A 72,089-nucleotide genomic window follows, 5' to 3' on the forward strand; every position below is an offset into this window, starting at 1 on the left:
TTATGCTTCCACACAAAGCAAGTCTCAACAGATACAAGAAAATTGAAATGGCTCTCTGCATCCTATCTGTCCACCACAGATTAAATCTAGATATTATCATTAACAGAAAGCTTGCAAACACATGGAAACTGAACAGCTCACTACTGAATGAAAATAGGTAGAGATAGAATTAACAAAGAAATAAAAAGCATTCTAGAATTGAATGAAAATGAAAATACCCAGACTTATGGTACACAATGAAGGCAGTTCTAAAAGCCAAGTTCATAGCACTAAGTGCCTACACAAAAGATTGGAGCGAACTCATTTTAGCAACTTAACAGCAAATCTGAAAGCTCTAGAACAAAAAATAAGAAATCACATGAAAAAGGGATAAATATCAAGAAACAATAAAACTCAGGGCTAAAATTGATAAAAATATAAACAAATAAACAAAAAACCCAACACAAATAACCAATGGAATAATGAGTTGATCCTTTGAGAAAATCAATAAATGGACAAACTCTTATCCAAATTGACTAAGAGGTGAAGAGAAAAGATCCAAGTTAACAAAATTAAAGAAGAAAGGGGGACATAAAAGAGATACCAAGGAAATCCAGAACAATATAAGGACATGCTTTAAAAACCTGTACTTCACAAACTTGTAAAATTTAAAAGAAATGGATAATTTTCTCAATGTATATCACCTACTAAAGTTAAATCAAGACCAGATAAACAACTTAGACAGATATATAATCCCTAGCAAAATAGGAGCAGTCATTAAAATTAGCCCAGACAAAAATAAGCCCAAGGACAAGTTTTTTTGTGTGTGTGCAGAATTCTTCCAGATTCTTGAAGAGTTAATACAAGCAATCCTCAAATTATTCCACAAAATAGAATCAATAGGAACATTGTGGGATTCATTTTTATGAGGCCTCAGTTACCCTGATAACTAAACCACATAAAGGCATAACAAAGAGAATTACAGACCAATTTCCTCTATGAATGTAGATGCAAAAATTCTCAATAAAGCACTTGCAAGGCAAATACATCATGATCAAATAGGCTTCATCCCAGAGATGCAGGGATGTTTCAATATAAACAAATCAATAAACACAATTCACTATATTTCAAAAAATGAAATACAAAACAAAACAAAACAAAAAACAAAAACCCACATGATCATCTCATTAGATGTAGAAAAAGGCCTTTGACAAAAATCTAACACCCCTTCATGGTAAAAGTCCTGCAGAGATTAGATATATAAGGGACATATCTAAAAATAATAAAGTCAGCTTACAGCAAGCCCAGAGCCAACATCAACTTAAATGGAGATAAACTCAAAGCATTTTCACTAAAATCAGGACGAAGACGAGGTTGTCCACTTTCTCCATACCTATTCAATAGAGCATTTGAAGTCTTAGCTACAACAATAAGACAACTGAAGGAGACCAAGATTATACAAATTGAAAGGAAGAAATCAAAGTATCTTTACCTTTTGGTGATATGATAGTGTGCATAAGTGACCCTAAAAGTTTCACAGGGAAACCCTTACAACTGGATATGAAATTAACTCACAAAAATCAGTAGCCCAACAGTATACAATTGACAGACTGAAAGAGAAATCAGACAAACAACATCTTTCATAATAACCTCAAAGAAAGATTTTTTAAAAACATATTAGGATGACTATAAGGAAAAAAAGACTTGTATGATAAAAACTTTAAGGCATTAAAGAAGAAAATCAAAGAAGATACCAGAAGATGGAAAGATATGTTCATGGATCAATAGGGTTAATATAGTAAAAAAAATGGCCATCTTGCCAAAAGCAACCTACAGTTTCAATACAATGCCTACAAAAATTGCAACATAATTTTTCACAGATCTTGAAGGGACAACGTTCAACTTCATATGGAAACACACACACACTCAAAACAAACAAACAAACAAGCAAACAGAACAGACAACAACAGATAGCCAAAGCAATCACAAATAATAAAATAACTGGTAGATGTATCACCATCTCCAAATCACCATCTCCAGCCTCTAATTGTATACACAATGGTACTACAGAGCTATAGCAATAAAACCAACATGGCATAAGCATAACATCAGACACATTAATCTGTGGGGTTGAAAGGGAGACCCAAATAAACCCACACAAACTATGGGACTGATTTTTGATAAAGAAACCAGAAATACACACTAGGAAAAAAGGATAGCATCTTTTACAAATGGTGCTAGTCAAATTAAACAGCTGCACATAGAAGAATCCAAATGGATCCATATTTATCATGCTGAACAACACTCAAGTACCAATGGATCAAAGACCTCAACATAAAACCAGATACACTGAAGCTGATAGAAGATAAGTGGGCAATAACCTTGAATTTGTTGCCACAGGAGACAACATCTTGAACAGAACACTGATAACACAGGCACTAAGGTCAACAATTAAATGGGACCCAATGAAACAAACGCTTCTGTAAGGCAAAGTACACTGTCTATAGGACAAAACAGCAGCCTACAGAAAGAGAAAAGATTTTACCAACTACACATCCAATAAATGGCTACTATACAAAATATATAAAGAACTCAAAAGCTAGATATAAAGAAAACAACCAAATTAAAAATGGAATACAGATCTAGATAGAATTCTCAAAAGATGAAACTCAAATTGCTTAGAAATGCTTAAAGAAATGTTCAACATCCTTAATAATCAGGGAAATGCAAATCAAAAGTACTCTGAGATTTCATATTAAACCTGTCAGAATGGCTAAGATCAATAAAGCAAGTGACAGCTCGTGCTGCTAAGAATGTGGAGTAAAGAAAACATTCCTCCATTGCTATTTAGACTGCAAACTTGTACAGCCACTACAGAAATCAGTGTGATATTTCTTCTGGAAGATGGGAATTGATGCAATCTCAAGATCCAGCTATGCTGCTCTTGGGTATATACCCAAAGGACAATTCATCCTATCGCAGAGACATTTGCTCAAAATTGTATGCTGCTGCACTATTCATAATAGGCAGAAAGTGAAAACAACCTAGATGTCCACTAAGACATGAATGGATTTTTTTTTAATTGGTACATTTACACAGTGGAACATTACACAGCCATTTAAAAAAGAAATCATGAAATTCACAGATAAATGAATAGAGGTAGAAAAAATGATCAACTATTCTTACATCTGCTTATAAGTGAATATTAACTGTTAAATCAATGATAAGCAAGTTACAATCCAAAGACCCACAGAAGTTATATGTAAAGTAAAGGTCTAGATATGATGGATAGTTCTCCCTAGAAAGAGGAAATAGACTACCCCTATAGGCTAGCATTCTTGGTACCAGAAGGTACTCTATAAGCTACCAAAGGAGAAGCATAAACATCAACCAGGCTACAAACCATCAACCCAGCTACAAACCCTGCAGTCTAAAATGGTGCCCTCCCTTCAATTAACAATAGTGGTGCAAAACTTATGGGAGTAACCAAGTATCTGTTTTGATTTAAAGCCCACTCTACAAGATGGAACCTGTACCCAATGCTCTTTGAATAACCAAGAACCTGACATAAGGTAGCCCAGATACCTAGAGGAAAACCAAATACTTCTGTTCTACTAAAGGAGCATAGAAATAAAATAACTCTTTTGTTGTTGTTGTTTTGTTTTGTTTTTCAAGACAGGATTTCTCTGTGTAGCTTGATACCTTTCCTGGGACTCACTCTGTAGCCCAGACTGTCCTCGAACTCAGAGAGATCTGCCTAGCTCTGCCTCCTGAGCACTGGGATTAAAGGCATGTGCCACCACCACCTGGCCAAAATAAAATAACTCTTAATGTCATTTTTCTATTGTGGTGGTTTACATAAAAAATGACCCCGAAAATTAAATATATTTAAATGCTTAGTTATCAGGAAGTGGTACTACTTGAGAAGGATTATGAGGTGTGGCCTTTTGGATGTAGTATGTCACTGAGTGTTGGGCTTTGAGGTTTCAAACACCTAAGCAAAACCCAGTTTCTCCTTCTGCTGCCTGTGGATCTAGACATAGAGCTCTCAGCTAATTCTCCAGCATCATGTCTGCCTGCATCCCACCATTCTCACTGCCATGATGAGGATTACTAAACCTCTGAAACTATAAGACAGCCCCAATTAAATGCTTTCTTGTATAAGAGTTGTCATGGTCATGGTGTCTCTTCAAAGCAATAGAACACTGGTTTAGACAAAAGTTGGTACCAGAGACTGAGGTATTGCTGTGATAAGCCTGGCCATGCTTTTGTTTGGAGTAATGTGGAAGGGTGTAGGGGTTTGGACTAGGAAAGCAGTAGTATACTAAGCAGGGTTTAATGAGCTATCCCAGTAAGAGCACAGAAGTTGAGTGGTACAGAGGGTGATGTGGAATATGGGGGCTTGGATCAAGAAGTTTCAGGAAAGAAGAGTCTTAACATGTGGCCTAGATACCTTTTGTGATATTTTGGCAAAGATTGTGGCTCCTTTCTACTCTTGTATACAACTACAACCACAACAACAAATCTACCTGAGTCTACATTGAGGAGCTTTGGATTAATAGTGTTGACAGAGGAGATTTTAAGACAGCCTAGTATTGACTATGACATGAGTTTATTAGTGGTCATTCTTCTGCAGATATATAATGAAAAGTAGCAAGGTCAACACATAAAAACACAAAATATACAGTTTGAGGAAAAATAGGAGCATGAGGAAGTGTAATAGAGCTGAATTCTGTGTTCAAAAATAAAAGGTTTAAAGAAGAGCCTGATGCTAAATGAAGTAAAGTTAGTGGTGACTTCAGTGCAAGCCTTCACCTAGCTAAGCTTCCAACCTGTGAAAACAAGTTAAAGGAAAACTTAAGCAGTAAAGGAAACCATAAATAATGGAAAACCAATGGAGCTGTAATTCAACAAGGGGGCATATATTCCAGCCCCAGCAAGCAGTAGAATTTGGCAATATTGGCCCCATGGTTTTGGCTGTGAAGTCAAAAATTCAAGAAAGGGAATGTGAAATCTCCCTCCATGGATAAGGAAAGCAGCTAATGCCAGTTAGGTGTCCAGGGTATCCCTGTACAGAGGCAAGAGAACCATTGAGTGAAGTTATGAAGGTGAGGCCTAGATTGCCTTGGAGTCGTCAAAATGTTGGAAATGCCAGAATTTTGGGATATCCAGACCCTATCTCTAATTGATAAGATAGTTCCACCTAGGGAAATGAATTACTCTTAAGGATAGGCCACATGCCAAACAATAGATGGTCAATAGAAAACAAACTCAATTCCAACTTTGGAAGTTCCGTGTCTCATAATGTATTAAGGCTTTTCCTTTCTGTCTTTTTAATTTTTTATTTATTTCAATATATATGCACATATTTACACTATAGGTCCTTTGCATATATATTATGGCTTCCAGTTCTGTGTTTTTATGGGACTCCAGAGTGTGCAAATGAGTGAGTCTCTGCATCTGTATGTACACCTTTTCTTGGGCTCTTTTGGTTTGTCCTATTCAGATATGTTTGTTTTTGTTTTATCTTATTGTATTATATTTTATTTTATTAATATCTCCTAGATGCCTGATTTTTTTTCCAAAATGAGAGACAGAAAAGAAATGAATCAGCTTGGGAGGGAAGTAGAGAAACTGGTAAGTGTAGAAGGAGAACCATAATCAGGTTATATTATATGAATAAAATGAAGGGTTTTTTTAATGTTCTTTTAAAAAGAGCTCCAAGAGATAACAATCAAGTCCTGTTGGCATATTATGAATTTACATGTTTCTCCTTTGATCTTCAGTAGGTTCATTGTACATTTTAAAGTTTAACTCTGGGGATGCAGAGATGGCTCAGTGATGAAAGGCTGGACTCCCAACCATAGTGACTAGAGTTTACCCCTGAAACCCTGTAGTTGCCTCATTTCCAGCTTTCAAGAAACACCTTTTGTCACTCTGAAAATGAAGCAATAACCAAGGGTAGCATTGGGAGGATATTGATTCCTTCTTCTTTGCTTATTTGCTTGAAATGGGGTTTCTGACAGCCCAGGCTTGCATCTTAACTTGCTATGAATCTAAGGATGATGTTGAACTCCTGATCCTCCTGTCTATATTTCCTAAGTTTTGAGACTGTGGTGTCTTCTTGATTGAACCAGGGCCCTTTAAGCATACTAGTCAAGCATTTTACCAACTAAGCTTCTTCCCCTCATAGTTCGTAATAACTGTGATTCCCTCAGGTTAACTTCATTTGTAGAATGAAAACAGCACCTAAACCAATGCATTTGTTACTAGTGATAAGTCTAGCAAAGTACACATAAAAAATACAATCTGTCACATCAGACTGTTAGCATCCTCAGGTTCAACATTCTCATATATATGTGCATCTGTGTTGATTTCTAAAGCACACATATTTATATATTGTAAAAATCCTTCTGTTTTGACAAATGTATATATTTCCAATTAAACATACTCTGTTCAGACAAATGTATCACCTCCCTTTCCAATAGCATATAACCTCCCTTCTACTACTAACCATAAATTTTCTTTCTGGTTTAAACTGAATCACACAAACAATTGTTAATTCATATCAGAGAGGAAGTTGTCTACAAATTGTTTGGTCTTTAACCTAAGTGTGTGGAATTAACAAAATGTGCTAAAAATTTACTTAATCAAGCTACTCCCCCTGTGGTAATGATAGGTGTTTGAAATATCAAATCTGGCCAATATCAGAAAGCTTGACATTAACATGATTACTGATGTAATGGACTAGAGAATAAAATAATAAAAATAATAAACAGAAATATATAGAAACATAAACATCTAAAATGTTAAAATAAAATAATGACAAATATGCAACACAAAGTATGTATTTATATATAAATATAAATATAAACAAAGAATACATGAATAAGTAATGAATGTGGTAGGATTCTGCCTTACCATAGAATAAACCAATTATATAGAAGTAGTAATGGAGCTAGAAGATCACCTTTGAAAAGGCTGGGGTTGTAGATCAGTAATACAGTGCTTGACGAACATGCACAAAGCCATGGGTTTTATTCATCTCCCTATCTCACAAGAAAATAAAACCCATTTATCTCAAAAGATGTATATTAAATTCCAAGGAGAAAAACAGTAGGTTTACATTATACATACCTGGCAAATGTGGTCTTCGTTTGTGTGTTTGCTTGCTATCTGGACTGTGATAGGGTCTCACTTGTAGCGCAGGCAGGCCAGAAACTCATGGTCCTCCTGCCTTGGCCTCCTAAATGCTAGGATTTTAACACTACACATGGCAGACACTACCTTAACTAAATTGTTATAATTGGAATCACTATCTGTCATGACTTGACTACGGACATGGCACCCTGATGTCACAGCACCTGTTTGAGGTATTGCCCCAAGCAACAGCTTGCCTGAAGTTCATTATATGCAGCACCTGATAAACCCCAACTGGAACAACCTACCTTAAAATATGTTTTGTATTCTCCACAATTCTAACCAACACAAAATCTGAAGGAATTCTGTCCATATAAAAATAAACTGAAGATTTAGATGGTGATGGTGCGTTACTCTAACCCCAGTGTTTGGAGGATGCAGGGGCATCAGACATTTAGGGCAAGCCTCAGCTGCACTCAAGTTCTAGCCAGCCTGGGCTACATGAGAGTTTGTCTCAAAAGAAACTGGAGAAGTATGAGGAGAAAAAGAAGGAAGTGGAAGAGACGAGGGGAGAGGAGGAGGGGGAGGAAGACAAGAAAGGGCAGGAAGGGGGAGGAGGAGGGAAGAGAGAGAAGATGGAGAGGAGAAAGTGGCAACAGCAGCATCAGCTTAAACAGTATCTTAAGGAAATGCAATCTGAGAACTGGATGGGATTCTAGAGAGGAAAGCATTGTTTTTATTTTACCATAGCCAACATTGGGGTGATGGCTGAAATTTTTTGAAGTTGAAATTTGATTTGAACAATGTCAATAAATTGGATGACAATAATATTTCATTGTTCATTTTCTAGTATAATCTCAATAATTATAGAGTGATTGCATGGGGTACTATTTTGTTTATAAGAAATATATGATGCGTCCTTTCTATAGATCAATCTCAGATGTCCAAGACAGAGTGGAGAGAACATGAGCAGATACAATTTTGGAATACTGGTCCCGGCTTTTTGGAGAATCTGAGGTGACAGTACTGCAGGAGGTACATTAGGACGGTAATTTATAAAACTGGTGTTTTTCTCCAACTTCCAAAATATTCCAAAATAAAATGTTTTAAAGTGGCAAACAAATGTCAGAAAATTTTTTATTTTTAAGCCATGTGTTAGAATGTTTTTCTTTGACAAAAGAAAAATTAAACCCACCACAATCTTTCAAAGTATATATTATGGTACCACTTGAAGGAAGAATATTGGGCTTATTTTCAGACACGATTTTAATAAATATTTGTTAAATAAATGAAGTGAACAAAAAAAGAGTTAAAAGTCAAAGAAAAACTGATGTGAGCTACGAGGATAAATTAAAGAGGAAATAGAGAGGGAGAGGAAGTAGGTTATTTCCTCAGTGGGTAGGCATTGCAGCCAGATTACCTAAACAAATACAGACAAATGAACCACTTTTCCACATGTAAAAATATGTGTATGTATAAAGATATGCATTAATGTACATATATATGTATACACACATATATACCAGTAAGATAATCTTCTGTACTGAAAAAATTATGTATTTCTGAATATGATAAAGCAATGGAAATGATCCTGTAATCCTTATCATTTTTCCTTGTGTCTAGGTCTTTCTATGCAGCCCAAGCTGACCACAAGACTGTGGTCCTTCTAACTCAGCTTTCTTAGTAATAGGATTACAGGTGTAAACAGATGTATGTACACCACTGTATCTTCATCAAAGTAGCCACTATTGTAGTGCCCTTTTGTCTATAAAAATTGTTTTCCAAATAAATAATAAAAAAGTACAAATGAAGCCGGGCGGTGGTGGCACACGCCTTTAGTCCCAGCACTCGGGAGGCAGAGCCAGGTGGATCTCTGTGAGTTCGAGGCCAGCCTGGGCTACCAAGTGAGTTCCAGGAAAGGCGCAAAGCTACACAGAGAAACCCTGTCTCGAAAAACAAAAAAACAAACAAACAAACAAACAAAAAAGTACAAATGAAGTACTTGTTGGCTTAGGAAGCTAGGAAAATGTGTAATGTAAAATCCTGTCTTTTCTTTTTACTTTTAATCTATGAGAATTTACTCTGCACTGAATTTATGGTGAGGAGAACTACCTTAACTTCTCTTCACTCTCAGAATTCCTCTCTTTTTGTGGAAAGTGGAAATCCCTTAAGGTTCCAACATTCATATCAGTTTTTGACGGGAGTTCTTCTTCTATATTAATTGTAATTTTAAAAATGTGGTCCACTTACTATTTTTACTCTGTGTCATTCAACTGAAAAGTCAAGATGCACTTTTATTTAGGGCTAATGTTCTTTTGCAGGGGTGATTCTCGGTGTTGAACCACTAAAACCTTCATGAACTTTAAGATGAAAAAACTGACTCGATTTTCTGCTGAACTAAAAGCTTTTTCCTTTCTAGACACCACTTTGGCTTCTCAAAACTACTATTAATGTCTCAGTGTGCTTTTGTGAGGATCTAAACACAAATACGCACTTGAGCACAAAAACACCTGTAAGGCGCAGAGCATGAGCTAGAGGGCTTTCATTTTTAGTGCAGCACCTCCTTTGTCAGAATTTTTATTTTCTCTAAATTTAGTGCAAAAGCATGAGACATTTTATAGCTGATACATAATATATGATCGCCTATAAATCTGGGCTCTGTCGGGCATCAGACATGCATAAGAACCAAGGTATTATAAATTTACTACAGTGGTTGATTTTAATAGCTCTACACAGTGTAAGTTCAAGGCATTAGAGCTTTGGGATGTTTCAAAACTTTCTGAGTTCAAGCAGTTCTGTTGCTTTCACCTATTGAAGTGGAGATAAACTAATTGAAAAGTCAGTTAATCTATAATTTCTTGATTTATGCACTCTCACTTACAACATAGGCAGTTAGAAGTCCAGTGATATTCTAAGTCATAAAACTTTGGTTTTTCTCATCCTGCCAAAGCAAGCTGAGAGCATTTGGCTCTTGGGAAACACAATTAGAAGGGACGTGGGCTAACTGTCTCTTAGTTATTGTTGTAGGGAATGCTGCGTAAGTCTGATTATGACCCATGCAAGACCTTCTCTCACTCACTTAACAACCTTGATCCAACTACACCCTAAGATTTTCTATTCCTAGGGGTATTTGGTTACTTAAGAAAACACACTCCATTTGTGTTCATGCTAGTTTAAGGTAAGTTTCAGGCTTCTTACATCAAAAGTTGCCTAAATAGCTGAGCATATTGGTTTGTTACTGAAATGTCAATACTTAGGGCAATAAGGCAGGAGAACTGCAAATACATGGTTATCTAATGAGACCCTCTCTCAAACCTGTGCCCACAAATATCTCATTGTGATAAAAAAGACTTCGAAACTTCAGTGAAAGACGGTTTGATAAACAGAAGTGGGGCTCTTGCACTGTTGTATGAACTTCAGAACCAAGTCAAAAAATAAGAGAAAGGGACTTACTCAAATTTTCAGGGGAAAAATATCGTATATGTTTTAAAAAGACATGTGAGCTCTTTTGGATAAGTCCAGGTCTAGGGTAAAAGTACTGAGTTTAAGCCCTTCACCTAAGACTTAATGTATAAAAAGTTGAGCATAGCAATAATTTTCTTAGGATATTGGCTTGCGAATAAAACTACAAGTATCTTCTTCACTTACATTATAGGCCTAAGCAACTAATTAGAAATGCACATGTAAACCTTTTAATATTGAAAAGTGCCTTAAAATGCATTGTCGGTAATAAAAATAATTCTCTGTTGATATTAGTTTGTTTATTCCCACTTTTTAGCTACCTTTCTCCAGTAAGTAACATGTTAAGGTTTACTGCGATCTTTATTCAACGTTTTAATTGGGATTGCAAAAATCAGTCTTAATGTATAAAGCTGAGAGTGGGGAACAGCAGCTCATTGAGAGGGGAATACCGAAGGTTCACCCGGAATGATCTTGCCCACAACTGTTTATTTAGAGAAAGAATATATATGCATTCTATGAGACAAAATTAAACTTTGATTTTTGTTTTAATTTTCAGAAATGTAATGTACACTTTCACTATTTACTCTCACAAGTCACTTTCTTTAAGCATAAAAAGAGAACAAACAGATACAATGGAAATCAAATACTGTATGTGAACCTGGTCAAATAGTACAGGATAAGGTATGAGAAGATTCAGAGAGACCTCAGAGCAAAAATGTGTACTGACATTAACTAGGAAAAAAAGTTTCAAAAGTATCTGAAGTACTTATTGAAAAGAAATATTCCAGTAATAACCCATTAATCTGAATTTATCATAGAAGTGTTGTTTAAAGAAAAAACTACCCCAAATTCCATGCAAGCTTCCAAAGGGGATAAGCAACCAACAATCCTACCCATCTATGATACCTATGAACCACAATGACCAGCATGGCACAATAACCCTGAGGTTACAATAGTGGCATGTATAGCTTGGAAGTAAACAACAGCTCTCTAATTAGACTTTAGATCTGTTCAACCAGAGGGACACCATGCCAGGTACTAGAAACCTAGCCACCACCCAGGACTAGTGACGATATGGATTTTGGAGGAGAACCTATAACCATTACTTTACTAAAGCTGCAAAATCTCTAACTACACTCTAAACTTTTTTTCTTATACCCACAGATAAGTGGAGTCCTCATCTCTCATCAAAGCAACTTCTCTTTGTAACAGATGGAGGCCATCACAGAAAATGACAGCAAAGTGCAGAGTTGTGGATCCCTGTCCCAATGGATACCTTTAGACAATACTACTACACCTAAGGCTTGGAAATCACTGTGGAAGAGGGGGTAAAAAAGACAGGAAGAGCCCAAGGATCAGAGAGTTTGCTGTGAGATTCTGTGTCTTAGTACTGTCAGAAGCTTCACCCATAAAGTCTCACCAGCATGGGTGCCTAAGCATGAGCTGAACAAGCACAACAATAGACATGCTTAAGTGGATAGAGGGAGCCCATGAGGCCTCAGTCCTACACAGAGCTACAGGTAACTAAGGAAAGCTGAGAGTGGGAGAAAAAGTGTTTTCCAGGGAAGAACACACCAAGTTATTCTATAACAAATGTTCATCCCTGAAAACATTCATATGAGTAACATTATACATACTGAGCAGGGTATATTTAGGATGGAAAACTTGGAGGCAGGAAAGGGAAGGGAGAATTTTTTTTCTTTTTTTTTTAGAAAAAAGAAAGCTGGTCTGTTTGTTCCTTTATGTGCTAACACTGAGAACTGAAGTTTTAACTGAATTGCATTAATATGAAATGTCATACAGTCATGATGGAAGAAAGGAGCCTTCAAATGTGCGGCTATCTAATGAGGATGACATTAAGGCAATAAAGAAGGGATTTCTTCTACCTCCATCCTTACTCTCCTCATCACAAACAACACCAGCAAAAGCAACAGAACTGTGGTGATATTTTGTTTGTTATCTAACAAATAAAGCTTGCCTGAAGGTCAGAGTGTGGAGTTAAGCCACTAGTTAGCCATAGAGATCAGGCAGTGGTGGCACACACCTTTAATCCCAGCACTCTGGAGGCAGAGGGAGATGGATCTCTGTGAATTCAAGGACACCCTGGGCTACACAAGATTGATCCAGTCTAAAAGAGAAACAGCCAGACAGTGGTAGAGACACACATGCCTTTAATCCCAGCACTAGGGAGGTTGAGACAGTAAGTGATATGGCTAAGTGGAGCAAAGGAATATGAGGAGGGGGGGAGAGACAGAAGTTGGCCCCTTTTAGACTGAGAATTCAATAGAGGTAAGAAGTCTCTCTAGTGGCTGGCTGCTCTGCTTCTCTGATCTTTCAGCATTTACCCCATATCTGGCTCTGGGTTTTTATTATTAGGACCAATTAGGATTCCTGCTACATAGGATAATGTAGGGCAATACCTACTTCTCTCTGCTTATGACATGTTAACATGGCAACCAATAAGACACAATGATGCTTCACAACTGTCTTTGTGGAAATTGATGACAATTGATTCCAGTCTTACCATATCTGTAATAAAATGTCTCACACTGGGACCTCACAAATTGAATTACATGCAAACACAGAGGATGATTCTCACTGAAATGCCTCAAAGACCAGACTCAGAAATCTTACTTTAAGAATAGCCTTTACATTTATAAATTGTTCTGGATTCTGAAGGTTGATGAAGGTGAAGAAATGCAGTTCTGCTGCTGAACATACCATGCACTTTGGGCACAGGACTTAGAAGGCTTGAGCTGGATCTGATATGAAAGACTCCTTCCTGAGGACAAATATTCATAGTACTAGAAAGCAATACACGAGCTTCCAAAGGAGGAAACAGTCAATTTTCCTACACCCAGTTGTGATGCTTATGACTCACAACGATGATCACTGTGGCGAGGTATCCCTAAAGCTGTAATAGTGTCACTTTTATTTTGGTAGTAGTCAGCAGCTGTCTTGTTGGACTTAAAGCCTGCCCAACAGAGGGAAATCATGCCTGAAAATGGAATCCTAGCCATATATCTGGTGCCAATGAGATCATGGATCTTAGAGGATAAACTACCACTGTCGTTAAGCCAGCATAGGTCCTAATTTCATTCTAAATACTTATCCTATGCCCTCAAAGAAGCATAGATTTCATGCTTTGTTAAAGCAGCTTCTCTTTGCCATAGTTGGAGACCATCACAGAAGGCCACAGCTGTCCAAAATGCAGAGAACAATTGATATATCTCAGGATACTCAGCCCTGATTGATACATATACAACACTATCTCCACACTTAAAGCTCAGGGAATATTTCACACGTGGGAGGAGAAGGATTGTAAGAGCCAGTGGACCAATAAGTCTACTGTTAGGTTGTGACTCCTAGAAATGACAGGGAAGCTACACCAATGATACCTCAAAAATATGGCTTCCTGCATAAGACTTGAACAATGACAATAAAACAGACGTGGTAACATAGAAGGGGGAATTCTCATGGGATCCCAGCCATAGCTAAAGAGCTACAAGTAACAAGGGAATGTTTAGAGAGGGAAAATTAGTCTTTCTCAGAGCTGAGATCCCTAACTGCTTTATCCAATTTCAAATGGTCAGCCCTGAAATCATATACATAAAAGAAGCAATAAATGGATTCAGCGGGTAATATTTATTTATATATTTGTGTGTGTGTAACAATTATACTTAAAGAAAAATTAGTCATGAATTTGAAACAGGGTATAGAAGGAGTTGGATGGAGGAGAGAGGGAAGAGAAATTATATATATATTTGAAAAAAAAAGCCAGGCATAGTGGTACATGCTTCTAATCCCAGCACTTAGAAGTCAGAGGCAGGCAGATTTCTCTTAATTCCAAAAGAGCATGGTCTATGTAATGACTTATGGTCTATGTAATATCTCACCTAGGGATACATGATAAAATCCTTTCTCAAAAAAATTATAAAAACCTAAAATAACTTGTATTAAAAATAGAGAATTAATGATGCTATCTATTCACTGACAGTTTTTAAATATATCTTCAGTTGTGTCTCCCAAAATTAAAGGTAGATGACTAGTGGTCATCATTAACCTATTAAAATAAAATTAAATTAAATTAAATAAAACCTCTTGGGGATGGAGAAATTACTCAGCAGGTAAAAGTGCTTGTTCCAAAACACAAAGCATGAGGATCTGAATCCCCAAAACTCCTGGAAAAACCAGGATGCATCTTTAATCAAAGTGCTCCTATGGTGAGATGTGAGGCAGAGACAGGAAAATACTGGGATCTAGCAAGCCAGCTATCCTGGCATTCACAACCGCAAAACAGGAGACTATCTCAAACAAGACGGAAGGTAAGGGTCAGTGAAATAGATGGCTCTCTTTCTCTGCAGTCTTGCCAGCATATGTGTGTGCCCAACATGCACTGAACTCAGCCCCCCCACACACACACATACCCCACATAGGAATTGTTTTTTTAAAAAAAGAAGTGTTTCCACCTTCCCAGAGTGCCCCCTCATCAGTAACACTGTAACTATTGAATCTACCTAATAGCTGCTCTGAAAACTAAGTCATTGTTAATTCCACTTTTCTACTTGTTTTGTGTTTGTGTTCCACTAGTTTTTGTCTGAAAAAGGGTATTGCTAAGTGAGTCAAGCTGTCTTGAAACTATGTAGCCCTGGCTAGTCTCAAACTCATGGCAATACATGTGCCTCAGCCTCCTGAATACTGGTACCAGAGCCTTGAGCCATGGAGCCCGGCATTGCTTTCTGTCCTTGCCTCCTTCCTTCTCCCCATTAACAGGTCTAGTTGAATCTGTATCCAGTTGAATAACTCAGTCCATAGCAATGTCTCCTGGCACACTTGGTGAATCTACTATTCTTTAACTCAGGCTGATGAGAAGGATGATTAATTATTCTCCCTGCTTGTGTTTCCACTGCATGACAACCCATTCACTACTCAAAAACGATGTGAACAAATTCTTTGTGCTTTGCAACACCTTGAAAAATGTCCAAACACATCTTTGTTTACCTCTTTAAAACTGGTGACCATTTGTATCTCTTTGTTTAGATTGGTCCCTGTTTGCATCTGTAGTTTTAAAACATTAATTAGGGAAAACACATTTTGTTCCACAAACCATATTGATTTGAATGATAAACAATATGTTGTCTCTATTTGAAATTCAGTGGTGTCTCATTGTGGTTACAACTTAATAGAAATGTTCATACAGGGACTTAGTGTGCTGAGGTGTAAATGCCTCCATCTTCCCTCAGTTTCATCTTCTTGGCTATCCCCTGCCTCATTGTTATAGTCACACATTGGCTCCTTATGGGTCTACCTCAGACCTTTAATACATGTGTTCTTCTTATCCTGGAATATTGTGCCTCTTAAAAAAATATTATTTTTATTGTTCTTTGAAAGTCCATACATATACCCAATGTATTTTGATAATATTCACCCCCACTACCTAGCTTTATCTCTTTTGTGAGACCCCTTAATATGTTCCTCTCCCAACTCCATATTCTTTTAAAAATAATTAATAACCCACAGAGTCTAATTAATGATACCCATATGCACATGGGTATGGGGTCTTCCACAGAAACATGGGCAACCTACCAATGACCACACCCTAAAGAAAAGTGACTTTTCATCCCAATCTCCCTCTGGCTAATTTCATCCTTGTATTCATCTCATTGTCAGTATTGCTCCCTCAGGTGACTGTAACTCTTGTTGCTCAGTGCAAATTAGTTTCACAGCCATTACCCATCAATGCCCTGCATTCATGTTAGCTCTTTGTAATGTTTCATAGCACATGTGACTCATTTAATAGAGAATGTCGAATGTTCACTCTTTCACTACCGGCACGTGGAACAGGGCCTGATGGAAGGTGATCATCAGGAAATGCATGTGGAATGATGACTGTGTATATCCCATAGTGGAATTCTATCTAATACCTGTAGAACTTACAAAACCAAATAAATTGTGCCTTTCTAATTGAATACATACTTGATACTTCTGAAGTGTGATTTTAAAAGAAATGTTCAAACTCAGATACTTTCATCCTCTGTTCTTCTTGTTTGTATGTTTCCAAAACTCTGTAAAACATTGCTCCAAATATTTTCTCAGTTTGTGTTGATACTGAAAAGTCACAAATCTGTCTTAGATCCTGTGCCAGTATAATCTCCATCACTCTTCCGTTTGGATGTGGAGCCTTTGTTATGACACTAAATGTGCCTATAAAGTGGGTTTTTCCTTGGATTTTGAAAAGATAATTTAGGAAACATCTCTATGTAGACAAATTTCTAAACTGTCTTATTAAATAAGAAACACAGAGCCAAATACAGAGGTGCAAGCCTTAGAAACCAGAGCAATAGTGATAGCCATCAAACTAACCTTAGCTCACCACACCTCCATTACTTCCCAAGAGAACCGAACTAACTTCTTCCTGTTTAACCTGTGCCTTTATTGCCTTGCTGTTCTGCCTTCTCATTGGCTCTAAGCCCAGCCACATCACTTCCTTGCCACCGCTTATCTACACAGACCTCCAGATCTCTATGGTTTATTCTCTATTGGGATGAAAGGCATGTGTCACTATGCTTTGCTGTGTCCTTGAACACACAGAGGCTCTGCCTGCCATGTGATCTGATTAAGGGCATGTGCTAACCACAAGCCTGACTTCTGTTTATGGCTGGCTATGACCTCTGATCTCCAGGCAAACTTTATTTATTAACATACAAATAAAATATCACTTTTTAGCACAAATAAAATATCACCACATCACCAAAATCAAAAAATGCAGCTATTAGGATGCCAGGGTGTGATGGTAGAAACTGGTGTTGGCTTCATTGGGTTACTCTGCTCAAGGAGTTTGAGTCAGTTCAGCTCCTTTTCCTTGGTGAACAAGCTGAGCACTGTCTCTCACTCTTAGTCCAGACCCCAGGTGTAATAATTAACCATAGTGTTTCTATTCTGGACCTCCTTGTCTCTTAACATCAACAATATGAGAAAATTGCAAATATCTTTTCACTCCAGATCCCAGTGCTTAACTCAGCACAGGGGATTTTGTTTTCTAAGGTGCCTGCCTCTTTTAGGTTGTATAGTTTTTGAATTGTAGTGTGTGTGTGTGTGTGTGTGTGTGTGTGTTTAGGAATGTGACAACTCATTTTCTCAATATATTTTAATTTTTTGAAATTAAAATATAATTACAGAATTTTCCCCTTTCTTTCCTCTCTCCACCCCCTTGTTCTCTTTCAAATCCATAGCCTCTACTTCTTTAAGGATCATACAAACATGTACATGTATACATACACACACATATATAGACATATAGACATATATGTACATATATTCTGCTCAGTGCTTGTTACCTGTATGTATATGATTTCAGGGCTGACCTCTTATTATTGTATCATATTTTTCAACACTGGGGATTATGGGAGTGGCTGCCTCAAAGAGATGCTGTGAAGTATGCTTGGGATACAGCATTTAGGAAAACCACGAATACATATTAAGCACAGATTAAATGCCAGTGGATTTCACTTTTGATACATCTTTCTGATGATTATTGTTTTTATACAATCCTTGCCTGTATGCTTCCTGTAAATCACTATAAGACTCTCAAGTGGTGAGATTCATACAAACCAGTTGCACTAGTTCTCACCATAGGAAGGTCCAGAGTAGCTATGTGGGTAACAAAAAATGGAGAACCAAAGGGCAAAGAACTGACAGCTGCTGCTGCTGCTGCTGCTGCGCGTGCGTGCGTGCGTGCGTGCGTGTGTGCGTGCGTGTGTGTAGAGGTCTAAAATCAGCCTGGAGAGGGGCACCAAGAATAAATCCTAATCTTTTTTTGAGGCATGAGTTTCTCTCATATTATACTCCAAGCAAAGGCATGATACAACTTGGTTGGAGTTTTATTTCCTGGATACAAAATAAATTAGATTTTATTTTGCATATTCAAATTGATTATATTTTAAAATATCTAAAATATGGCATGCATTTGCTTCCCTCCTTTGTGTCCTTTCTCCACCTTTCCTCTTGCAATCAAACCAGCATTTGCAGAACCGTTAGCACATTCAAGTGAGATTACTACGGCACTGTTCGGCTCCCGCCGGCCTGTGTGGCTTTCCTCAGACCATATATTACATTTGAAATATATGCAATCAAGGGTCACATAAATTATTCGTCCGGAAACCACATGGTAATTCAAGCATATGCCAGAGGAACTTCTGGGTGTTTAATCTGCCAAGCCTGACCTCCAACTTCTAGCTAACAGATTGCTATGTAATTTTTAATTAACTCTCCTTCCTTATAAGGGCTTGTTATAGATGTAGTATGGATTGCATACTGTGGCATATTCTCCATATGTCTTTTGTCTAACTACAGCTTTCCTTCAAAGAAGCTTACCCATAGAAAATTGGCATTATTTCACTTGAACCATTGGGTTTTACAATAACTGCTTGGACCTCACTGCACAGTGTGTTTTTAAATATAAGGCATGCAATAGCTACCTGAAGAACAAAAGCAGCAAGAGTATAATGCTCTGATATTCCTTGCCTCCTTGTCTTCCCCATCAGGAAGGAACAGTGTCCTGTTTATGGCAACTGTGATGATATTTGTGTCACGACATCAAATAATTGCACTGTCAGAACCGGGCAGCATCAGTTGAGTTTGGGGAAAAAAACTATCTTTTCCTATTTTGCTATTTCAAACCAAATGTTGATACAATACCCAAAACATATAAAATTGTATTTATTGAATATTTTGGGATGAAATAGCATGCTAAATAAAATGTTTTTAAATAAAACTAATTCTAAAAGGGAACAATTTGAAATGGGTAATTATTTTGCTGTTTTTCTACTATTACTATTATAATAATATTCTACTTATGACTTTTGGAAATAAATTAAAATTTGTATAATTAAGATCTTTCATTTGTCTCTTTAAAACTTAGTTTTTACTTTGATATGTGTGTTGATATATGCATTTTGCACGTGTGGGTGTACATGTGTATGTAGGTGTACATGAATCTAACCTTATCTGTTGTGACAAGACAGGGTCTCTCAGTCGAACCCAGAGCTTATTAACATGGCCAGTACTAATAGCCAACTTGATCTGGGGATCCCATGTCTCTACCTTTTAATTACAGGCTGGTTGCCATGCCTTTATGTGGATTCTGGGTATATAAACTCCAGTCCTCAAACTTGCATGGCAAGTACTTTAACACACACACACACACACACACACACACACACACACACACACACACACACAGACACACACACACACACATACATGCACACACACACCATGTCCCCAGCCTCAATCATTTTTTAGAAATAAAAAATTTACAGAAAATAGTATGTGAGCTTTGATGTTATTAATAGTTCTTTATTGCCTTTTATTTTGAGACATAGAACAAGCTCAGAAAATGGAAAAAGCAGTTGCAATATTGTTTCTGAGTCTTCTATGGACTCTATGGAAACATGTGAAACAGCGGGATTGTTCACATCAGTAACAAAGTTCCCTTTGTTAACAAAAGATGCTTTCCACTTACTGGGAAAAAGAAACATCGACAAGATTGATAATAGATCTGCCTCAGCAGTTAGAAACATGACCAGGATAATGTAGTGACTATTATTGATAGTAGAAGTGTGACCATTTAATGCTAAATAACTTCAAATTTGCATGAAATGCATAAGCAGATTACTCACGTCACAAATAATGTCAGACTAAATCCCTGCATAGTCAATATTTAAGTGTTCGAATATAAATAATCTCTTCTGCAAACAAATTAGAGGAAAATAGAAACGGATATTTGTATTGCCTTTGGTTAGGAATAATCTTTCTGAATAAAATTCACATCCCAGGGAAATACTGGAATGCTCAATTGGATAAAAATTGTAATACTTTTTGTGGCAAATTGAGCATGGTAGCATACCCCTATAGTTCTAATAGTTAGATGCTAGGTGAGGGGAATCAGCAACTCTAATTCAGCCTGATCTACCTAGAAAGAATCTATTGAGAAGGAAGAAACTGAATAAAGACTACAAAGTGTTTGTGTAACATGCTTGCAACACACTATAAAATTTGAGATTTAGCTTTGAATCCACACTGTAACATTCATTCAAAATAAAGACATGGATCCAAAATGTAAACATTCAATGCAGATAACTATAAAGAAGTGACATATTTTTTGATACCATAACTTAAACTCTAAAAAGAATATGGGTAGTTATTAAGATGAAATGGAGAGCAGAATAGTTTACTTACAGAATATATCTAAGGTGAACCACTGCAGTCCTGGAAAACACTTCCTAGTCTCTATGTTGAGAAAATTTTCAGTGCCTTTCCGTTGTCTAAAGTCTAGTGGGAAAAGTTTAACCAGACTCAAAGGAGAGAATGCTGGTGCTTACATTTGGAGGTGATAGTGATGCCTGATGGGTTGGTATCATACCTGAGGGCTGGGTTGGAGGCTGCTGAAAGAGCCTGGGAAACTGCCCTGTCATTAAGATGCACATGTTCTTCTGGATTATAAAGTGGATAGAAGAGAGCAAGAGATACCAGAGCAATGTGTCAAGTTCTGTGAGGGATAGAGAATGAGTTTAAAGGATTCTGGGATCAAAAGAAATGACAAAATGACAACTTATGCAAAGTTACATAGGCCAGTCAGATTGAAATATCTGTTAGGGGAAGAAAATATGATTCCCTCTTGTTGAAGCATGCATCAGTTAAGAACTTTGCATAGCTGTGTATGATGGTTCACATCTGTAATCCCAGCACTCTGAATATGAATGCAGGAGGATCAGGAATGCAAGGGTATGCTTAGAGGCCAGTGCAGGCTGCATGAGACTCTGTCTCATAAGACACAATAAACAACACAAGATCAGCAAGAAGAGCACACTAAGAACCCTCTACATGCCTTCCTTGCCCTTTAACTCTTTTCTTTCTTTTCTTCCTTGATGCTTCAACCTCAGAGGTGCTAGACACTAAATATATCAATGCACAGAGAGTAGAAGAAAGAATAAAATAGCCATTCCCAAAACCTTTTTCCACCCAGTCTTCCCTCTTCAGTACAAGTCCATGGCTTAGAGTTTTGCTCATGAAATGATAAAGTCCACTTTTTAATACTTTCTAATACTTTGCTATTCACGTGCTCTTTATATTTTTAAATCTGTACTTATATTAACAAAAAAAATACCAGAAATGTCATTAAATTAATGAAATGTAACCAGAGGCTTTTCTTTGTCCTGCCCTACCCTGCAGCTGTTTTGGAATAATCACTCAGAGGCTTATATTAATTATAAATGCTTGGCTGATGGCTCAGACTTTTTACTAGCTAGTGCTTATATTTATATTAACCTATTTCTACAAATCTATGTATTGTCACATGGTCCTTGGCTTACCAGTTCTTTCACATCTTGCTTCTTGGGTGGCTCAAAATATTTTTCTGACTCTGCTCTCCTCCATCTCCATCTTCAGTTTAATTGTACCACCTAACCTTATTCTGCCTCACCTTTGGCCAAACAGTTTTATTTATCAACCAATGAGAGCAACACGTATTCACAGCATACAGTAAGACATCCTACAGCATTTACTTGTTTCTGCCTAATCAAAAAGGGAAAGTTACAACTAACATAAAAACTATATTCAATAAGTAAAATAACTATATACAAATATATACAGGTAATAATTACATCAACAATATCTAATCCATTAACATTTGACAAATTGAAAGAAAATGCTCCATTATCTATCCTATCTTGGTGAGCCAAAGTGTTGTACTTAATTCACTTTCTGTCCTAACTTGTAATACCAACCCAAACCTATTGTTTGATGTCTCTCAATTCTATACACTTTTCACCTCTTTAGTGAGTTTCTTTTCAGAATTTGGGTCTCCATCAGAGACCCAGAAATGAAATAATATTACCTGAGTAAGCAGGAAGTGCAAGCAATTGACTTCCAAAAAAAAGTGAGAAACTATAGAAATAATTGTCTGCCTAGACAGTCACCCAAGATTCCTCTGTAACATTGGGGCATCCATTTTTGGCCTACAGGCCTAGAATATCTGACAGACTTTTCTGTGTAGCAGAATATTCTGAAGACCTGTCCTACCTTGTCTTGACAAAGTTCGGTACTCATTTTCTTTTGTGTCCTACTTGTCCAATTTGGACAGCACACTGTCAGAAGTCAAGGCAATGGCACTTTTTTTTGCCCATTGGCTAACTTTTGTCACAAAGAAAGTAAACTCCTTATGGAGTTTCTTCAATGACTATCATCTTCTCTGAAGTAGATATGTGCTGTCAGAAGCAGACATATCCCCTAGTCATACAAAGAGAACCTATGTTATTAAAACATCTTAAATGCCATATTCTTTAGACTTCTGAAGTGTTTTGAAGACCATCTCTGTATCTAAAATATATCAGTTTGACCTAGAAAACATACCCAATATGACTATAAGCTTGATTGTAATAGGTGACTAACTACTAATCTGCATTCCTTTATTATCCTAAATAGTTTATAATAATAAATTTCAAGGACTAGAAATTTGTATTACATTGTTACATGAGTTGCATAGGTACAAAAACTTGAACAAGAGTAAAAACGTATGTATAGTATGTTCTAACAAAACTAAGCTTAAATATGTATCAATACACAAAAATCCATATCAATGTAAAAAATTTAAGACTAGTAGTTGCTTTTTGTTTAAAAGTAGATTCAATATTCTACCTTTACATCCTATCATTTCTATAACATATATACAGTATAACAAAAATAACCTCAATTTTGTATCAATATACAAAAATCTAATCAAATGTAAAATATTTTAAACTAGTATTTTCTTTTTTGGCTTAAAAGTTGATTCAGCTGGGCGGTGGTGGTACATGCCTTTAATCCCAGCACTCGGGAGGCAGAGCCAGGTGGATCTCTGTGAGTTCGAGGCCAGCCTAGACTACCAAGTGAGTCCCAGGAGAGGCGCAAAGCTACACAAAGAAACCCTGTCTCGAAAAACCAAAAAAAAAAAAAAAAATAGATTCCATAATGTACCCTTTTATCGTATTTCTATACCCCCCCCCTTTTTAGGTAAAATTCTCTGTGTACTAGAGGCAGCGATTTGTCCTTCTGCTGCATGTTTTATCCAAGTACTGTGCTAGAAAGTGGAAAAATGTACCAGAAGATAAAAAACAAAAAGAAACAAGAGAAAGACTCTTGGTTCATCAGAATGAATTCCACAGTAGACTGTGGAGCAGTGTCCTGTTAAATGAGTGATATACAGTTGATGGGAGAACAAGTCAGGGTGAGTGTTGTGGGAGCTAAGGGATGTTAAAAATGCTAGATGAGGGATGGAAGTATGAAGTATTGTGATGAGGGTGTGCCCATCAAAGAGGTAGAGAGAGAATAGTGTGATAATCTGAACGAAAGAGATTCCTTGATGAAGTGTATCAGCGTGTCAGTGTGCAGCTATTGAAAGGGTGAACCCCTAGAGGGAGGTGGCTGGTCATGGAGGGTAAGAGGATTTGGCATGCAACTTTTTCTGTTTGGTTTGCCTTTCAGCTCATCTGCTATTATGTGCATGACTTGCTCTAACACATGCTTCCTGTCATGGTGAGCTGCCTCCCAACCATAAGCAAAACAGCAGAGGTAGTTGATTATGAACCAGGACAACCAAAATCATGAAAAAAAATAAACCTTTCCTCTTTGTAAGTTGATTGCTTCAAGTAATTTGTTATAATAATATAACATTGCTTAATACATACTGTATGAGAGCAAAGACATTTGACAGACCTGCTCAAGTGTTGATATAAAGTTCATGGAGGAGTGATCATTCTGCTTGCCTGTACTTCAGGGAAAATATGCAGCTATGCAAATATTTATAGAGGAAGGAAAGAGATTTGGAGTTGCCTAGTGTGAGTCTTTGCAAAGTAAGTAAAGACCACATAAAAAGGCACATGAGAAAAGAGGGTGAAGGCATATACAGAAGGGTGATTTTCCAAGTGACCATGGGATATAAGCTGGACAGGGGTACAGTAGATACAATGTGACTGCAAATACTATAGGTACTGTTATATCGAGGAAGTGTTGTCATGGGTTACCATATGGGTAAGCTAGTAGCAGAAACATATATGGGAGATAGAAAATTCTCACTAGAAAATATGAGAAATAATTATGTGTTTCCATAGGGAATACTAAAATAAAACATGACATCCATATTACATAACATTGGGAAGATAATTAAAGGTTACATAGCTACATTCCTTAATAATGGAGAAAGACAAGGGATAACACTAGACAGGCAGGGGAATCCTATTTATGTGAGAACATAGGCATAGACAATTGAAGTGGGCATATGTGTATGAAACTGGGCATCAAATAGTATGAGATGCTTTATATTCAGTGAACAAGCTGAATGCTCTGTGATGGGTCCCAATCTCTAAATCCCATCAGCACAATCATCTCACGTGCAGCATTAGGTTCTCTGCATTGTTGTTGAAGGAATGGATGGGTAACTTCTGCTTCACTCTCTATATTTCTCTCTGGTAAGTGGTTTAAGACATTGTATTTATTTGCTGCTCATGAAATTAAAACCAACCAACCAACTCATAATTAAGAAAAATAGTGCCACAGGCAATGATCTGGCATCTTGAATTAAAGTGAGTCATCCAAGATTTCAGTGTATTAAATTCTGAATGTTAAGTAAATCCATTTTAAGTAAGATAATTCATTACTATTTTTAAAAAGATGCATGAAGTTGTGCTGTATTCTTCCTTGCTTAAAGATGAATTTAGGAAGCTTGTTTTGAACTGAAGACCCTGACAACTTCTTGTAGAATTCCACAGTGTATCTTCCAGAAGCTGTCACTGTGGAGGGTACAGTAAGTGCTCACAGAATTAAATATGAAGCAAGGAGCATGTGCTGGTTATGGCTGAGCCAAACCTTGTGAGAGCTTTGGTGTAACTACCGCTCTAACGTACTTTCATTTCATGCTCTCCAGTGTTGGTTTCCCAGTTTGCTTTCCCCCATTTACTATTTGATTCTTATGTATAGATCTGAAGGAACAAGTTTTCTAGCAACATACAATTAGGCATAGAGAAAACATTTTTTAACCAATTTTAAAAAAAGGTATCAAGAAACGCGTTTTATTTAGAAACAAAACGTAAGCTTTGGATGTGGGAAGAGAAGAAAAGTGGCATTGTGGCACTTGCCACGTTCATCATGCCACGGTCTGCTTAACTAGGGAAAACTGCAAGAGAAGAATGTCCCTGAGGGACCCCGCAAGGTGGAAAAGCCCAGTGTCTTGTCACACAAAGGATAGGAAAGGCAGGATTTAGAAACTCAACTTTCTTCCAAGATTACAGAATTGAAGCAGAGAACATTCGCCCTCTGCTGGCTGTTTTGGAAGAAAGTAAAGAAATGTTGAGAACAAGAATTGAAGAAGCCACAGTTACAGAAGTTATTGCTCAAATTATTGCCTTTCTGCGGTTTTCAACACAAGATCTTTATACACACACACACACACACACACACACACACACACACACACACACACACACACAAAGGGAGAGTAGAAGAACAGAAGAGAGAATGACAAAACACTCATTCAGTGAAACAGAATACATGTTGTTAGAAATCAAGAATTTAGTCCAACGTGTATGACTCAAATTCCTCCATTTTATTTTTCATTTCCAATCTGAAAATTGCCACCAACATGGAAACCATTTAATATCAAGTGTTCTTTAGTACTTAAATGACACCGGTCATTTTATATAAATTATATGAAATATATATAATTTTATATATAAAGTTTATGTAATTTGTATATAAATTATACATATATGTATGACATATAAAATGACTAACACTTTGTTGGATGATTGAGCATTGTGTGCTACCAAAGTTAAGTATGGTTTGAAGTTTTAATAAGATTTCCCTAATCTTAATTTATTATTCATTAACATTAAGTGACTAAGGCCTCCTAATAAGTAAAAATATGCAATTAATCTTGCCTCTATTATTTGAAGGGTTAAATCTTCATGGAAATTATAAGCATGCTTAAAAGAAACAAGTACAGAAGTATGTTAGTGTCAGAGGGAGTGGAAACTCAGCAACCAAGGCCAGTCGTCCCCCAGTGTTCTCAGAATAAGAGTTACTAGAAATGGGTTCTTTGCCGTTATTAAAGTGACTCATTGCTAGATCCTTAAAAACATCCTCCCTGATTCTCTCCTTTTCCTGTGAGACACAAGGGAATCACACATGCTAAGCTCTCCTGAGAATTCTTTCATGCACATAAGCTAGCAGGTCCTTGAGGCTTTCTAGGAAATGTCTGGAGTAGAAATGTTAACACTGAGAGTAGCCTTCCAATATCATTGCCATGTGGCTTTTCCTGTGAAGACGGGAACAAATGTGTATTCACACACATAGAGCCAACAGCAGACCAAATAAATAATATTACCTATGGAGCCCATGAGTTTACCGGAGTCCCTTACTGGAGCGCAAGTGAAAGGATGCCCACAGAAGTACGAGTGATTCAAATTCAGCTTTGCCGTTAAAAATTCCACCTCGGTATGGATGGTGACTCACGACACCTGCATCTTTGCAGCTTGCTGCCCATACTGCAGACAGCCCATCATAGAGTTGACTCCCCCTGATTTTTGCTTGCTGCTTCTGTGACATTGTGGAGAGGCTTTCCAAGTCTATGAGCCTTTCCTTCCTTCAGGAGGCAGTATTTCTTTATGGAGGAAACAGATACAGAGCTCTGTTGCTCACACAGAATGTGTTTTCTAAGTATTTGGAAAATAGAACTTTTGTGGATGGATCAGATCTTAGAATGTACTTTAAAGTGTTCATTTCCTCCTAAAATGTTTTGAATCTATCACATTTTTTTCCATGTTCGTGCCATCACACATACTTTTCCTGTCTACAGCCTAGACTATGGTTATGTCTATCTAACCACGCTTTCTTTTTCTAGTCATGACCCCTTCAAGCTATTCCAGGATCTTTGGAAAAAGATACAAGGGTATCATGGGAATTTGCTCTGCCAATGACCTTGGAATATCTGGCTCCATAGAGGCATGATTTTTTTCTGGGTATGTGACTGCTTAAAAATGAGAAGAGGTGCATGCTCTCTCTCTCTCTTTTGAGGTAGTTAGAGACCAGTAGGCTGCTTCCATTCACCCCTGTGGGAAGAACAGGTCTTACTATGTAGTCCTGGAATTCACTATGTATACAAATTCATAAAAAATCATCTACCTCTGCCTCTCAAGTGCACCTGGGTTTAAAAGTGTCTGTCAATATGCCTAGCCTATGCAGAATTCTTAATGCCAAGCATATGTATAGGATACTCCTTCCTTCATATCTTTCCGACAATGTTTATTCAGTTGTTGATAAAAGCTTGACAATAATGATGCCATTTTGATTCTCAAAAGTGTGTGTGTGTGTGTGTGTGAGAGAGAGAGAGAGAGAGAAAGAGAGAGAGAGAGAGAGAGAGAGAGAGAGAGAGAGAGAGAGAGAGAGAGAGAGAGAGAGAGATTTCTGTGTACACATGTGTATATAGATAGACTTATCTGTGTTGGGCCTATGAAGTCCTGATATTAATGATGGAATATCTTTCTCCTTCAAGTTCAATCTTATTTTTTGAAAAGCATCTTTTTCTGAACCTGCAGTAAATCATTTTGACTAAAATGACTGATTGGTAAATCTCTTGTATCTGCCCAATTCCATTCCCCAGCATTGGGATTGCAATAAGGGCCTCCATGCCTAGCTTTCCATGTAGGAGCTGAGGATCCAGACTGAGGTGTACATGCTTATACAGCAAGAATTTTACCTGCTGAACCATCTCTCCAGACCTAGTTCTCACAAGTTTTCCACTAAAAAAAAAGTTTTCCTTTTAACTCCTGAATTCCTAGCTATGGAAGATCAGTTATTCTCTTTTAATCCAGCTTAGCTGAATTTCTCTCAAGTACACACATTCTTTTTTTACTGATACTGATTTTTAAATTAATATTATTCAAAAATTTATGTAGTATATTATTTAATTTTATATAAAGCCCTGTTTTAAAGTCTTCTGTTGTTATAGAGAAATATCAAATATTTAAACAATTTTTATATTGATGCTTCTTATTGAATCCAAGTTGGGAAGGAGGGTTAGTGGATAGGAAAGAAGAATAAGATAATGGAGGTGGGAAGGAAAAGAAAAGTAGAGGACTCCAAGGCTCATATAATTAAACCACTGGGGGGTCCTCTAAAAATGAGTGGTCAATCTTTGGCCAATCATCATGGTGGGCAAAAGGCTAAGACTTGCTCCCTACACTCCTCCCTTTCAAAGAGTGTGTAGTCTTGAATAATTAAGATATTACCATAGTGGTCTACAATAGGAAATTTTTCCATTTTGTCATACTACAGTGACCCTATATTGGTATTTCCAAGGACTTTGCTACTAAAGTTACAGCTGTAGCAATTTTGATTCCCATGTCTATACCAACTATGTTCAACTTCTTCTTTGTAAAGATGAAAGCCTTTCTTGTGTCAAGGTTTTGAGCTTAATTGTCTACACAGAGTATTCTTATCAAATGTTGGTAGCCCAATGTTGACTTGTAGGAGATAACGTCTTTAAGCACTTTAGGCTTGAAAGTTCAATAGACTTTGATCCAATGCATTAGAACTTTGTGGAATATGGCAGGGTCAGAGAACAAAATTAATAACAGCACAAAGCAGGTTAGATGATCAATATATTCTAATCTCACAGTATGTCTACTGGGCCAACACTGGCACTTGTGTCTTCAGCGAGAAGCCTGTGATAGTACATTACAACCATCTTGGCATCCTGGCATGACAAAATGTTTACATGGTTTTATTTAAAAATAATTTGGGATTTCTGTTTTTCCTAGACTTGGATTTAAAAAAAAATGTTTTTCTTTTCACTTAAATCATATATTTCCTGTTATAGCCTTTCTTTTTGAACAGAAATAAAGTTTTGAATACATTGAATTTGAATGCATTGAAGTAAATGCATACAGAACAAAGGGATAAAGAGCAGCAGAAAGTTCAACATAAACCAGATTGGGAACTGAATGTAAAGATCGTGGATATGAAAAGTATCTGAAGTCACAACTGAAACAAATCTTCCTTCTTTTCAATTGTTTCTGTCACATACATGGCATGATGATGAAAAGAGAACTTGAAGAAAACTGGAACCAGAAATGGGGTCACAGCTGTCACCTGACCAAGGTGGACCATGCAAGTAGTTAGCCACTTGAACATATCTCCAGGGAAAATGTAGCAATGTGTAGAAAAGTGGGTGACAGAAAAACCTGGGATGCTGAAAGCACATCTTAACACTTCTGATGCGAACTCAGAGAAGCAGAATGCAGACATAAATGGGAATTGAATTCATGAGGCTTCACAGGGAACAAGGATCAGATTGGCAATTAGATTAGCATTCATTCCTGTTACATGGTGGCAAAGAATTTATCTATATTTTATCTGTGTCTTAGGTGGGACTTACCTTAAAATTAATAGTTTAACTAACTTGATTAAAGATATTTCAGAACAAATACTTCCAAGCTGTAACATGAACACTGCTGACTGCTTTTAGTCATATTCACAGTAAGGATTGGGAACAAAAACAGAATGTCAAGATCTGGACAACATTCAGTCTGTCCAGGAAGGAAATATATTTAAATCTGTAGACAAGAAGATGCAGTTGTTTAAGAGACTAACATCATTAAAAAGTAGAAAACAGTAATCATGCTGCATTGGTTATTTTTCTCCTTCAATATCAGCTATTTGGAATTTGGACTTTTGAATAATTTAGAACTTCTGTGTAGCTGAGGTTGACATTGTGTTTCATGACAGACATTTCCTGATGAGAAAGCATACACATATCAACTTAGCCCAGATATGGAACTAAAGACACACCAAAGTATGGATACCACCAAAGCCCAACTTGTTGAACCAATGAGTTTTATTGAGGTTACTTAGAGGAATATGGGTGAGAGGTTACTAACAGGAGCAGAAATTCCCAGAGCCCATCCCAGGATAGTGACATCTCACAAGAGTTGGGAATGTGGAAGACACTGAAGCTCCTACAGGCAGCTGAACAGGTTAGAGAATGTCAGATAAACTTTCCAGGTGGCTCAGTTTATCTGAGCCTCTTCCAACTGATCTTTCTTCTAAGAAATGTGGCTGCTTTCTGAATCTTCCATGAAGCCGGACATGCCTGAGTGTATTTTTCAGCTTGGTTTATCTGGGAGTGACTCACAGAAGATTTTACTGTCTATATACTCTTGGAGAAGGCGGTAGTGAATCTATTCAGTTTCAGGGACTTCCTGAAGCTATTTTGAGTTGTTTGTTTCCTTTCTTAATAAACTTCCCTGAAAGATGGAAAGTCAGTCTCAGGGAAAAAAAAAAAACCTGCCACACAACACAATGAACTCATGCTCCCCAAGTGGTAGCATGACAGGCCTATGACACCACACCGAGCACTCTCATAAAAGTAAAATTTATTCTGAAAGATTTTACCCCTAAATAAATAAAATAAAAAAGTTTAAACCTGACCTTGGTGGTCCTTTAAAAAATATTTTTGGGATGGTGCCATCTTCCTACATAAAGAATAATTCTTCCAAAACACAATAATAGGTGTCCTTATTCAACAAAGCAGGAAGTACAATGCCTTTGCATTGTACTATCATACCACATACATGATTCTGTAAATGTTCTTTGTTTTCACCATTAAAGCTTACTCTGCTTTTCATTTATTTCCTTGAGATAATTATTTTATTTCAAAATGAAAAGAACCAATAAATAAGTGACCTTTGACTTGTCATTTCTTTGACAACAGGAGGAGTGAGTGCCTTTTATAAGAAAGACACTTACAATTTTGCTGTGTACAGTAGTTGTGTATTTCCTTCTATATGTTTTCATTGTTCCTTCAGAGAAAATTCTCTAATTCAGGGGATTTAGTAAAATGCAAAGGTTTCTTATTTTCTGTATTCTAATTTTGTATTCACACTAAGATTACATTTTAGAGAACTCTATTATCATCAGACTATTGGATAATTATAGGGATTTTGCAGCTTACTAAAGGTTAATGAATATATTTGGCATGTTTAAAACCTTGTCTGGTGCTTTCTAATACCTAATATTAGCTTTGTGGAAATAAGATACAATATATTAGCAATATGTGGAAAAGGTTGTGTATGTTTCAACAACAAAAGATCAAAATTTACAATCATTGAATAATTTTTCAATTCAAGTATAGTGTAGTTCAGTGTACTAAGAATCTTAAATATAGGCTCTGAATCCACTAAGAACCAAAAATATATTGGAACACTAAAAACAATTTCTTTTAAGAATGGTATCCTCTCTTCTTTAGAAGCATTGCTGCAGCATATTGATTTTAGTCTTGAACTAAACTTCAGAGTTCCCATCACTTTCCAATTGTTCTCAAAACAATTTTCATCTGCTAGGACTGTGTCCATGCTGTGCAGCCTTACATCTAGATGCTGGTTGAGGTGAAGAGCCTCTTTGTTTCTCTTTTACTTTCATCCACAACAATTTGCAGAGAAGCCTTGGAGACCTGGGGCTATACAAGTTGTGTAACCTTTAATATGTCACTTAGCCTAAATCTCTGTGTCCTCAAACAATTATTAGGAAGTTTTACAACAACAACAACAACAAAATGTGTGTGATCGTGTATAAGAGAAAGCAAGTATACTTAGGAAGCCTTAATCATTTTTATCTACCATTAGTATCATGTACTTACTTATTTTTTCAAGACATTTTTGAGCCAAATGTGGTTGCATTTACCTATAATCCTAATATTCAAAATGCCAAAGTATGGGAATTGCTATAAGGCTGAGGCTGGACTGAGCTACACAGTGAGTTCAAGTCCAAATTAGGCTGTATAGAGAAAAACCTGTCTAGAAAAACAGAAAGCATGCTTTTTTAAGGATGTTTTGGATACATCCATGAATAAGAGGGACAACGTGTCATTTCAATGGGCTTACATTTATACTATGAAAATGTTAACAACTGAATGTAGAAATTATTAAACTGTATATAAAGGAAGATAAGTGTTAGAAGAAGAGTAGTGATGAATAGAAACCCATGTTGTTTCATGAAGCTTACCTTTTTATGTCTTTTTGAGATGAGATTTGCTAGGGTGTGGTGAATCACATTTCTAATTCCAACAGACAGGAGGCTGAAACAGGAGAGCTGTAACATTAGAAGTAAGCCTGGGCTACATAGAGACTTTTTATAGAATATTATTTTAACTAGGCAAAAATTAGTTACATTTGTTTATGTTGCAGAATATTACTTTAAGAGTGTAAAGGTGTGTTACTTTTACTTATGTTACATTTTTAAACAATGGTTAATGATGTAAGGCTGTGTGTTTAATTATGAAAAGATATGTTGCCTCTGTTTCACCTTGTCTGACTAATTAAGAACTGAATGACTAATAGCTAGGCAGTGAAAGATAGGCAGGGCTAGCAGGCAGAGAGAATAAATAGGAGAACAAGAGAAGGAGGAGAGAATGGGGTAGATACCCAGGGCAAGAAGCCAGGTAGATGGCAGACAGCCAAACATAAAGAAGCAGTTAATATAAGATATACAGAAGTAAGAAAGGTAATAAGCCCCAAGGCAAAAGGGAGATAAACAGAAACACGTTAATTTAAGTTAAAAGAGCTAGCCAGAAACATGCCTAAGCTAGGTCGAGCATTCCAAGCTAATAACAAGTCTCTGTGTCATGATTTGTGAACTGGTTGGTGGCCCAAAAGAAAAAGGCTGATACAGAGACTTTTAGACCAGCCTGATCTACAGTGTGATCCCCTCCCTAACTCAGAAAAAAATGTAGGAGGAGAAAAAGGTAGAAGCAGAGGTGGTGAAGATTTCAACAGAGAGGAGGAACTCAGACGAGACAGCTGTTCCAGGCAGACAGGTAATTAGGACAAATGGCAAAAAAAAGTGGTAATGTGTAAATGTACCACATTTTCTTTATCCATTCTATGGTTAAGGGGCATCTAGGTTTTTTACAAGTTCTGGCTATTATGAATAACACTGCTATGAACATAATTGAGCAAGTGTCCTTGTGGAATGATTGGACATCTACTGGGTATATGCCCAAGAGTGGCACAGCTAGGTATTGAGGTAGAATGATTCCCAATTTTCTGAGAAACCCCCATATTTGTATCCAAGGTGATTATACAAGTTTGCATTCCCACCAGCAGTGGCAGAGTGTTCCCTTGCTCCATGTCTTCTTCAGCATAAGCTGTCATTAGTGTTTTTTATCTTAGCCAGTCTGACTAGTATAAGATGGAATCACAGAGTTGTTTTGATTTGCATTTCCCTGATGGCTAAGGATGTTGAACAATTCTTTAAGTGTCTTTCAGGCATTTGGGTTTCTTCTGCTGAGAATTCTCTGTTTAAATTTGTACCCCATTTTAATTGGATTATTTGGTTTTTTTGGTGTTTGGTTACTTGAGTTCTTTATATATTTTGGAATTCAGTCCTCTGTCAGATGTGGAGTTGGTGAAGATATTTTCCCATTCTGTAGGCTGCCATTTTGTCTTATTGACAGTATCTGCGAAGAAGTGGAAGGCTAAGTCAGGAGATGCCAGCCTGCCATCCAGGGAGCAGCATGTAATGGCACACAGGTAAAGCCAAGGAACAAGTGGTAGCATATAGATTAACAGAAATGGGCTGAGTTTAAGTGTAAGAGCTAGTCAATAGTTAGCCTGAGCTAATGGCCAAGCAGTTTTAATTAATATAAGCTTCTGAGTGATTATTTTTTTAAGTGGCTGCGGCATCTGTGAGGCTGAGCAGGACTGGAGAAAACTTCAGCTACAACAGTGTCCTTTGCCTTACAGAAGCTTTTCAGTTTCATAAGGTCCCATTTATTAACTGTTAATTTCAGTGTCTGTGCTATTGGTGTTCTCTTCAGGACATTGTCTCCTGTGCCAATGCATTCAAGGCTCTTTCCCACTTTCTCTTCTATCAGGTTCAGTGTAACTGGATTTATGTTGAGGTATTTGATCCACTTGGACTTGAGTTTTGTACAGGGTGTTAGACATGGGTCTATTTGCATTTTTCTACATGCTTTCTTTTTTCCCATATGATTTTGGCTTTTTTGTCAAAAAGTAGGTGTCCAAAGGTATGTGGATTTATGTCAGGGTCTTCAATTTCATTCCATTGATCTACTTGTTTGCTTTTATGCCAATGCCATGCTGTTTTTATTCCTATATCTCTGTAGTATAACTTGAAATTGGGCATAATGATACCTCTGGAGGTTCCTTTATTACACAGGAATATTGTTTTAGCTATCTTGGAGTTTTGGTTTTCCATATGAAGTTGAGTTGTTTTTTCAAAGTCTGCAAAGAATTGTGTTGGAATTTTAATGGAGAGTACTTGAATCTGTAGATTGCTTTTGGTAAGATGGCCATTTTTAGTATATTAACCCTATTGATCCACAAGCATGGGAGATCTTTCCATCTTCTGATATCTTCTCTAAGTTCTTTCTTCAAAGTTCTTATCTATACTCAACCTTTAAAAACAATGGCATTAGAAAAATTACAGGCAAGTGGATGGAATTAGAAAAAAAACATCATCCTCAGTGAGCTAACCCTGACCTAGAAAGACAAATATGGTATATACTCACTCATAAGTGGATATTAGCTGTAAAGCAGAGGATAATCATGCTATAATCCACAACTCCAGAGAGGCTAAGTAACAAGGAGGGCCCAGAGTGGGATGGAGACCCATGAATTTCCCTGGGAAGAGGAAATAAAAGAGATTCCTGCATACTGGTGGCCTGCATGATGGAACCATGAGGGATTGGGTTAGTGGGGTAGATGAAGGCAGAAAATAATGAAAGAGATATCTTGATGGGGGGACATTTTGGGGTCAGGTAAAAACCTGGTGCAAGGAAACCTCCCACTAATCTACAGGAATAACCCGAGCTAAGACTTATAACAATAGTGAATAGGTAGCCTGAATGGGCCATCTCCTGTAATCAGATTGGTAACTATCCCAATAGTCATCAGAGAGTCTTTATCTAGTAATTGAAACAGATGTAGAGATTCACACCCAAGCACTGAGTCAAGCAAGGGGAATCTTGTTGAAGAATTGTCCTAGAGAGGTGGATCAAGGTCATGACAAGGGAACCTACAGAAACAACTAACTTGGGCTCATAGGAGCTCACAGACTCTGGACCGACTTGAAGGGAGCCTGCATGGGACCAACCTAAGCCCTCTACATGTGTGTGACATTTGTGTTGCTTGATCTACTGGTAGGACTCCTAGTGGTGGGAGCAGATCCTGTCCCTAACACTTTGGCTTGATTCCAGGAACCTATTCCTCATACTGGATACCTCAACCATAATACAAGAGGAGGAGCCTAGTCCTATCTCAACTTGATATGCCATGCTTTGTTAATACCCTTGAGAGGCCTGGTCCTTTCTAACAGAAACAGAGGAAGAATGGATTGGGGGCCTGGGGGAGGTGGAGGGAGGGAATGGGAGGAGAGGAGGAAGGGGGAGCTGTGGTTAGGTTATAAAATAAATGAATAATTTAATTAATTAATTAATAATTATAATAAAGTTAATGTGACAGAGCCTTTGAGTTCAGTAAGAATCAAGCATGAATGGCATGGAAAGCTTGGGTGAAACAGAAAGTGTAGATGAGATCAGAGAAGGAAACTGAGTCAGTTCCTTTATGATAAGAATTTGGACAATTATTTAAAGTATTGCTGAGACAGCAGGAACTTTAGAAAGTGAATGACATTTAGCTAATTTTCTTTCCTTGGATGGTAAATATCATCACAGGCACAGTAGGCTGCTAGAAATCAGTCCAGTATTGAATTGAACAGTCAAGAGATACCAACAGAACACATTTACAGGCATGATGAAAATGAGAATGAAAAGCTACATGACAAAACAATATCCAAAATAATCTAGTCATCTAAACTAATATCAAGAAAATTACCCAGAGGAAACCCTTAGTTAATCTTTTTCTGAATAATTCAAATAAATGAGTTAAATGGACTATAGGCAATTACAAATATGATTTATTTAATTCACTTTGGATCTATTAGTGAACATGAAATGAATGTTTTTCAATCTTTTCTCTTAAACTAAAAGGTTATATGAACTGGCAATATGGTTCAATGTGTAAAGGTTCTTGCTGCCAAGTTTAAGAACCCAATTTTGATCCCAGAGCCCATATTGTGAAAGGAGAGAATCAATTCCTACATGTTTTCCTTCAACATCCCCATGTGTACCTAAATATGTGCACATGAATGCATGTGTGCATGAGTACACACACACACACACACACACACACACACACACACACATACACACACACAAACACACATGTACAAATAAAATATAATAAAAATTAAAACCAACAAAGAAGTAAAATATAATGCTAGTCAGTGGCTTTTTGCTATCAAGTACAATATAATTTTTTTTTAATTTAGATTACAAAAGAGTGGTAAAAACATTTGCTTTGCATTAAAATCTTTATGGCACAGAACTAATAATTAGTTATAAGTCCTGTTATAGTTCATGTGAAAAATATTACCCACAAGTTCCTATCTTTAAATACCTGGTTCCCAGTTGATGGTGCTGTTTTGGTAGGTCATGGAGCCTTTTAAATTAGGAGCTAGCTGAAGAAGTTGGTTACAAGAAGTAGAGCTAGGCCTAGAGCAGTGGCTCTCAACCTTACTAAGGCTGCAACTCTTCAATACAGTTCTTCATGTTGTGGTGACCCCAACTATAACATTATTCCATTGCTACTTTATAATTGTAATTTTGCTACTATTATAGATTGTAATATAAATAGATGGTATGCAGGATATCTGATATGCCATCCCTGTGAAAGGATACTTAAATCCCAGGGGGTCATGACCTCAGACTAAGAACCTGCCTTGGAGTGTTTCAACCTGACCTTACTTCTATTCAGAGATTTCTGCTTCCTGATCCACTGAGGTGTGAATAGTCCCAACTACACGCTTCCCCACAATAATTGACTGCACTCTCAAGCCATGACCCAGAAGAACAGCTTTTGTTTTTAGTGTGTTTTTTTTTTTCAAATTTTCTGTCACAGTGAAAAGTAACTTACTGATACTACTCCTAATCACCATTTCCAGAGAAGGCTGGGATGTTGCCATCTCTTTTCCTCCATTTCATCTCATCTCAGAGTTAAGCAGCATGATAGAGCTGAAAGATATGCTTCCTAAGAGCTAGTTTTCGGATTTGTCTGAGCCACTTCTCAGCTTTCATAAAGAGAAGATCCTGATCTTCAAAGGCTGGTGCAACTTAGACTGCTAATGAAGTTATTGACAGTGTTAAACTGAATCATTTATCCTTGTTAGGGGACTTTACTTTCAACCTGTTTAAAATGCATGCTCAGGGCTCTGTCTTGTGATGGTCCTGTCCTTGGGTTTAAAAATATGTTTTCTCTCTCTCTCTCTCTCTCTCTCTCTCTCTCTCTCTCTCTCTCATGTGTTTTTGTGTGTGTGTGTGTGTGTGTGTGTGTGTGTGTGTGTGTGTGCGTCCATGTGCACATGACCATTTATTGGAGGAGGGGAGGGATAGGGGCATCAGTCCTTCTTGACCACCTTCCTCATGGAGGCCAGCATGTTGTTCAGCTCCTCCGATTTCCTCTTGGAGCAAATGTGCTTACCTACTCTCTCTTGAGGAACTTGAGCATGCACTTGTCTTTAGACACCTTAAGCAGCTCCTCATGTGCTTGGTGAGGTGTTAGGTGCCCTTGTGGCCCTTGGTAAGGCCCAAAGCCTTCAGCATGTCTTCCATTAGATTTTGTCTTGTTATTTAATTATTTTCAGGATCCATTTCCTGGATTGTTTTAGTAAGTTTCAAATTTTCTTTTTTAGTTTTTATTACATATATTTGTTTATGGTTGTGTGTGTAAGTAAATACACATGACACAGTGTGTATGTGTGTATGTGTGTGTGTGTTTGTGTGTGTGTATGCGTGTGTGTAGGAGTCAGAAGAGAACCTTCAGGAGTTGGTTCCAGAATCAAATTCAGATCATCAGCTTGTTGGAAACTGTTTTTACCTGTTGAACCATTTTTTTGGTCCAGCTTTAATAATGTTTTAATTAATAGACTCTGTTTCCAAATCAAAGTTAATTAATTTAGCATATATTTAAAGACTTCTCATAATTGTTCTCTATAGTCCTTACTCAAACTTACATCCCTGCCTCTCTCCCTTCTCATTTTTGGAACATGTATTGTGTTCATATGCATCTCATCAATAAGACTTGTGCCTTCATCTTATCCAGGATGAAATATTTTTTGTTTGTTTCAGCATCCTTGTCGCATAATCTTGAAGATACTTCTCAAATCCTCCCTTTCTTAAGGAGCTTCTTTTCACTGATGTACCTGGTACTTATCCTTCCCTTGTATGAACTATTTTAGCAACTATTATGCTTAGCTCACTGAGAGGCCTACTTGAGACTTAACCTTTAGTCTGTTGTATACCCATAACGCACGAGTATGTGTATCAGGGCTTTGGTTCTATAGTTCTTGTGGAGCTTCTCCAGGGAAATTGGCAGAGCTTCAAGTGGAGATAAGGCAAACCTTTTCAAAAGCTGGTCAGTAAACATTTTCCAGTCCCTCAGTGCAATTCAGTCATATAATCTGAGTTCCAACAATACGAAAATGGTTTTGTATTTTGAAAAATGCATCTATAGAAACTATCTATTTGCAAAATCTGTAGGCAACATAAAAGAATGTGAGATGTAACAGCATTAGTCATAGCAATGAGGTCCAAAGAGTTCAGCTTCTCCTTAAGACAAAAATCCAAAATGACTTGAGCAGAGAAAATCAGAGCACTGAATTAGATGGTGCATGTGTCATCTTCTTTAATATGCCTGTTTTGCTTTGTTTAATAATTCATACTTTCCTTCCCCTTTTCACACCATCGACTTTCATTTTAATGGTTTTCAATGTGTGTGGTAGTGCTTTAGACGTGGATGCAGACAGACAAAAAGTTTCCCTATCTTTTTGTCCTGTTTCTATATTTTACCCAAGGTCAATAACAGGCTCCAGTGTTTTTACAATTACCTGGAGGACGAGATTTGTTATTGTGTTCAGATAAGTGTGCTGATGCCTCCTTTATTTATGGGCTGAGATAAAAGCCATGCAGCCTCCTGAGACAAAAGGCAGGTATATGTTTTATATCTGTGTTTTTGATGAGTTCTCTCATAGACATTGTACCTTTCATAGCCCAGTGACTACCTAATGTAAATTTCAGGTGGAATAAAGCTGTCAGCATTTACTATTTTTTATGGTTTACATTTATACAGCAAGAGAACAAACATCTCACTTTGTCAAACAGTAGCAGATACAGTGAAAGAGTGTGCATGCATATGTGTGTGTGTGTGTGTGTGTGTGTGTATACTTAAGTGTTAGTTCCTACTGTTCATAGTAGATAAAAATGACCCATTTATTGGTCATTTAAAAAGTAGTTTTAATAGACTTTGAATAAAATTATAAAGAGTATCAATGATGTAAATGCCTTTAAAATATTTTAAAATGTCAAGTCTGGCTTCATGAGTTTAGAAAACATGACAGTTAACATTTATTATACAGTAAACAAAATACTGTCTGTTGTCAGCTACTCATAATAATAATATTCTTGACTAATTTTTAGAAGACTCTCACTTCACATACCTTTCTTTTTCTTGAGTAAAATTATGATTTATGGGTGGCTTCCAAGTCGGGAAAACACGTTTGTACCTGTGGAGATATGCCTGTGTCCTCAGATGTTTGAATTCCTTTTCAAAATTTCAGATCTTCTGGATCCATGAAACTGAGTTTTCCCATCTGAAAAAATCAAACCTGACACTTGATGGTTGCTGCACTTTTGGAATGAAGTTTGTCTTTGTGGTAGGTAGTATAAAATTTGTTTCTTTATTATCAAGATTGACCGTCTTTATCGTTTTATCAGAACATTTAATTAATTAAGGTCAAAGACTTATTGTTTGGATTATGTGTATATGTGTGTGTACCTGCATATATGTGCACATTAGTGCATCAGATTCCCTGGAGTCACGGGTGGTTGTGAGTCACAAGACCTGCATAGTGGGGACCCATCTTGGGTTCCCTGCAAAACTGGTGCACAGATACTCAGTAACCAATGAGCTGCTCTCCAGGCCCGATTATCAAAGGGATGGGGAGGTGCTTGTTGGTTTTTGCTCCCCCCTCCTGTGGTCCCTTCCTGTCTAATTGCCTTGTTTTCGACTCCACAGCTGTATCATTCATCTATTCTCTTCTTGAACTTCTTATCTACACATGTCTGTACTTCTTTCAGGAAATTGTCCTGCCTAGTTACATTTGAATACTTAAAGCCTGGTATGGTGATATTTTATTTGTACTCAAAGGTGATTTTATTTGTATGGTAATAATAACATTGCCTGGGGGTCAGAGCTAATAGCAAGCCATTGCAGAAGTCTGGCACATGCCCTTAATCTGATCACATAGTAGGCAGAGTCTGTATATTCAAGGACATGGCCAACTTGGAGATACATGCCTTTAATCTCAATACCAATCATAGAGACCTTGAGATCTGTATAGACAGGTAGTGATGAGGAGGTCATGTGGTTGGGTTTACAACCAATGAGAAGGCAGAACAGAAAATCAATAAAAAGACAGACACACAGGAAGTAAGCCTCTCTTTCTCAGGGGAAGGACGGCAGCAGCAGCGGGTGATAAGAAGGCGGTTTTAGTCTCAGCTCTTAGCTACTGCTCTGACCTCTTGGGCTTTTAACTCTGCATTTGGCTCTGTGTTTCTTATTTAATAAGACCGTTACATCTACAGCCTGGCTTAAAAAAAAATAAGTATTTTTACCATTTCCTAGACCATATCTGGAACATAAAACACATGAGTGGTTATCTTTGTGTGTGTATGGTACTTTTATCTGGAAATATTTATGCCCCATATTTACTACTGTTATTATTTATAATGCCATTGCTTTGCCTAGGCAATACAATTTTGGATTAAAGCCCACATTTACACTTTGTGCTGCTCCTCCTGTCTTCCTGAGTCCATGTGCTTCCAGGTCCATTTATTTTCCTGCCTAAAGGAATCCCTTTATTTTTTCTTTTCTTAAGAGTCTAGTGAGAACAAATTATCCCAGAGTTTGTCTTTCACCTTCTTCTTGTATTTCTTCTGCATATATAATTCTAGGTTAGCAGTTAGTTGTTTTTTTCCCACTACATGAGTTACCATGTATTATTCTTTACTCTCTACCTGCCTGCCTGCCTGCCTGTCTGTCTCTGTCTCTGTCTCTGTCTCTCTCACTCTCTTTCTCCTTCCTTCTTGCCTTCTTGCCTTCTTGCCTTCTTTCCTTCTTCCCTCCCTCCCTCCCTCCCTCCCTCCCTCCTTTCTTTCTTTCTTTCTTTCTTTCTTTCTTTCTTTCTTTCTTTCTTTCTTTCTTTCTTTCTTTCTTTCTTTCTCATCTCTCTTGGGAAATTAGCACTTTATTGTTGCTACTCTGAAATCTTTCTTTTTAGCTTGGAGACTGGCTTTCACTGTATAGCACAGGCTGACTTTGCATGTGGAATATTCTTGCTTTAGCCTCCTGAGGTATAAAAATACATTTGGAATCATTGTGCTCTAGTGTGTTTACTCTTCTGTTTATTTGTTTTTAAAGCACTCTACCTTCTTTTAAGATTTTGTTTTCTTGTCTTGTTGTCTCTATAACTTTCTTTCTTTCCTTCCTTCCTTCTTTCTTTCTTTCTTTCTTTCTTTTTCTTTCTTTCTTGGTTGTGATTCATAGATTTCTTTTTGTCTTTAGATGTGACAGGTCCTGCTCATTTGCATGTGCAAATATAACCTTTATTCTATTATCTTATTGCTTCTCAATATTTCTAAAACCTAAATTTCCTTTTGTTTTTTGATGCTGCTTTGTTTATTATTGTGTCCCATGGTACTTCAGCTGATATTCAACTGGCATCCCATTCACTTCACAGAACTTGTTTTCTGTTTAACCTGTACACTGAAATTTTAAAAGAGTAAACTAATTTTTTTAGTTTTTTTTAGTTCATAGTTTAAGTTTTACTTTTTAAAATATAGTCTAATTCTTCGTCAAAAGATTCTGACAGTATATGATCTTGTGCATAATAATCAGAGTTACTTTAAATCCTCTAACTTTCAGAGGTGAGTGTACTGATGCAGACCTATAGTTTCACAGCTTGGGAAATAGAGGCAGTATAATCAGGTATTCAAGGTAATCCTTTTCCACATTGTGGATTTGATGCCAAACTCAACTACATGAGACCTCTTTTCAAAGAAATCCATAACAAATAAAAATCCATAAATTTTAATTCCGGTATGTGAATCACATATTGTTTGACTTTTAATGCTTAGCTTGGGGAGTGACTATTTCGGGACAGTATATGGCTGGTCATTTGAATTACTGCCAGACACAGTAAATTACAATCTGTAGACATTCTAGCAAATAGCATAAGCGCAGACACCTTCAGTGAGTGTGTGTCAAGTGGGAGATGAAGCACAGTCTCTAAATTCTGTCAATTTGCAGCTGAAAGCCTGAGCCATTTACAAAAACATTGTTCCTTTATTTTTTCCAAATCCTTTTCTTTCCTTTTTTTCCTTCTCATGTACACTTTAAATTATCTTTCAGTCATTCTCTGCTCAGCTTTGAGTATCTTGCCATGCACAATTAAAGAATTGGAAAGTGCCCCAGGAACTGGTGGCAAATTCAGCAGTCCTCTATGCAGCTTCCTTGTTTGAGGAACTTAAACCTTGCCTTCTCCCCATTCTCCTGAGATTGAGCAAAATTGGATGATGGCATTTCCTTTAATTCTGTCTGGGGCTGGGGATGTGGCTCAGTTTGTAGAGTGTTTGTCTTAGCAGCTGTGAAGCTTAGGGTTCAATCCCTAGCACCATATAAACTAGATGTGGTAGTGCATGCCTACAGTCTCAGCACCAGGGAGATGGAGTCAAGAAGTTCAGAGAATTTAAGTTTATTTTCCACTATAGTGGTAGTTTAAGACCAACCCGTGAGACACAAAACCCATCTCAAAATTTGTTTTTAAGGTTGTTCTGCATACTTACATTATTTTCTCTCTCATATGATTTGTAGCTATAGAACCGATATATATTTAGGTCAGTGGTCAACCTTCCTAATTCTGAGACCCTTTAATACAGTTCCTCATGTTGTGGTGACCCTCAACCATAAAGTTATCTTTGTTCCTACTTCATAACTGTAATTTTGCTACTGTTATGAATCATAATGTAAACATCTGTTTTCAGATAGTCTTAGGTGACTCCTGTTAAAGGGTCATTTGACCCCACTTAAAGGGTCATGACCCATAGGTTGAGAAACACTGATTTGGATAGCTAGAGCTGATTTCCTGTATTGCTCAAATTAGAAAGATGATCTCTTCAGTTAAATAAAAAAAAAACTTATTAAAAGATGCTAGGTTACTAATTCTCTTTTTCCCAGGGACAGAAAGCAAGCTATAAATCAAGGAAGAACAGTGAAAGCACAACTCTCAGTTGCTGCAGCTGGCTTTGGCCACTTAAAATACACTGGGCACTTAAAATACACTGGGCACTTAAAATACACTGGGTACTGATTAATCACACTAGCATTTCCACTGCTGAGATACTCAGAATCAGAACGAACATGTATGTAACTATCATGGCAGACATAGACAGGGTATAACATCTGCTTCTTTGGTTTACCCTTTAGTGTTTAAGAAAATAGAATCTCAACTGTGCTTAGTAATGCATGCTTGTAATCTCATCATTCAGGACACTGATACAGAGTACTGACATACTTTAAAGTAAGCATGGGCTGTGTAGTAAGTACCTGACCTGCCAGATCTATATGATGAGATATGACCTTGCCTCAAAATGATAAGCAAAAGTCAGTATGCTCATATGTGATTGGAGAGCACAAAGAACATTTTGTCCTCATTTCAAGACAAGTTAAGAATATAAGTTTCTGGTTTCCACTCTGGGAAGGGTCAGACTTCTTCTAATCCAGGAGGCGAGAAAACACAAAGAGGATATTCCAAGCTTGTAGACTGTCAAAAAAGATAGCCAAGTAGCAAAATTATGTGACCAGGAAAAATTTCTTCAGTTCCAGATTTTAAAAAATAACTTTTATAAAACACATTGCATATAGTGTTGGAGAGATGACACAGAGGTTAAGAGCACTCATTGATCTTCCAGAGGACCAAGGTTTAATTTGGTTCCTAGAACACCCATAGCAGCTCACTACATCTGTAACTCCAATTCCAGGAGACCCACCACTGTTTTATGACTTCCAGAGGCACTATATGTTCATGGTTCACATATGTACAAGCAGGCAAAACAACCATACACATGAAACAAAGATAATAAATTCAAAACAACATGTCATATATGGCATTTCATGCCATTATAACATCTACCATGGGGAAGGGCGGTACACACTGGTAATCTCAACACTCAGAAGGTAGAGGCAGGAGGATCAGAATTTCAAATCTGTCCATAGGTACATAGTGAATTCTAGATGAGCTTTGGCTCTGTGTTGCTGTCTCAAGACAAGCAACAACAAAAACAGTCTTTGGAGAGAAAACGTGTATCACATTCCTAGTGGATTGTTGCCACACAAAAACTATAAAATGGAATATAGAGTAGATAATTATCTTTAAGCAATCTCATTCATCTAGAAGCATTTTAAATCTATATACAGGAAGTTTTCTTCAAAACATTTACAGTCTATCAGAGGAATTTCTTTCTCGTTGAAATAGTCACATGAGCAATGTATGGACCACCATGGATATTGAGGCAAATATATATAGTCCTCTATTTAAGTTGGGGACCATGAGCAGAGTCCTGCTACAAAGAACTCTTGGACTCAAAGTAAGGTAGGGTAGGGTTGATAAAGCCAAACATTACAGTTTCATCACACCAAAGGCAAGGGGATTAAGTTTTAGTTCAGTTGATTAAAGCAATTTGTTTGTGGTTGTGAAATAATTGACCTTCCAAAGATGCAAGGACAGTGGCATGAAAAGTTTCTGCAGCAGCGTGTGCTTATCAGGGATAGAGCGCTGCTGGGTGAGCTAAAATTAAGACAACATGGAGTTACTCTGTGTATTTCACCATTCCCCAACATGCAACACGAAGTTTAAACTAAAGAATCATATTTCTGATTCAGTATGCTCATCCAATTATCCTTTTTCCCACCAAAGTAAGCTAATCATAGCATGGCAGTCTTTATCTATCTTTCTCTCTCTTTCTCTCTTTCTTTCTTTTATTCTTTCTTTCTTTCTTTCTTCCTTTCTTCCTTTCTTTCTTCCTTCCTTCCTTTCTTCCTTCCTTCCTTCCTTTCTTTCTTTCTTTCTTTCTTTCTTTCTTTCTTTCTTTCTTTTTCTTTCTTTCTTTCTTTCTTTCTTTCTTTCTTTCTTTCTTTCTTTCTTTCTTTCTTTCTTTCTTTCTTTCTTTCTTTTTCTCTCTCTCTTTCTTTCTATCTATCCATCCATCACCTGTCATCTCTCTATTAGCTATCTATATGTCTGTATTTCTATCTTTCTATCTATTCATTTGTCCATCTATCCATCTATCTAGTTGATTTTAGATAGGGTCTCATGTGGTCTTACTGGCCTCCAACTCATGTATCAGAGGATGACCTTGAGCTTCAGATCTTCCTGCCTCTACCTCTGCACAGTGCTGAGGATTGAACCTATGTGCACGTGAGTCAAGCACTTCACCAATGGAGTTACTTCTCCACCCTCCAAAATCTGTACTTTGATTGAAAAGTCTTTATGAAATAGATTATTAAATAGAATACTTATGTAACAACAAATTTTCTGTCACATAATTCATGTCCATTGCAGTAGCATCTGTAGATCAAGTCTCTCACAATTTAAGTTTCAAACTATGGTCACTTAGTATATGCATATATATCACATTTAATTTATATGGTGCACTATTCTATTCTTGCTAAGCCATACATACGTGATTATAAGGACTGAGGTGAATGACTTCTATTTTAGCTTATAGTTGGGTCTACAGGCTTCTAAACTATTTATATATTTCCAAGTTAACCACTATGTGATAGTAATTGCTTAAAACCCCATACCCATCCTCATGTAGGATGCAGGGGAACAAGTCATCAGAACCAAAGAAATTATTAAAGGACAATAGTATGCTTGTTTTGCCTGAAAGAGAGTGTAAGTGCTGATAAGGCATTCCTGCAGATTTTTTGAGTAAAATTGTCCTGAATTCTGAAATCAAGAGATTTGGACTGCTTGTCTGGTGAGAACTGAGGATCCAGCAGCAAAGATTTTGTAGTGAAAACATTTCCTTCCAGGCCCCTGGCAGGATTTACCACTCAGCAGTTATAGGCCAATGCAAAGCTTTCCTGAATAGCTTCCTGAGGAGGTAGTGTACATGTTCCCCTTTCCTTTCCTAGAAACAAAATGCTTCCAGTTTTAATTAAGCCCCAGCCTTCTTTGCTATTTGACATTGCTTTTTGTGATAAATTTATGTCACTGAATTGTTAATAAAAAAATTTCCAAATGCATATGAGGTCACCTTGAAATGCAGCTGTCTCTCTTGGACTTGACTTTGCTCTCCCTAAAGGCTCTGGTAGTGGTGGAATTGTGGTCTGGATTTGGCCACAGAGGACAACACAGGTACTCATAAGATGGCAGAGCAATAAATTGCAGTAGACCAGCCTTCCAGATCTAGGAAGCTCTACAATGGGGAGGTGTGAGAATGACTGTGATTTAATGGATTGAGGCTTTAGATCACACAGCAGCCTAGCTTATAGCCTGGGTGGCTCTCAGGACCTGAAGAGTTCTTTGTCCCTCATTTCACCTTGCTTCTAGATCCTCCCTTGCTTTTTGATTCATCTTCAATCACAGGGAATTTTTTCCTCCTGTTTCTCCCTCTTTAACCACTCCTCTCTTTTTTTGTTAGTACCATTCAACAATATTGTCTCTGAGCTGTTTCCCTTTCTTCTTATCTTTTTATTCTCTTCTTTTCTTTATTGTTTTTTAAATACAGAAGCTCACTCATTCTGTAGTCTAGACTGTCTTTGGATTCATGGAGATGTTCCTGCCTTACCTCCTGAGTGCTGGGATTGCAAACATCAGAACTATCCTTGTATGATAGTTATTCATTCTACCACTGTGTTACTCTAGAAAAACCTGACTAGTACACACTGACATACAGTATCCACACAGTATACAGCAAGTAGATAGGAGTACAGTGGACTTCTCCATGAGGGGCTTGAAGTTTGTGTGTCCAGGGCCACATTACTTTGAGGGGTTTAGGGAACTGCTATTCTACTTTAACTAGAAGAAAAAAATACTTTTAGGCTAATATAAACAGTAAATAGCATCAATATTATTTAATCATGACATTTCATATCATTGGTCAAAAGGATGGGTTGATACAAGAGATGCGTGGATGCTGAGATGACCGTTTCCGAGGATTACAGACTGAATAAAATCAACCCAAGTTGTTGCTAATAAAAGCTGTGTCAGCGTTCTTGTGTAAAGGACTGGAGAGATGACTCAGTGGCTAACAGCTTTTGATGCTCTTCCAGGGAACTCAGGTTCAGTCCCATATGGCAGCTCATGACCCTTCATCACTTTAAGTACCAGGAGATTCAACACCCTCTTTGGCCTCCACGGGCACTAGGCATGCACATAATGCAAACACATATATGTTTGTAAAACACTCAGACACATAAAAATTTTAAAAACCCACACCCACACAATGGGAATGTCTTATTATAGCTTTAAAATATGTGTACAGAGACAAGCAAGCAGGCAGAGTCAAACAGAAAGACAGGCAAACACACACACACACACACACACAGAGAGAGAGAGAGAGAGAGAGAGAGAGAGAGAGAGAGAGAGAGAGAGAGAGAGAGGAAGAAAGTTATCCACAAAGGCAAAAGGACTTAGGACTCATCAAAGTCCTGATGTGACATTACATAAAAACAAAAAGTTAAACAGTTATAGCCACTGATAAGTCACCCATGCTCCAGTAAACAACCCCTACCTGTGCCCTTACAGGCAACTCTAATTAATCGCAGTAGGCACATGTGCACACACTAGCCATGACAGTAGGAGGGGAGATTGTCGGAGAGAAGAGTTTCAGTGGGAGAGGGAAAAGGAATAAGACTGTAAAGGGCAGTGAAAGACCTGGCATTCCTTCTGTGTGTGCATGCCTGAAACTGCCAATAAATACATTTTAAAAACAATACCATACTTTAGTTTGTTTTTCAATTTTTTTAAGAAGATTTATTTTCTATTTATTTTGTATGGGTGTTTGGCCTAAATATATGTCTGTGCAGCACATGTCTGCAGTGCCTAAGGAGGTCAGAAGTAGGTGTTACTTCCTCTAGAACTGGAGTTATACATGATTATTAGCTGTCAAGTGGACGCTGGGAACTGAACCTGGGTTGTCTGGAAGAGCAGCCGGTATTCTCAACTTCTGACCCGTCTTTCCAGCCACCATCTTCGATTTTAATGTGGAAATTATTTCTATTTGCTTCAACGGCATGTCTTACCTCTTGAGTTTTTAAGAAACTAGGATTGTCAGTTCGAAATACATTTAGATTATATCATGCACATTATTTTTGTTCCTCCCAGAATTTATTAATAAATTAGCTTATTTATTCATGTCCAGTATTGAGCTGAGGGCCTCCTACAGGCAAAGTTTGTGCCCTACCACTGACCTACATTCCCTGCAGAAGCTATATTTCTGGACCTGTCTTAGATGTTCCAAAATGATGAAGTGGGAAGGTTGTCTATGAGTTGTGAGAACCAGAGATTTAGAATCATGATAAAATCCTTAATCCTAATCCTCAGGCGCCCCCTTTGTGGTTTGATGCCATAAAATACTAATATATGGAAGCCGGGCGGTGGTGGCGCACGCCTTTAATCCCAGCACTCGGGAGGCAGAGGCAGGCGGATCTTTGTGAGTTCGAGGCCAGCCTGGGCTACCAAGGGAGTTCCAGGAAAGGCGCAAAGCTACACAGAGAAACCCTGTCTCGAAAAATCAAAAAAAAAAAAAAAAAAAAAAATACTAATATATGGGCTCTTCATATAAGAAAATTCCCTTATTTTTTGATTCTTTGGGAAGTAAGGATGTGTCCGTTTTGTTCCTCCACAGAATGGTCTGGCTTTCCTTTCTGGGAGATGAAGGGATTGGACAGCTTCAGATATTTCAGACTTAGGTCTGACTCTGGAGTCCCCAGCAAAGCTCTAAGTACAGTGTAGTACACCAACTCATGCTTCCATAAGAAGCACTCATTTGCACTGGGTTCTATGATAAGCCCCGCTTCTCTGGTCAAAAAATAAAGATCAGAAGTCAAAATCCTTACTAGCTGATTTGCTCCTGAGGTTCATTCTGAAGGAGGCCAAGTCAGGAAATAAGGTGTTACTAGGTGCTAAGGGGCAGCATAAAATTATAATATTTACTTTTATTTTACTCATAGAATGTGCCAATCATACAAGCATGACACTGTGATAAAACTGGGGCTCTAAATAATTGTGAATCATCATTTTAGAAATATTTTAATTGCTTGAGAATATGCAAAACTTATCTGTAAAGAATTCCTGTTTATAAAATACATTGCAGGTTATTTTCTTGACATGTAGGTGACTTTAACTCTCAAAACTCAGGCTTTGTGTCTGGCAACGAAAGTCCTTCGCAACAGCAAAGAATGTGGATAAAGCTCAATGACAAGCAAAAGAAGAGTATAAAAACTGCACACTGGGCTTGCATTTACAGACTTGGTGCTCTCACATTTAATCATGCTTTTTCCCAAGAGTATTTCTTCCTAATGAGACAATATGGTAACCATGGTCCCAAGTCTAGCAAAGGTTAAACTGTTTATCTTCATTATCTCAAGTCCTGGGGGAATTGAATGGCCTTTGAGACACATAGTGAATGGGTTCTGTCCTGTAAAATTGAGAGTGCTTCATGGCCTACCAAGATAAAATCTTCAGAACCTTTTTTTTGTAGGAGATTCTATGAATGTATATTATATTTTTGGAAGGTCGATTAAGCTTGGGGCGATCACTCTTTTCTGAAAATGTAGCATCACATCTGATAAGTTCTCATTCCATCCAGCCCAGAATGGAAGGTTTCATTCTAAGTTAAATTAAGTGGTGAATTATGCAATCATATTACAGAGGCTGAAAACAATCTCATTATTTTTCTATTAGTAATGATCCTGAGATGTCTTCTTTTGTATGATGAAGTTGATTCTGAGGTCAATTTAGCTCCAAATACTGTTTGGGGGTTTCCCCTGTAGTGATACCAACTTCCTGCAGCTGGATTCTTCATTTTATCCATTTCTTCCCATGCACAGTGGTACTCTGTTAGGTTGCTATGTCTGATAAGAGTGTAGTATGAGATGAAAGGTAAAATGAAATGTCATTCAGCGTGGAACATGGATAGCAGCTATCAAAATCAGATGTTTTCCAGATGGGAAACCTCAGGACCTCAGGAGTCAATATCATTTGACAGCCTATTCAACTGGTTGAGGATGTGTTGACTTGTACCATTGGTAAGTACATAGATTCTGAACGGTTATTTTATTTTTGTGTGTCCTGTGCATGTGTGTACACGTGCATGTTCGTGTGTGTGTGTGTGTGTGTGTGTGTGTGTGTGTGTGTGTGTGTTTGTGTGTGTGCATGTGTGGGAGGGGGATGCATGTATGTGGTGTGTAAGGCCAGAAGACAATCCCAGCAGTCAGTCCTCTTAGGTCAGGTACTGGGTGTCTTTCTTTTTTTGAGACAGAGTCTCCCATTGGCCTGTAATTCAATGAGAAGGCTAGGGTAACTGGCCAGCAAGCCCAGGAATCCACCCGTGCCAGCCTTCCTAGCACAGGCATGACAAGCATGCACTACATTTGACATGTTTGATCAGGTTCTGGGAGTCACCCTCAGTTCTTCATGCTCTGATGGCAATCATTCTACCAGCAGAACCAGTTCCCCATCTCCCTGAGAGGAGGATTCAAGAATGAATTAAAATTAATGCATGTTGCTGCTAATATTGATAATCCACATTGTGTCAATATCCGTAGACACTGACAGTATTTTCTTATGACTTACCACTAAAGATACTTTTTGATCTGTAAGTGGTAAATCCTCCACATATATTTATTACTAAGTTTTACTGCTACCTGTCAAATTGAAAAGGCCAGATTATAGACAACACACATTATCATAGAGGTGTTTTTTTTTTTTAATTTGCTCAAAAGAAGAACAGGGCAGCTATTATCATCATTGTAAAAAAGGGATTTTTGCTCAGTCTAATAAAGCAGGCTTATGATCCCAGATACTCAGAGGACGAGGCAGTGGGATCACAGGTTCAAGTATTGCCGGAGATAGAGAGTGAGTAACAAGATGGGTAGAGAAATAGGTCAGTGATGGAGTGCTTGCTGGTCATGGGCAAGGCCCTAGGTTCAATAACCAATAATACCAAAAAGAAGAGGGGGAGAGTGGAAAGAGGGAAAGAGTGGGAGAGGAGATGAGAAGAGTGGAGAGGAGACAGAAGAGGAGGGAAGGGCAAGAGAGAACTCATAGATGTACATATTAATTTTGAAAAGACGTTCCTTGTTGTGATGAACTGAAACCAAAGATATCCCCCTGTAGATGTTAAGGAGAAAATCCAAAGATGTGACTTCATGGAAAAGAATCTGGCAGTGAGTAGATAGCATGTTGAGTTGCTTGTAATCTTAGTTGAGCTGTCTCAACTTGTTGACATGTATGAAATCCAATTCTGTGGCTTAAACCACCTGTCTGTGGTGTTTTCCTGTGTTTGGAGGAAACCCTAGCAGAGTAATATGAGGAGTTAAGCAAGTAACATTAGTAAGTGAGGCAGCAGACATTCAATACAGCAGCCTGTGCTAGACATATAGAGATGTGTGCAGCCATTGTTGATATTCAGAATTTCAGGGCCAGAACTGCTCAAGTCTTTAATGGAAAAAAACCTGCATGCTAGAGCATGCTCATAATCCCAACATTGGGCAATTAGAAGCAGGAGGATGGGAAGTTCAACACCAGCCAGCCTCTTTTGCAAAGTTAGTCCAGAGTTAACCTGAGCCACATGAGATCCTGTCTCAAAATGCAAAACAAAAGAAAAAGTGACTTTAATGTAAAATGTACTCTGTTTTTCAAAATAATATTTTTATTTGTTTAAAAAGTTAGTGTTGGGTCTATTGGCATAAGAGTAAGTCTACTGCTCTAGATTTAGGGGGATTGTGTAGGGCATGTGGGAGGCTAAGGATGGAAGACCATGAGTTCAAGACCATCCTGGGATATAGAGTGAACTCCAGACCTATTTGAGTTATTTAGTGAGACCATGTCTCCAAATAAAAAGAGATAAAAGGAGAGTTTGTGAGGTAGATTAGAGGTACATTGCTTCCCTAATGTGCTCAGTGCTCTTTCAACTTTCAGCATACATACCACACACATACAACCACCACCACCACCACCACACACACACCACCATCACCACCCACCAACATCACCACCCACCACACACACACACACACACACACACACACACACCACTAACACTACCACCCCACAAAGAAAATAAGACTTTAAAACAATCTGTAGGGTCAGTGAGATGGTTCTGAAGGTGAAAGTGCCTGTTACCAAGTGACTTGAGTTTGATACCAGAATCCACACTGTTGGAATTATCTTCTGAGCTCCATATGTCCACCATGGTACATACATGTGCAAATGTACACTTACACACACACACACACACACACACACACACACACACACGCATGCATACAGATAAATATTTTTTAAAGTAATAAAAATTTTAATAATGAGACAACATTTGGTCTAAAACAAATCTGTCTTGAGGCTAGATCTACTCCACATTATCATTAATTTGCAAATATGCTGCCAGAGCTGTTAAAAATGCCTTATAGTAGAGAGGATGAATGAATGTTTGAACATATAAATAATTTCTCCTGTGTTATTTCACCACATGATTCAAATTACCTGTTCCTCAGCATCTCAAAGCTTCAGGATGCTCAGCATATACCAAAGTTTGTGGATACTCAAGTCTCTCGTATAAAATAGGATAGCTAGTACTTGCATATAATTCTGCACATCCTCCAATACATTTTAATGATCCTCTATATTACTTATATTGCCATATATTACTATATTACTATATACATTAGTATAAAATATATTAATGCATATATTATATTACTATATATTACTAATACTGTATAAGTACTATTTGAAATTGTTATCATACTGAATACTTAAAGAATAATGATAATAAAAGCTCTGTGAAAGTTATTTCATATAACCACATTCTTTCTCAAATATTTTTGTGCAGCTAGCTGAATTTGTATATGCGTAGAGCAGTCAACTTCATAAGAGTTCTTGTTCAAATAAACCCAGTTATTGCTGTACTCTTGGAGGAGGAGGGTCTTCATTATAACATGCAAGTGATGATGGCCAGCCCTTGACACTCTGTGTAAATTGAGGAAGCCAGAATAGCTACTGCTAAAAATGTACATCATTTACTATTCCATCTGCACATGGTCTGCTATGATGACAATCAAGAAAAAGCACACAGCTACCAAGCTAATTCATCCATAAAGAAAATTAGAGAGTTGAAGCCATCAAGTCTGAAATCAGATGTCCATGGCATCTGCATTTGGGGACTCAAGGCCTAACCAGTATTCAACGAGAAACTCCAGATACAGCCATATGAACATTAACCAATAGTGTAGATGTGGGCAGCATCCTCCATGGTTCTCAAGGCCATGTTAGTAGTTAAGAAGGAATTTTGTTAAACGTTTATAAGCTGTGAAGATCCACCGGGGGAATTTTGAATTCCTTCTTGGTTGTTGCTTACAGAATTAGAAAAAAAAAAAGTCCTCTAAATTTGAAATGTCAGCTCCTTTACTGAAGAATGATTTCCTGACTTCCTATTGGTGATGGCCAGTGAGATGTCCCAATATCAATCTATTACTTAATTATGTTCATCATTCTGTTATCATTTTTATTACTTTGTTGCAGGATTCACTCCTTATTCCAGTGCCAGACACTGTTCTCATTACCCCTTTCCTGTAGTTATTCAGTCGTTGCTTGTAGCCTCATGTATTCCAACTTTAGGAGTAGCTGTTCTGGCTTCCTTCAATATACATGGAATGTGAAGGCCTGGCAGTTTGCTTGCATATTATGTAATTACTATTTTCTTTTAAGGCCAAAATTTATTATAAAATTGGGATTGTGTTCCAAATGTGCCAACCAGTATTTATGATCCTCCAACCTCTCACTCCAAATTGTCATTCTACCATTATCTTTGGGATGTAGCCTAGTATTTGCAGTTTTAAGGAATTAGGATATGGATATCAGGGGAATGATTATTTTTAGATAGCTAGCTGGCTACTTAGATAGATAGATAGATAGATAGATAGATAGATAGATAGATAGATGATAGATAGATAGATAGATAGATAGATAGATAGATAGATAGATAGATAATAAATATCTAAGTGGTAGAGAGTAAATATATTGATATCTCTCCCTCAAAATATGGTTATGGAATTTGGAATTTCTGTGTTAGTAACACTGTTATATAATAAGATAGTTCAATCAAAGTAATGACTACTAAAATAAAAATAAGGCATGGTTTCAAAAGAACCAGCTATATTCGAGCAAAACGTCCACACAGTTTCTGGTGAGGTGAAGGTACTACCACAAAGTAAGTCATACAGGTTAGAAAGACCATAGGCAAGCCCAGAAGTGGAGTCACCTCAAAGGGAACATAAGGTCATGTTGGTGAATGGTGATCAAATGCGAGTAGGCAAAATGAGAGATAATTCCAAGCCTGTGCCTCCTCCTCAGTGTAGGATTGAGTCTGGGCCTTCATTCTGCCAGACAAGTACTGTACCACCCAGCTTAATCTCTAACCTGCACCTTCCATCTTTTGTTTGTTTGGTTTTGAAGCAGACTGTCATGTAGGCTAGGCTGGAGTAGCTGAAGATGACCTTGGACCTTTACAACTCCTTAATACAGAGATTATGTGAGTTATGCAGAATTCTATATGGAGAATGTTATACAGGATATATACAGTGATATATGAATTATGCAGAATATTATATATAGAATGTTATATAGAATATTATGTGAGATTGTAAGTTTGTGACAGGGTCTCTCTAAATTGGCCAGGCAGCACTAGAATTTACCACTTCTTGCCTAAGCCTTGTGCATAGTTGAGATTACATGCCTGCACCAACAGGATAGGGCTCTGGTCACTCTTGAGTAGATAGAGAATTCATTTGGAATTGTAATTTATGCAAATCTAAACAATTGGTATCGGAAATATTCTTGGGTTCAAAATACACGTGGGCCATAGGGAATTACCTAATGCCATATCACATGACACTAAAAATATTTGTCGGTGAAAGACGTGTCAAATATCAATCTTTTATATTTATCCTACAACCTTTGTAAAATCTTTCATTCTGTGCTGAGAAAGTTGTTCCTAGTATCTACCACCAGAGGGCGGTAAGGAACTATGCTTTCTAGCTGGACACTTGGAATGATGGCCTTTTGCATCATAAACACAAAAGCATAATTACTAAATAGCTCGTAAGACGGAGATTTGGAGGGTTCCTCCATTTTAATTCCCTACCACTAGCGTTTAAAACAGAATCACTCGACATTGTCAGCCTATATGGCCTGCTAACAGACACCATTAAAGCAGAAACCGCCAGTCCTCAGCACACGTTTCAATCTTCTGTATGTATGAGCATGCTTAAAATGCAACAGACTCATCTATAAATGATGAGCCCCCGCATCACTGTCAAAATTCTGATGTGTGATGATGAATTAAATAGAATTTTAAATGGAGAAATCTCTATTTTAAATCCACATCTCCCTCTTCTGTGTGAAATGAAATACTGGAAAGAATTTAAGGGAGTGGTCCTGTGGTTCCAGCTTAAAAGTCACTCAGTCCCCTACTGGTTCCAGTTCCCTGTGACCTTGATCAAATCGCTCGGCTCAGCTGGGAACTGAATTGTGTGTTTAGCAGATTAAGCATTGCTGCCTGACATTTTATAGAGAGACACACCTACTGTAACGTGTTCTGGTGTTAAAACGGGGTTCTTTTTGAATTAAAATAGTCATCTCCACTCTGCAAGGAAATGTCTCCCGGGCTTAGAACTCTGCTTATTTTCCTCTGTGTATCGGTTCCCTTTTCTTTGTTAATTTTCCTTCCACATAACTTGAAATTCACAGTGATTGAAATACAGACTATTTTATTTCTCAGGAGTCTTCAGATGTTTATTTCTGACACTATTTCTGTGAATATATATTTCTTTGAGTACTGGTGTACAGGAATTCATGAGTACATGTCTGTACACAGATATGTGTGGGAATGCTAGGGCAATGTGTGTTTCTTTTTGTGTTAGTGTTAGCGCACATCTTTATGTAAATGTCATATGTATGTTTATGTACGTTCTGTATGAGATGGTTCCCCATAGAGTAAGTACATGGGTGACTGTATGAAGTATGTGCACAAAGACAGACACATATATAGCTATGCTTTGTGTGAGATGCAATTGTGTGTGAGATGTGTGTTGTAGTGTGTTCATGTGTGATGTGTGTGCCTGAGTTTGTGAGTGTACTACTCATGTGCATTCCTATTGCATATGTTTGTATATGTGTGTGTGTTTATATGGTATGTTTGTGAGAATTTGGAAAGTAGATGGGGAGATGTCAAATTGTGTTTGTGTGTCTATCCCTCTGTGTAAAGACACCAGGTTGGGCAAATTGTCCTTAGACTCTTCTGTAAACAAGAGAAGACAGCTGTACCCTCTTTGAGTTCAAAAGGGGAGATTTAAAACTCTGATCTATGGGAGCTCAATTCTTGCCTCTCTCCTTTCTTCCCATAGCACTTCTTGTTACCATGTAATTTGAAAGCTCAAATGTACCATCAACCTTCTCTTCCTTTTCATTTTTCCTATGTGAAAAGATTGGCACTCCAAATTAAAATTGCCCAATAAAGCCAAGATGATTGATACAGCACAAGAACAATCACTTATTTCTTTCTTTTATATAAAATTCTCAATTTCTCTGCTATTTGATGGTCAGGGCTATGGATTATTACAATAAATGATTGAATTTCATTCACAAAGGAAGTTGTAAAATATTGCTTGAAATGTGTTTTGCACTAATATGGGCACGGCATTAGCATCGGTAACTTCTTGTAAAGGAACTGTTTTCAGCTAATCTATTTTGAGCTCATTTTATGCCTGTCTTCAATCTTAACTTAGCATTCTTTGGTGGAAAATGTTTGGGTAGACTTTGCAAATGCCTTTATTTATTTTTTCTCATAAAGATACAACTGGTCACTCCCACGATGCAGGAATTATCTCATCCAGGTGACCTCATTTCTTCTTATCCTTCCTTTTACTCTTCAGCTAATCAGTCAGCATGATCTTTGCTACAGTGGAGGCTTCAGGGCCAACTCCCAGATATGCACGCATTTTCCAAGTCAGCTGATGCTTGTACAGGTTTCTGTATGCAAACTGTAGATTCTGGGAACATACAGGGCTCAAGTTCTTTTATCTACATTTATTATGGTAGCAAACCCTTAGATGTTAACCAGAAAAACTGGATGATGTGTAGGCCTCTCATTAATTACCTCACTGAATAGGATTCAGTTGCTCAGTGCAAATTAAGCAAATGAAACCCAAACTTTTTAATAAAAGAAAAATAAACATTTTATGTCACTGCTGTTGTTGCTTCTCTTTACGTAGATCAGCTCATCATATCATGAGTAATGATAAATTCCTGAATGTCCTATGTTTTTGTGTTCATCCATCCAAGCTAATGCATCTATCATTTCCAAGTGCAGATAGAACTATGGCCTTATATTGCATTTAGTCCCATGTTTAAAAAACCATGAAAATAAGTTGAGCACAGTAGCTCACACCTGTAATCCCAGCACTTGAGAGGTGGAAGCAGAGGGATTATTACAAGTTTAAGGACAGACTAGGCTACATAGTATGTTCCAAGTTAGCCTGAGCTTCAGTGTGAGATCATGTCTTGAAATTAATCAATTAAAAAGAGCCACACAACCTTCTCAAATGTAAATTCATTCTTTTTCAGAATAGAGAGGCTAATATTAGCAGGAGTATCAATAAAATCATTTGATAACAGCATTTTCTGGATCAGAATACACACAGTCAGAGTCATCAATAATGTTCAAGAAACATGGGTAGAGACACATTGCAGTTGACTGCAAACACAGCTGTTATCTTAACTGAGTTTTGTCCTTCCTTGGTTTCCAGTAGTAGTTTAACTTAACCAGTTCCAATCCACAAACATCTACTGACCAATACCATAAGGTGCTCCCTGCAGACACATTGGATGGCATATCACAGTAAATAATTGTTAGTAACAACTAAACAACAGACTAAGGGAACATCACAGGCATTGCTTCTCCAATACAGAAATATTCCCTTTGCCCCTGGGTTAGCTCTTCACTTGGTACCATACTCGCTACTTCTCCGCAACATTTCTGCTTCTGTAGTAGCCCATTCCCACCAGTGTCTCCTGAAATCTTGGTCTTTACTCTCTCAGCTCCTCCCTATCTGGTAGTTCCTTCTACATAGATGAAATCTCAGGCCAGGATCTTCCTGGCCAAATGATTCTGTGCTTGCTGTATTTACTGACTCCAAATTTAGGACACAATATAAGAGCCCAAGTCTCTTGTTTATCATTTATTCTATTCATTCTTGAAGAAAAGGAAAGAACGTCTTCTAAGTACTAACTTATGCTACGCAAAGGGTGATTTCAGGTCCAACAGAAGGCATTTGCAGTCTGATGATGGACAAAAGGGAAAAGAATGTAAAAATCATGCAAAGGCAACCTGATTTGTAGACTAGAACACTGCATTAAATATATCTCATTCCTAAAGTATAGAAAATATTTGTATCTTGGGTATCCAATGCCTAATTCATACTAATGGAATTGAATGGCCAAAGAATATTTTATCTTTTAAATGAACAAAATACCTATTTTATTAAGTAAAATGAGATAAATAGCACCAGATAATGGGGACATAGTGATTTGAAACACATTTAAACACAGTGGCTATTTAAGATGTAAATGAACTCATATTAAGCCAGCAGCAGCAATGAATATCTAGGATACCTGCTTTAACTGGTGAGCTAATAATTATTTTAATTAATTAATCAGTACCGGCAAAGTAAAAACCTGTGTTTTTAAGGAATTTGCTTTCCTTGATAGGTTCAGACAGCTCGACTGAGTAGGCAGTGCCCAGCTAATGGTCACTCCACCTATTGCCATGTGGTCATAAACTCCAGAGTGTCTTCTAAATGAATGAAATTTGACTGTGAAATGATTCTGCTCATTTTTGCCAGACTCTGTGAATGCCCTGAAGTAATGTCGGGAATCCAGTCCTGGAAAGCTACTATGACTTCCGCTTCATTATGCAGTTAGAGTCACCAATTCTTCCTGGGAATGACATATAAAACCTCCCATCTGAGGAAAAAGAGGCAGATTAATGTTGCATAAAACATATATGGTCTGGATTACAAAAAATCTCAAAAGCTCTCTCCACTGGAGCCGCTTTCCATTTTCAGACGCCTGTAATTGCAAGAAAAATTTCCTCATGGCTTAATATTTCCTCCTCTTACAAAAAGATATATCTACATAGTAGAAATAAACCTCGAAATAGGGAGATTTGGGTAAATTTTGCTTGCTGGCTAGGAAACAGTAGCATAATTATTTTGATTAACCCAGTTGAGCACACATATTTTATTTACAGAAAAGAAGATTTTTCTCACAAGGTTTGCAAAATAAACTGTTAGAGAAACACTGGACTTAGGAAATTACAATAAAATGTTTTACAGCCAAGAATTCTTTTAAAGACATTTTTAGAAAGGGGTGGCCTGCTGGCAACATCACTGCCCACCGGTGCACGGGGAGTTAACACCATGACCACCCAGTTTGTCCTTCCTTCACCTTCTTCTTAGAATCTCTTCTTTTGCCAATTGTCTTTTATCCCTTTAGAACACAGTCTTTATCCTGTCAGTCTTCTACTGGATTTTTTTTTTTTCTTATTTTTCTGAAGTTACAAATCCTTGTGTCTTAACATGGTTCCCGTGAGAGGACTGGTCTAGATGACCAACCTCTAAGGAGTGGAAAGGGTAAGTGCAGATAATAAACCATTTCCTCCAAGGCATAGCCACACATATTGACAAGCTACTGCAAGATTACCCTCTCTCCAGGATAAGGGGATGGAATGGAGGACAATGCTGTAACAGGGTCGTTATCCCTGCCTCCCCACCATCTCTGGGGAGGGACTAACAAGCATATAAAGTGCTTCCTACAGGCAAGAAACTGTAGGGGGTAAAGAGACTACAAGTCTTCAAAAATCCACAAATTGGATTAACAATGTTTGAGAAGCTGGCTTTTGTTAGGAACAGCGCCTTAGGGCATCGAGGTCTGATGCTATGAAAGCAGGAGTGGAGAAAGTGTCACACATCATCCATTTCATCAACATTATTTTTTTACTAATTATTATCATCTTCATCATCATTTTATTTGCATATTCATGCTTTATGCTGTGCTATTCAAAACCATCAAGGCATAGAACCACCTCAGATCTTCATCAGCGTGTGAATTGTTAAAGAAAATATATTTCATGAACAGGATAGAACTCACTGTGAGCCGTAAAGAAGGATACAATCACAATCACAACACCTGTAGGGAGTAGAGATTACCAAGGTAAGCAAAATAAACCAGACTCGGTCAGAGGTGCACCCATGTAAAAGCATAGCATAGTTTTGGAGCAGGGAATACCATTGCTGTTAGATAGATTTGAACCTATCTTTGCTTCTACCTGGACTAGTTCGTTGATCACAAACTAGTTATTTAAACTCTTTACTTCTTGGCTTCCTCATCCATATAATGTGAAAAATAAATATTCAGAATGTTAGCACAATGCTTGTCACATACTAGCTAGCCACTATAACATTATTTGCTAAAATCAGCAAATGTTTATTTGGGATACACTATATCTCAAGAATTGTACAGGAAATTGAAGATGAATGTGGGGCTGGGGACAGATTTAGATTTGCTGCCACCAAAAGTCTCATTTGTGACCAGATCCTTGTTGTACACAAGGGGGAACATGCTCCAGGGGAATGTGACACAGGATGGCAGTAGCTACTCCTCAGAAGTCTGAAGCACGAGGAGCCGAAATCCAAGTTCAGCCTTAGCCACATAGGGAGACCCTGTTTGAAAGGTGCTCAGTGGTAGAGCACTTGCCTAGCATGTGTGTACCCCTAAGATAGACTCTAACCCTCCAGTAATAAAATAAACAAATATGTAGACATAAGCATTGGACAGAAGGCTGAAAGTAGGCAGCGTTGGGGAATATTTCTTGCAGGAGAGCTGTATGAAGTCTGTTGGTGAAGCCTCCACTTTCCACCTCTCTCCTGAGTGAGTTACTGGGAGGGAAGAGGAGCAATTTCCAGGGTAAAATCAGGGATCATCTCTATATACTTTCCTACAAACATGCCTATGGAGATCTTGGAAGAGAATGGACTGTATCTCATGTCTGCAATTTGTTATGAATTTTTTCATTCTTAATTAACATTTAGTCCCTGTGTAATTTGGGAATTTGTAATTTGAATCTTCCTTCCTTCCTTCCTTCCTTCCTTCCTTCCTTCCTTCCTTCCTTCCTTTCTTCCTTTCTTTTTTTCTTTGATTTTTCTTTCAGCAAATTCCCTCAAAGGCCACCCGTGTGACCACATGGGAAAACAGTTCAAACTTGGCAGCCTGTATTCATTCCCTGGAATCTACATAAAGGTGGAAAGAGAGAATTGACCCCACCAAATTGTCCCTGGACTAATGCATATATGCTGTATCCCACCCTTCACACACACTCAGTGAGAGAGAGAGAGAGAGAGAGAGAGAGAGAGACAGAGAGAGAGAGAGAGAGAGACAGAGAGAGCGGGAGAGATTGAGAGGGATTGAGAGAGAAAGGGAGAGAGAGAGGATGGAAGGAAGGAAGAAGGAAGGAAGGAAGGAAGGAAGGAAGGAAGGAAGGAAGGAAGGAAGGAAGGAAGGAAGGAAGGAAAGAAGGAAGGAAGGAAGGAAGGAAGGAAGGAAGGAAGGAAGGGAAAGATAAAACAAGCAACAAAAATGTGATTCCTTGCAAAAATGTGATCTTCTGTTTTAATTGACATTCAGTTTGCATTAACTGTATTTCTTTCTTTTTATTCATGGAAGAATCATTCTGAGAAAATAAACTCAAAGCAGGAGTTCAGTGTTTTATAGGTGGCACAGAGGCAGGAGAGAAAGGGGTCATGAGTCCACACTCGCTGCCATCTGCCTGGCTGTGAGTCAAATCTTATTCTAGAATTTTCAGGCAATTTACAAAAACCACTGCAAATATTACCTGCAAAGATGCAGTACATCCTTTACTGAAAGCGATCTCAAACAAGAATGCTAGCATAGGTAAGGAGCCTTGCTCAAAGCCAAATGTATGTAACCTTTAACTTTATCTTAGCACCATTATGTCATCTGTAAACCTGTAGTTTTCTGGGGGAAAAGATCACAAAGAAGATTATAAACCATGTTTACAATCAAAACATGTCTTGACCTTCCTGTTACCAAGTTAAAGGAATAACTCCTTTGACCTTTTCAAATCTCTTTTCATCTTATCAACTCTCCCTTCTTATCTGTAAACCTGAAGAGTGTGCCTCAGAAGGACTTTATAATGTCATTTGCTCTGATTTACAAAAGGAAACTTCTCTCAATAAAAGTGAGTACTCCCAAATACTATATTTTAATTTTGTATGTGTGATGTGTGTACATGTTGAATGCTGGTATGCATACCTCGGTAATGGCCATGGGAACCAAAGAAGGATGTCAGATGTCCCATCTAACCACTGTCCACTTTATTCCCCCAAGGCAGAGTCTCTCACTGATCTCTGGACTAGGCTGGTAGCCAGGAAGCCTCAGAAACAGACTCCCAGACTCCCTCAGTGCTAGAGTTACAGGCACATGCAGGAGCTGTGCCTGCCTTTCTTCCTTTTTGTTTTTGTTCCCTTTTCTTTCATTAAATGGGTGGCAGGGATTTGAACTCAGGCCTCATGCTCATACTGAAAGCATTCTCATCCACTAATATATCTCCCCTTCCCCGAACTTTAAAACTCATATTGATTACAAGTTTTGAATGATGGAATTCATATTGATACTCTTAACACTTAAGTCGATTGTTCTCTCTTTACTCCTAAGCAGAATGTCTCAGTGCATACTTTTATTTTTTCTTAGTTAACCCAGCTGTCCTTCCCAGTTACTCACACTCAGATACTGAGATTAGTCTCTGAAGCATCCTGAAGCATCGGGTTAGTGACTAAAGAGAACTCTGCAGGAAGTACAGCCAGCCCAGAGCCAAGTGTGGTTGCATATTCGACTTCCACTTCACTTTGGCTGAAATGTGACTCCTGCAGCTGGAGTTTTCTCTCTAGGTCACGCCAAGTCCCGGCAGTCCCTTAGTCCACTTATAAAACAAGCATACAGACGCTTATGTTATTTAAACTGTTTGGCCATTAGCTCAGGCCTATCATTGTCTAGCTCTTACTCTTATATTTAGCCCATTTCTATTAATCTATACTTTGCCATGTGGCTTGTGGCTTATTGGTACCTTAAATCTTCCTTGTCTTGGTGGCGGCTCCAGCAATCTCCCTCTCTGCCTTCCTGTTCCCTCAATTCTCCTCCCTGTTAGTCCTGCCTACACTTCCTGTCTGGCTACTGGCCAATCAATGTTTATTTATACAGAGCGATATCCACAGCACCATGCCATCTTGGACTACAGAACTATGAAAACAGCCAGAAATCAGTAAAATGCTAACTGTACATATTTATTATTATTTTAATACTTGCTTATTATTACATGCTTTTTGAAATAATGGTCAGTTCAGATATCACCTATAGGTATTTAAATTAGTAAGGCTGCAGATTGTATATAATTAATTTCTAAGGTCACAATTAAAAACAATATGTCAAGCTGGGTAAAGAATGTGGACTTGAGTTCAAATCCCCAGAACCCACATAATACAAGAGTATGTGTCTATAGTATCAGTGATTCTGCAGAGAGATGGGAGATAGAGACATGAGGCTCCACAGAAGCACATAGCCCAGCTAGCCTACATACACAGTGAGAACAACAGAGACCCTGTCTCAAACATGGGGAAAGGTAAACACTGACACCCAAGGTCTTTCTTCTGACCTCTATGTGTGCTGTGTGGCATGTGTACAGCAGTGTTCACACAGATAAATGTGTATATACACATAATCATCATGTGGACACACACATACAAACACACTCAGTTTAAAGAAGTTAATAAAGACAATATTTTATTGTAACACAAATTGTTAGAAGGTCTTATTAATAAAAACAAACCTGGGGCCAGGTATTGGGGTGAACACTGGAAGATCAGAGAGACAGAACAGGCCACAGCTACCTCACCTCACCAGTTCCTTAGCTGATCCTGCTTCCTCAGACTGGAAGCCTCTGAGTCCTCATTCAGAATGAATCTCAGCTGAACAGCTGCTAAAAGCCTAAAAGCTTAACCAGCTCTAGTTCCTAGTTTTCACACCTTATATACCTTTGTGCTTACTGCCATCATTTCCTGGGATTAAAGGCGTGTGTCACCATGCCTGGCTGTTTCCAGTGTGGCTTTGAACTCACAGAGATCCACATGGATCTCTGCCTCCTGAATGCTAGGATTAAAGGTGTGTGTGCCACCATTTTCTGGCCTCTATATCTAGTGCCTATTCTGTTCTCTGACCCCAGATAAGTTTATTAGGGTACACAATATTTTGGGGGAACACAATATCACTGCATGTTATTACTCTGATTTCATGTAAACTTCAGGTGAAGAAATCCATCATTTTGAATTTGATTCTTCTCAAAACAGTGTGTCCTATTTATAGTTAAGCATTTAATTACTGAGAGGAAAGGTGTAGAATGAATCTTCGAGAGTCTTGTTAATAAAAAAAACCTGGAGCCAGGTATTGTGGTGAATGCTGGAAGATCAGAGAAGCAGAACAAGCTGCAGCTACCTCGCCTTACCAGTTCCTCAGCTGATCCTGTTTCCTCAGACTGGAAGCCTCTGAGTCTTTATCCAACTGAATCTCAGCTGAACTGCTTCTCGGAAGCCTGAATGTTTAACCAGCCAAAAGCTTCTAGTTTCTGGTCTTCACACCTTATATACCTTTCTGCTTTCTGGTATCACTCCCTGGGATTAAAGGCTCACTTTCTGGGATTAAAGGTATATGTCACCATGCCTGGCTGTTTCCAGTGTGGCCTTGAACTCACAGAGATCCAGAGGGATTTCTGCCTCTGGAATGCTAGGATTAAAGGTGTGTGCTACTACTGTCTATCCACTATGTTTAATATAGTGGCTGTTCTGTTCTCTGACCCCAGATAAGTTTATTAGGGTGCACAATATTTTGGGGAACACAATACCACCACAGAAAGGAGAAAAGGATGAACAAAAAGATATGGAATTTGTGTCCACTGTGTTCTGCATATCTATGCCTCTCATTATCCCACTGCAATATAGGCTAGCACAGCTTTTGCCCACTGGGATTCCCAAATGTGAACCCTGGAAGCAGGTGCATTCAAGGCCAAGGCTATTCATAGCCTCAGCCAAAGATGGCTAGTCCAACTGCCATTTTCCTTTCAAATGAGCTTGAGAAAAATTGGGTTGTTTTTGCAACATGGAGGAAGTAGAGAAGAGCTGTTCAGTCTCTGCAACGAAACCATGTTGATGAAATGACAAAGACAGCCTTGTTCCTTTAAATACCATGAAGTCCATCAGGATTGGTAATAGCACACATGCATAATCGTTTCTTTTGTATCACCCAGAAATCCATGCTGAGGGGCTTGAGCTCTGCCTCTGCTTCCTCCTAATGAGAATGAAAACGGGGCAGAACCCAATTTCATAATATTTAAATTACTTCCTAAGGGCATACAGGCTGCATAGAAACACAAAGATCAATCTCAGATGAATCTTTAAATTCTAAAGCAAAGGGTACATGTATCAGGGTAGTGCTGCTCCCCCCAAATGATACTACTGCTTTACTTAACTGTGTTTTCTAGTTACTTTACAATGACAATGCATATCACTTAGCTAATTACTCTTTAGTGGCTGTTATCAGGTCAGAAAACATACAAAATTTGGTCACCTCTATTTTAATATATATACATGCAAAAAATGAATGGAAATTAAGCACTGTTTGCATTTCTCCATGTTAACACTTTTCTTTATAATTTTCTGTGTTTTATGCATATGTATATAGATTTCCTTTTGTTTTCTGGGATAACTTTTGATTTAATTCTAAATTATAGACTATCACTTCAATTCATCATTAGAGAATGTTTCAAAAGACAAATTAGTTTTTACTACACAATTCCTAAGTGCTGTTTCAATTCCTTCAACTGTAGTAACTAAGCTAGCATAAGAAGGTTCACAAAAGCCAGTTACCTGATCACATAATGAATGTGACTCATAGATATTAATTGGGAATACCTGTTCCTAGGTAACTGTGGAACTGAGAAGCATCCATCTTGCAAGGATGGACACATGCATCTTCCTCTAAAGAGAGAGGAAATACCTTTCATTATTAAGTCAAACATCATCTGGTGATAGAAGCCAACCTTCTTTCCAATAGCCTCTGCTTTTGCTTCCAGCTTCAGGGCACAAAGCGATGGGTCGATCAAAGTATTTTTAAATGTGAGTCAATTGGTGCGGCATTGTTGAAGGAATCCATTCAGAAGCTGCGGGTGTATCTCCCTGCTTTTGAAGTAGGCCAGTGGGATTCAGACATGAGAATAGGAACGTGGGTAAATGACAGGTCTGGGCTTCAGTGCTGAGAAAGTGCTTCAAATAGAGGAATCAAACAGAAGAAAACAAATAGCACTTTGTGGATCCTGTTCTCCCCAAGCTGGAATTGTTCTGTGCTCCTCAGCATTTCCTGAAAGAAGGCAAAAGGTCAACTGCTAACCTTCCGCTGCCCTTGGTGCTGGGTGACTTTCTGCTACGTTTAAATAAACAAACTCGTGCACTAGCTCTGCAATGCATGGTGATCAGAACAAGTTCACTTGGTTAGTTCACTGATGCTGGCTGATTTTTCTTTAACCTAACTTAGGATCAGAGGTAGTTTTGTTTGTTGGTCGGTTGAATTTTGTTTATTTGTGTGGCTTGTTGTTAGTTACTGTGTACCTCAGGCTATCTTGGAACTCACTACATAGGACTGGCTGACCTTGAAATCTCAGTCTTGCTGCCTCAGCCGCCAGAGCACTGGGGTTCCAGGTGTACCTCCATGCTGGTTCTATTTGCATAGATTTAAGAGCTTAGAGTCCTAGTCTATCTCTGAGCTTTGAAAGTCCAGGTTGCCGACTGCAGTTACTTCACGTGGAACTTGGCAGAGGAATGCTAAAGTATGTGGCAAGCCTCAGTCCTTCTCCACTTTGGGAAGCATGCTGTGGTAGGACCTGTGAACATTCTGTCAGCCCCGTGCACCTGTTGCAAGTTAAGGATGGATGATAGCTAGGAATAAAGTCTGACATTTCTACTTGATCACCGCATTACTGAGGAATCCATCTGCTTCCTCATCTGGGAAGGAAGGAAGGAAACAAAGAGCATCTTACAGGAATACTGTGAGACCCAAACAAGATACTGCAGATAAATCTCCAGACAAAAGAACTCACCAAATACAGATTTTAAAGATGTTATTTTATTTTTTACTTGTATGGGTATTTTGCTTGCATGCATGTCTGTGCATCTCTTGCATACCTGCTGTCTTCAGAGGCCAAACAAGGGCATTGGATCGTCTGGACCTGAAGTAACAGATGGTACATAGCTATCATCATGTGGGTGCTGGGAATTGAACCTGGGTCTTTTGAATGAACAGCCAGTACTCTTAACCACTGAACCATCTCTCCAGCATTGGCTTTTAATATTTTTAAATTTTTTCTAGGATTATAGTTTCTTCAGTGTGTGGAATGTCCATTTTCTTTTAATAAATTCTAAAATGTAATTAATTCTTCCCAACAGAATTTATTATAAGGATTAAAGTATGTGAGCTCACTCCATGTACAAAAAATACTTCCATGCTATTTATTTTCTGTTGTTATTCTTTATTAGTATTGTTGGAAGATTGTCAAATCTGAGTGTTTCTCAAAGTATGAGTAGTAACTACTGAAAGATATCTTTATTATATATTTTTCCCCTAGGGAACATATGAATTAAAAGAATTGAGTCATTTTGGCAAAAGAAATTGTTACAGAAGAATAACACCAAAGGTACATGGAATTATTAAAATTCTCTTTTCTCCCTTTGTTTCTTTGCCTAAGTGCCAGACACTCTAAGTGCCGCATAACAGAACTTCCTACTGACATTCATGTTTTCTAGCATGTTGCAGACCAGCACTCATCAAATGGCAGGTGAACAAGTTAATCTTCAGCTAAGCTGCTCATTTTCTGACTACACAGCCCACAACCTGGTAATGCGGCTCACATTGGCAATAAGCAGATATTCAGCATCAGGTTACACTGAAAATCAAAGCATGAAAGCAGGGGATGCCTCCATTTTCCGACACACTGGTACGATGAGAGGAAGGCAGAGTGAGTACAGGACAAAGAAATCAGATTTTATCAGCCTACTGCATGGCAGTTCTGACTTCCACATACGCGAAGACTTGGAGATGAGGTGTTAGACAAGGGCTCTTGTGTGCTCTTGCCCCTGAGCTTGGTTCATTATCTACAAGAAAAGAAAACATTAAAAGAAAATGTTACCCTGATCTTAGATGGAAAGAATCGTTTTTACTAAGGGAATGTAGATGGATTAGAAACCATAGCTCTTTACTTCCTCTGTGAAGGGCGAATTACAGCACATTTTTCACAAGCAGATGAATCACAATGGCCTACTCTAGTAGGGAAAGCTGAAGGAAAGTCTGCACACTGTGCATAAACAGGTAAGGAGAGTCCTGTTGCCTTCTCTTGTGGGCCCTTTGTCTGAAACAACACGGCACAGCTAGTTTAAGGTGGTGACAAAGAGGCAGAGGGAAAGCCTTCCGAAGATGCAGACTCAGTTACAGTGGCATTTGATTTTGCTGGTTGAGATGTGCTTTTCTGAAATTGTCTTTGCAGCTCAGCACTGCATCAGCAAAACAGAGTCTACAAACAAATAAAAACCACATCTATATTCCCACAGCTTTAGGGAGAGCTGTGAAGTATTGCTAAACGTATCTAAGAAAGATCTTGATGTAAATTAACTTAAATTTCCTCTACAGATGCTATCAATTATTCATGACATAAATTATGCAACAGAGCTGTGAGTAGATACTTGATAGAATATACAGAATTAAACATACATATATATATATGTATATATACATATCCATGCATATATATATGTGTATACTGTATATATCCATATGCATATTTGTGCAACAAGTATCCATTAATGTATGTATGCACTTATTTGTATACATTTAACACATTTCTGGAAATATATACACATACACTTTGACATAAACATACATGTTTATGCATACACACAGAAATATACAGAGAGAAACACACATACACACTCATACAAAGGCACACATACACAGTACTCACACTCATACACAGACATGCAGGCATACACAGACATGCATACATACACAAGAATGCACCCGCACACACATATACATGCATACATATACACAAACACAAAGTTCACACATGCATAAACATATAAATGGTAGGATAAAAAAAAAAAAGAAAAAACTCTCAGACTCTTTGGAAACCAGGGTTTCAGCATTTTGTGTAAGTCAATCTTCTATAACCTCCCTTAAATCGGTGGTTGCTGTGCTTAGACCAATGTCCCTTTTAAACATAAAGAGTATTCATCCTCGATCTTCCGGCTCCTGTTTTACTAGATGTGCTCACAATGCTGCATTTGGAATGAACCAAGGTCCTCAAGTTAAATTACTTTTCAGAATTGATTTGGAAGAATAGAAAGCCATTCTTTTCGGTCAAGACACTGTCTTCATAAAGCAGGCCTCTCTGGAACAGGCCTGTAGACTTTTTGACTTGTTTATTGACACCCCCAACCCTGACCTCACTTAGGCCAGACAAACACTCCACACAAAGCTGCCTAACTGCTAGGAAGGTGCCCCCCTATTCTTTTGTGCCAACTGAGTGCATTTCATATGAGAACAAGCAGAAGACGAGATAGCTGCTTTATCAAATCTAAGAGTCAAAACTTAATTTCAGGGTTGGGGACATAGCTCATCATTAAAGCAGACATTTAACATGGATAAGGCCCTGGATCCAGGTCTCAGTATCAAAGAAAATTTTATTTCTGTAGTATTTTCTAATTTTCCCTAAACTGTGAATGTTAATGAAGGCTACTCAGTTGGATGTCTGTATTCCCACAGATTCTCCCTTCTTAGAGCTCAACCACAGAGCAAAATTCCTCTTATTTTCTGCTAATTTGTTTGTTTAGAGTTTTGAGCAACCCCAGGGTGACCTGCAACTCTTTAGGTAGCCTGTGTTGACCTTCAGCTCCTGAACCTCCTACCTCCACCTACCAAGTATTGTAATCACATGAATACGACCGTTCTCTGTTCATTTTTAATGCATTTGACATTGTTATCATTTTTGATACTAGGTAGCTTCTTTTGAAGCCTTAATTATAAAGGAGAACATATTTTATTTATCTCATTCAATTTTTATAAGTAATCAACTATAATGTTCCAATTTTTCAGACACAGAGATGTTAATAATGTGTCAGGTCACACACACAGAGTGTGACAGACCTGAGATTTGAATTCAAGCAATGGTGTTATGGATTCTATACTGTTAATCTATATACTATGTTGCCACCATTGACATATTTACCAGCAGGATAAGGATTGGTAATCCAACATTGCATCTCAAACACATAATTCAAAATTGTGTTGTAATAGGTATATTCACCCAGCAGATTTCTTGTGAAATGTGTCAACAAGCAGCTGTAGGATTTTGACCAGACCCCTGTCTATTTCTGTTCAGACCCCAACGGGATCTTGACAGTAGTTGTTTGCCTCATAGAGTTGTGAGAATTCTATGAGACGGTTTCCTGAAATACTTATTACCTTGCCTGGCATAAAGAGTTATCACCAGTAACAGATTAGAGGAAAGAGTTTAGATGTCATTTTTGAGAACGCTGACTTTGATTCCTCAATTTGCCATGTTTGTATTTCAACTTCTCTACCATGTCTCAGATATTTTACATGCTCTGGACATGGTTTTATGTATGTGGATATGCGCATGAATGCATGTATGCGTGCTTATGTGTTTGTGCAATAAAATAGGCATGTATACATGGAGGGAAATATATAAAAAATATTGAGTAGCTGCTGAGAATTCCATATCTCACACTCAGCCCTGGGCAATCCAAGTC

This window comes from Peromyscus maniculatus, chromosome 3 (genome assembly GCF_049852395.1).
Source record: "Peromyscus maniculatus bairdii isolate BWxNUB_F1_BW_parent chromosome 3, HU_Pman_BW_mat_3.1, whole genome shotgun sequence".
NCBI classification, from domain to species: domain Eukaryota; kingdom Metazoa; phylum Chordata; class Mammalia; order Rodentia; family Cricetidae; genus Peromyscus; species Peromyscus maniculatus.